The sequence below is a fragment of the Octopus sinensis genome, linkage group LG2, assembly GCF_006345805.1.
Source record: "Octopus sinensis linkage group LG2, ASM634580v1, whole genome shotgun sequence".
NCBI lineage: Eukaryota > Metazoa > Mollusca > Cephalopoda > Octopoda > Octopodidae > Octopus > Octopus sinensis.
Genome location: NC_042998.1, coordinates 146,478,362 through 146,546,015, shown reverse-complemented (window position 1 = coordinate 146,546,015; position 67,654 = coordinate 146,478,362). Strand labels below are relative to the sequence as shown.

At 36.7% G+C, this 67,654-nt stretch overlaps 2 protein-coding genes across 5 annotated transcripts; both read right to left on the bottom strand.

Moving 5' to 3' along the window:
* Positions 1–12,225: 12,225 nt before the first annotated feature.
* LOC115231632 (EKC/KEOPS complex subunit Tp53rk) lies at positions 12,226–16,358 on the bottom strand. The gene is made up of 2 exons (XM_029801612.2): positions 16,106–16,358; positions 12,226–12,753 (listed from the first exon to the last, which is right to left on the bottom strand). The coding sequence occupies exons 1-2, from the start codon at positions 16,302–16,304 to the stop codon at positions 12,263–12,265; spliced, it is 690 nt and encodes a 229-aa protein (XP_029657472.1). The 5' UTR covers positions 16,305–16,358; the 3' UTR covers positions 12,226–12,262.
* A 2,546-nt stretch (positions 16,359–18,904) lies between these two features.
* Positions 18,905–48,063, bottom strand: LOC115225800 (zinc finger protein 808-like). Of its 4 annotated transcripts, none has more exons than XR_004997742.1 (2): positions 47,856–48,063; positions 18,905–19,992 (listed from the first exon to the last, which is right to left on the bottom strand). XR_004997742.1 is itself a non-coding variant. In XM_029796771.2 (2 exons), the coding sequence occupies exon 2, from the start codon at positions 38,090–38,092 to the stop codon at positions 35,981–35,983; it is 2,112 nt and encodes a 703-aa protein (XP_029652631.1). In that variant the 5' UTR covers positions 38,093–38,226; positions 47,856–48,052; the 3' UTR covers positions 35,857–35,980. The 4 variants fall into 4 exon arrangements, 2 of the variants coding, with proteins under 2 accessions (XP_029652631.1, XP_029652621.1); XR_004997743.1 differs by lacking the exon at positions 47,856–48,063 and adding an exon at positions 46,974–47,279; XM_029796771.2 differs by lacking the exon at positions 18,905–19,992 and adding an exon at positions 35,857–38,226 and having other exon boundaries at positions 47,856–48,052.
* Between the last annotated feature and the right edge of the window lie 19,591 nt (positions 48,064–67,654).

Genomic DNA, 67,654 nt, shown 5'->3' with positions numbered 1-67,654 from the left:
ATATTTAAACAAATTTTTATTTGATGTACCTGCTGAATTCAGATTACAGCAAAGATATGTAAATGGAGGTGCCATTGTTCAACTGCCTCATTCATCAAAACTAAACACAGAGAGAAGGCAGTGGAAATGAAATGAAATAAACAGTGTCCCAGCATGGGTACAACCTCTGGCTGAAACAGGTTGAGACTGGAAACAGCTTGCTTGTGCAGTTAGTTGAATACTCTGCATATCCATAAATGGCATCCATACCAGTAGATTTCAGGGATTATCAGCAGATGTTGGGCACTTTCCTCTTGCTTTCACAGCACACTAGCTACCTCTCACTGATGTAAGGCCCCCACCTACTGAATCAACTGACTACTATTCAATCTCAAGTCCATTTTTGAGATCTTCACCACCATTCAAATTGTGGAATCATGTGGGTCTAACTTGTCATATAGATAAACAGGTACTTGCCTTACACCCACACATCACCTCCAACCAGGTTTTATCATACATTTTCAGTTGTATCCAATCACCAGCTCTCTCATATATTGGCTGGATTTCTTTCAAAAAGGTTTTTTTTTAAACAATATTTGATGTTAACTGATAGCAGTCACCATCTTAGTCTGATTCCAATAAAACCCCTACATCCAGCTTCTACCGGAAAGTGTACTGCACAGCAACCAGCATCTTCACAGTCTTCTAGTATCATCACATAACACTTGTCTTTTTTATCCTGAGTTGCATCTATATTGTCTTTATGTAGAACAGTTAATTCAACAAGGTGTACTATTTTATGTTTCTCACACCAGATTGCCATATCTGGCTTCTTCCTTCTTGGTGTTAAAAAGAGGCATTCACACCCTAAACGATCAGCTACCACCTCCCAAATTCTGTCCCAGTTCTTGCCTTTCACAGCTTTCCCCTGTTTTGGGTAATCATCTTGAACCTGATAAACAAATGTGATAAACTATTCACTGCCATTCTTTGGTGGTTTCTTGTTGCCATTGATCATTTCTATTGTTTTCTTGGCAGTGCTATAGTAGATTTTGAGAACTTTATGATGTCTCCATGTACACTTTTCCAGTGCCACTGAGCTGTTAGATAGACTATACTTTAGTATGCTGACTTTTCCACATCTACATTTGTTATCATTTGCTATTTTCCAGGTAAAAGATTATTAATGATCAATACCTCTGAGAAGAGGTCAGTCAGTTCAGATTTGCTGAAGTTAATTATTGACTGGTTTATTGATGAAGGATGGGAAAATGATAACATAACAAAGAAAAATTATTTCAATAAATAATGTTTTATATCTATTGGTTTGAAATGTAACATGTATATATTTAGTAGGTAGCTATGACATATCTTGGCTAGATATGCAAGAGTAGGGTAAAATATGAACATGTGAAATACTTAAATGAAAGTATGCCTTGCCTTGTCTATTCTCACCTTCGTTGCTTGAGGATCAGTGACTGTAGATGCATGCACCATCTCTCTTTCCATTAATTCCTGCTTCTGGCCATGGTTGTGCATTCAGCTAGAGGTCTTCCAGACCATTCTTTGATGTGGTCTGGCCAGCATCTTCTCAGTTTCTTCTTCCTTTTCCATTGGCTCTTACCTCTAGAATATATGTGCTGAGGTTCTGAGCCCCAAAGTACTGCAGCTTTCTCTTCCTGATCCTATTTCTCAAGTACAGACTCATTCAATGGTCAGCGCAGCTGATCCTCAGTATTCTTCAGTAACATGTTGTTTCAAATGCTTTGAGCTTGGTTGGGTCATTTGCTCTTAGGCTCAAGCTTTCACATCCACTACAACAGATCAAACTAGTATCTTCAGGATTTTTAATTTGATGTTCATGTTAAAAGTTGTCTTTCCAGATTGTAATAAGTGATTTTTAAGGCTGATCTTGCTGCCCCAAGCCATGCTCTTATCTTTTGGCCTCTGTCTCCTGACTGATCTATAATAACACCCGGTTATTTGAACTTGGTGACTAGTTCAAAGGTAACTCCTTGGCATTGGATGATGAGTTGTTCTGGTGTTTTTGTCACTGCCATGACTTATCTTTTATGGTCTCGTTAAACAAATCAGAAAGTGTGATAGAGAGATCAATAACAGATAATTTAACATACTATCAATAATTTTAATATATTAAAGCTACTTAAGTGGATTCATTAGGGTATTGTTTAATAAACTACATATTAGAGAAAAAAGATAAACATTATGAAGTTAAAAGAGGATGTATTTTAAAATTCCAATGTGCATGCTTTTGTAATGCACAAAGAAATGTATTGTATTTTTCCAAATGGGAGTTCCTATCTTAGATATTGGTAAGTTTATAATTGAGAAATATTTGTATAAGCATAAAATGGATGATTACCCTGTCTGATGCACAGTAACATAGTCTAAATAAATTACTCTTGAGAGTTAACTTCAAACATTGATACAAGTAAAGTTATGTGGTACAACAACAGTGACCATACGATAACAGCCATATTATATTCTACTCTATCATGTATCAAGCTCCCTTTTAATCCTTTAGCATTCAGATTATTCTGTCACATATAATGCTGAGTCTTCTCTGCAATTAATCTTGAAATTCTAACTGAGGCTTCCGCGCTTCTGGACTGGCGATCCCTGATGACGTTGTCCTCTGTTGATGAACTATGGTCATCCCTCAAAGCATATGTAATCTGTTTGACTGACCAGGCAGTTCCCGTTGGGCTTTCCAAGAAGAAGAAACACAAGCCCTGGGTGACGAAGAAGGTTAAACGAGAACGTCGACTCAGAGATATTGCTTGGGCTGAATTCAAAAATCTGGATTCGACTGCAGCTTTTGAGGTGTACAAAACTCAACGAGACCGAGCCGTGAAAATTGAAAAGAAAGAACGCTTCAGTTATGAATACAAAATCGCGGCAAATGCCAGTAGCAATCCAAAAACCTTCTTTGCCCATGTCCAGCGGAATTCCCGCTTGAACAACCAGATTGCAACGTTGGTAGACTTAACAGGCGTATCGATTGAGGACCCTTATCAACAGAGTCAATTATTTGCCGAGGCTTTTTCAACTATTTTCAAACAAGATGATGGTCGTGAACCCCCTCTATTTGATAGATCGGTACCTCCAATGCTTCGATTGGTCATCACGCGGGACGAAGTCAAACATGTTTTTCAAGGCCTCGATGTCAACAAGGGTCACGGCCCTGACGGCATACACCCACGGGTTATCAAAGCGTTGGCTCCGGTCATCTGCAAGCCCTTAACACGACTATTCAATATGTCATTGGCGACGGGTGTTATACCTGCAGACTGGAGAACAGCGATAATCTGCCCAATTTTCAAGAAAGGGAGCCGCGAAGACCCGCTTAACTACCGACCGGTTTCCCTTACATCAATAATCAGCAAGATGTTCGAAACCATCCTTAAGAAAGGTATGATGCTCCACCTCCTAAACACAGCCTCTATCTCTGATTCCCAACACAGCTTCGTGCCGAAGAGATCATGCTTGACCAACTTACTAGTAATGGAAGAATTGGTGACGCGCATCCTCGATGATAGTGATGCTGTTGACATCGTTTTATTGGACTTTGCCAAAGCTTTTGACTCGGTAAACCACCGCCTATTACTTGTCAAGCTTCAAGCATATAGTTTCCATCCGGATATTATACGATGGGTTGGTACCTTCCTCTCAGATCGCTCCTTCCAAGTCCAAGTTTGCGGTCCGACGTTTCCAGTGCGAGCAGTGGCGTGCCTCAAGGTTCAGTGCTTGGGCCCTTGTTGTTCTTAGTCTTCATAAATGACTTGCCCGACGACCTCACGCAACACATCCTTCTATTTGCCGACGATATCAAACTGGTCGCTCCTCGCGGTAATATAGAGGATCTTCGTCGATGCCTCCACCAAATTTGGAAGTGGTCTAACGATTGGGACCTGTGTCTGAACGTGTCAAAGTGCTGTCATCTGCCTGTCGGCTCTACTCCTGCAACTCAACTTGATTTCGAGCCGGGTCGTCTGCTGCTGGAGAGGACCGATCAGGTAAAGGACCTGGGTATCTTGGTGGATTCCTCCTTTTCGCCTTCGGCCCAGTGCGTCCATGCTGCCAACAAAGCACGCGGAATTCTGTTCTTGATTCGACAGTTATTCGGAATGCTCACAGCAGCCATATTCCTACCACTCTTTGTCACGCTGGTGAGACCCATATTGGAGTATGGGATTCAAGCCTCTTCTCCTTATCTCCTCAAAGACATACAGCATCTCAAAAGAGTCCAGAAGCTGGCTACCCACATGGTTCATGGTCTCAAAAATTTGTCCTACGAAGAAAGGCTGAGGACGCTCGACCTTTATTCTCTTGAAAAACGCCGCCGCCGTGGTGATCTCATTCTTGCCCACAACATCATAAGCGGAAAGTGTAACCTCTCGAAAGAGCTGTTCTTCACTCCTGCTCCAGAGCGTCGGCTGCGGGGTCATTCCGAAAAGCTCTACCTGCGACGATTTCATCTCAATCGAAGGAGAGGAGCTTTCTCCATCCGGGTTGCGGATCCGTGGAACAAGCTGCCAGACAAGATGGTGAAGATGCCGACGATCGCTTTGTTCAAAGCCTCCCTGGACCTCAAGTGGCCTGAACTCTTTACATGAACACCACCCTGTACTTAACTCCATGTCCCCCTACATGGCCTTGCTATTTGCTTTTGAGCCAAATTAACTAACTAACTAACTAACATTATTTTGAATTAATCTCATAGCTTTGAGATTTCAATATGATTGTTTATTTTTAGAATGACAGTGTAGGGTAGGTGTGAGAAGCTGGATATGACTAGTTTGAATAAAAAAAAAATAGACAGAATATTTCGGCCAGATATGGCTGGTTTGAATACTCAAGGATTAAATCTTTCCTTTTTTCCCAATGACCAGAGTCAAAAACAACTCAAAAGGCAAACTACCCATCTTCCATCTACAAAGGTGAGCCAAAAATTTCATAGGCGCGCTATGAAGGAGTGATGCTAGAGCTGTGAAATCTTGCATATATTAATTTCAACCTTTCTTATTAAAAACTGCATTGTTTCTTTCCAAGTAAATTGACATCTGACTGTTCAAAAACTTCAAATGTAGCTAGGAGCAACTTCTCTTGAAAAATTAAACAAAATTTGGCATCATAGTGTTATCAAGTACCTACAAACAAACATGTTTAACCTCCAAGGACATTCATGCTCACATGGTTCTTACATTAGAGGATGACACTACAGCTTTATTAACAATGTAAAAGTGGACAGCTGAATTTAGGAGGGAAAAAGAGAGTATTGAAGATGACTCAAGGTCACCACCTAGGAAAACATTTGTGTTCACCACATGGTGATAGATGACAGGCAATTGACTATAAATCAAATAGCCTATGCTATTAGCATATCCCATTAGAGAATTGAGAATATTTTGTACAATGAACTTGGTATGACAAAGGTTTCTGTTCAGTGGGTTCCACGTCTTCTGACACCTGATCAAAAGCAAACCAGCCTGATCACATCACAGGAAAATTTGATAGTGTTTCAGGCAGATTCAGCTGGTTTCCTAACCCAAAAGAGAAAGAGACAATCCATGCAGTGAGAACACCCCTCCTGACTTGCTCCAAAGAAAACCAAGGTCGTTTCATCTACAGTTTTTTGGAATGCAGAAGGCATTGCTTATAGACTATCTTCAAAAGGGTCACACTATCAGTGAAGATTACCATGCCAACTTGCTGAATCACTTACAAAAGGCTATCAAGGCCACTCCCTGCTTGACTGACGCTTTATTCCACCCATAGATCCAGTCTATGGCTTACAACTGTTAGTTATGTAAAAATACCCAGTAGACAATTATAATATCATAAAACCATGTATTTACCTCTTCAGCAATGCATCTGCTCTTGTCTCTCTATCACACTTTCACCTCCCTCAGTATTATACTCCCACTCAATCAAGAGTAGAGCTCAATGCAGCCCTCTGGCTTGTGAATTCATGCCAAACTGTCCAACCCATACCAACATAAGAAAAAGGGTGTTAATGATGATGATTCTCTATTTCTTCCCTCTCTCATCAAATACATTGTTTGAACATTGCTTTTAGGTAGACAGATATTTCAGTTTAGAAACCTTCCTATCCCAGTTTATCTTCTTTATCCAAGTTCACCAAGCTCATATCCTACAGTCAATAACTATCATTTGATGGTGACTGAACATTCTTTACTGGGGAAGGAGTATTCACAACCTCTGGTTGATTGTCACATTTCTTGTGAATACAACACCTTCCTGGCTCACATGTTTATTTTGGTGAAAGACAATTGGCTTCCTGAAATTTGTATTACAAATGGTTAAGTCAAGTGTGTCATGAGAATTCTAAGAACATGAATCCATCTCCATTCTTTGTACCATGATCCTACTTTCCATCATCATCAAAATTACCATATTTATGTTGTCCATTAGAGTCACCAGTTGTAATAACAGGGTTGATATTATCTTCAAGTGGACCTTACAGAAATTGTGTTCTGCTCATCTGCCACTCATCACTACTATATAAAGACAGAACAGTTATCATGACACAACTGAGTTGAATTATTCTGTCAGCACACTAACCTAAATCCTACAACTGAAAAGAAGAGATTTTTCACTGATGTCAGTATAGTACTGCTGAATGTCTATCTGTTCCTAAAAAAAAAAACAGTTCATCTTATCACATCAGTATTGTCAGTGAGGAGGGGTGGTCATACTTGGCTGCCCCACTGCTGTGTATAGTTCTAACAGTGTTAATCCTGCTGACATAAGTGGATGGGTTTTACAGCTTGATGCTCTTCCAACTGTTTCTACTTTATAACATATATAGGTTGATCCAAGAGAGGCTGTTTGCTATGGCTAAAGTCTGGACTCAAGTCTTCCCACTATTCCGTACTGGTGTTTTTTCAGTTTGTGCACAGACACAGGTATCACTGTGTGGTTAAGAAGATCACTTTACAACCACATAGTTTAGAGTTCAGTCCCATTGAGTGACACCAAGCAACTGTCTTCTACTATAACCCCAAACCAACCAATGCCCTGTAAGTGAATTTCGTAAGCTATAGGAAGCCCATCAAATATGTATATATTTGTGTGTGTGTGTGCTTGCATGAATGTTCATGAAAGCTGACATTCAACAGTTTTGATTGTCACTGCCCAAGTGAAACAATAATGTGATGTTTACAGTCCTTGTTGACATTGTGATTGATCATTGTATGTCTTCAAAGACTTGTAGAAAAAAAATAAAGTCCTTTATATGAAAATCAGTTACTGCTTGTGACAGTAAAAACCATCTTGCTGTAAATCTGGGAAAAAACACCAATACAGAGTAGAGGAGAGACTTGAGTCCAGGAAAACAGCCACTCCTGTACCAGTGGTAGGATAAAGTACATCATGTGCATGTTGTAATGTGCTTGCCAGTAGGAAGGCCTTCCAACAATAAATTCTGCCATTCTGCCTCAAATAAATCTCACCTAACCCATACTAGCCTGTAAAAACAGACATTAAGTAAACAAACTATACATATATATTATTCTTTTACTCGCTTCAGTCATTTGACTATGGCCATGCTGGAGTACCACTTTGAAGGATTTTAGTCAAACAAATTGACCCCAGGACATTTTTTAAAGTCTATTGGTCTCTTTTGCCAAACTGCTAAGTTACGGGAATGTAAACACACCAACACTTGTTGTCAAGCAGTGATGCGGGGGACAAAAACAGGCACAAAGACACATATACGATGGGCTTCTTTCAGTTTCCATCAACCAAATCTACTCACAATGTATTTGTATATACACACACACACACACATATATATATATACATACATCAAGTTAAAAAATGTCTTGTAGACTTCCTGTTGGCATGCCTCTTCATTTATATCTTTTTCAGCAGTATGTGTGTAATTGCTGTCACATTTACTGACTGTTTTTAAATTTTTCACAAGACTGTCTCAGCCTTACTTTTGACAGACTACATTATCAGTAGCATCAAGAGTTGATGTAATATTCAAAAACAACAGTTATCCTAAAATTATTCATAAACATATCTTGTCTTAGGTCCTGAACTATCAATGTAGTTGTAAGGGTGTCATGACACACTGTACACTGGTTTTCTTCATGTCAAGACAATGTGCCACATACAATTTGCCTGTCTATTCTTTGATGTTGTCCGTCCATCATTTCCTCTGTCCACCTCTATTTCTTTTTCCTTTAACAGTTCCTTGAAAAACGGGCTTTTGCAAGGTCATGAGATCTTATATAACCATACAATCTTGTCATCTCTGCTTCCTTTTTCTTCTTTGATGTGAGATCTTCAAGGGAGCCAATATGATGCAGAGTGGTTTTGCAAAGCTGCTTATACATGATGTTGCTTAAGTGGGAAATGATTTTAATGTTGAAGTAGCATCTCATTTCCAATGCCTTGTGAGAGAATTTGGTAGATGGAAACTCTGTGTGTGTGTGTATAGATTATCATTTTACATCCATGGTCCATGTGGGCATAGGTTGGACAGTTTAACAGGATCAGGTTCAAGGATTGCATCATGCTCCAATGTTCATTTCAGTGTGGTCTCTACAGCCGGCCACTTTACAAGGTATTCTGGGTGCTTTTTTTTATAGCACCAGCAAGCCTGCAAGACTAAGCTGCATGGTGAATGGAGTTACAATAGAGAGGGAGGCACTGTACCAAGATGTCTCACAGTGAGATTGAACCTAAAAGCACATGTTTGCAATGCAAAATGTTTAGCCACAACAGGCACAGGTATGGCTGTGTGATTAAGCTGCTTGCGTCCCAACCATATGGACATGGGTTCAGTCATGTTATGTGGCACTTTTAGGTAAGTGTTTTCTTCTTGAGTGGATTTGGTAGATGAAAACTAAAATAAGCCCATCGTATATAAGGGGGCACTCAAAACAAAAACAGAAATTTACAATATTATTGTATTCACAGTTTTACATGTTTACACTTTTATCACTTTCAAAATATTCTCTCTTTGAAACAACTTTTCAGTCCAGACATGTTTTCCACTGTTGGAAGCAGAGCTGATACTCTTGTAAAGCGATGCTTTTTAACGCTTCTGTTGTTTTTTACTTCACCTCTTCCAAATTCGCAAATTCCATAGCACCAGTGAAGACCTTAAAAATTCCATAGCACCAGTGAAGACCTTAAAAAAAAAAAAAGGTCCAGATCAACCTCCAACTGTTCTTTCAGTTCACAACATGCATTCAGTCATGACTACTTTTGATCTTCCGTGAGCAAGCGAGGCACAAATTTTGCAGCAACTCTTTTCATTTGCAAATCCTCACTCTAAATTCGTTGACAGGAGCTCCAGGACACACCAGTCATATCAACAAGTTCGTCAATTGTTTAGTGATGGTCCTCTAAGATGAATTTTCATGATATTTTCATTCATTCAGGAGTTCAACAGTCGCCCTGAACAAGGTTGGTACCTAAAGCATGAAATCCTTAAAAACTTGTGTTTTGCTCATGGCAGTATCCTTGTAAGCTGTTAGAAGCGTGACAACTGTTTCGGCTGCCATTTTCCCCAGCAGAAAACAAAATTTCATGGAAGCCATTTCAGCCATCACAAAAATTGACAGACAGGGAAGAAGCACTGCAAAACAAAAATGCACCATGTGGCAGTATGACCTCACCAAACAACACCAGTTGGCAGACTGATGCCTGTGGGTCACATCAAGTGGTTTCTAACAGCAGAAGCCTGAACTACAGCAGGCTTGTCCCACAAAGAACGCTTCCAGTTACTATTGGGTACAGCCTATGTGTGTGTGTATACCCTTGTTTAGGCATCGCATTGTTGTAAATGAGCATCATGACACTAGCAAGGATGTTTATTTCCCTGTTTTCCATTGAAAACATGTCAAACTATGGGGAAATATTACTTTGCTTGAAAACAGGTGAGGGTTGGTGACATGAAAAGCATCTGACAGTAGAAAAATGCTTCAACAAATTCCATCTGACCCATGCAAGTATGGAAAAGTTGATGCAAAACAATGAGGATGTTGATAGAGATGCTATTGGTAATGAGGAGGTGGTGGTAGTGATGATAATGGTGGTGGTTGTAATGATGGTGATGAGGTCCACCACCAAGATAAAAAAAAAATTTATGCAAATTCTATTTTGTATCTCTTTAAAGAGCAAAAAGAGACCCTTATAACTTTACAAATATTTTGGGGGAAGAGTGAAGTAGGGGCTGATACTTGCCAGTTTAGGAGCTGCTGTTCAACAAAGTTCAAGGCCTAAAAGTCAACTTGGTAAAAAACAAACTATAATGCAAACTTATAGGAGAACAACTATGAAGAGAGCATGCTCAATTGTAGAAAGGTTGTTGGAAAGAACTCAATGAGTGCAAACAAGACAGTAGGATTTCAGGCAGGCTGAAGAAGAAACATATCTTAAAATGTGATAGAGTATTTAACAGGAGGACCTCCAGAAAATGAAATCCCTGAACTCACTGACTGTTTCTGAAACCCAGATACTTGAGGCAGATGTAGCGAAAGTAGAGAGAATAAAGGAAAGGATAGAATAAGTTTGACCTTTTTGATACCAACCCACCTGGGATGACTATTTCCTAGTTTAAAATGATTTAAATTAATACTTGCCATCAAATCTTCATGTTAATTTATGCTCTAAATATCAACTTAACCCTTTAGCACTCACATTACTCTGTCAAACATAATGTTTATTCATTCACATTTAATTGAAACAAAAGTAGTTTCCACAGAAAAATATGGTAACAAAACAGTTAATAATAAAAATATGATCTAAGAAAGCCAACAGCATAGAAAAAGATTAAAGAAAAGTGGATGATGACATAGACATTATAAATGTTTATGTCATCGTCATGGCAACTACTGCAGTATAGTTTGTTCTGACATAATATCCACAATTAAGTGAAGATAAATATTATCTCTTGGTGTTAATACTGCCTCTGCTGCTAATAAATATTTTTTAACAAGTCTATTGGCTAATTGCGACACCAGCACCTGTTCTGGCACTGTTATTCTTTATATTGCTGGTGGAGACAAAATGCTGCTACCTGTAGTGGTCACACGTCCATCACTGACAAGATCAAGGAAGCTGGAAATCATGTGATCTGGTGGGAATTTATTTCCCTGCTAGTGACATAAACAAGAGTGTATCAAAAGCCTATATGAGAGTTTCTTTTATGGTATCTACCATGGTATAATTTGTTCTAACAGACCATCCACATTTAAGTGGGGATAAATATTATTTCTCAGTAATAATACTGTTTGTAAAATTAACTGTAAAAAAAACAAAAAACATACAAATGAACACAGGTATGGGCATGTGACCATACCTGTTCATTTCTCGACCACATAGTTTCAGATTCAGTCCCCAATGTGTGACACTCTGGGCAAGTGTCTCCTATTATAGCTTTAGATCAACTAAGCGGGGTGGTTGGTTATTTGTGTCTCCTTGTCTTGACATTGTGATAATCATAAATGAGCATCACTATCATACAAGTCGTATCCTTCATTTTTGATGTACCCTGAAATCACAACAATCCATAGGAAAAATATGTTGCTTGGAAACAGGAGAAGGTAAGCAATAGAAAAGGCATCTGGCTTGAGGAAATCTGTCTTCACTAATTCCATCTACTTCATGCAAGCTTGAAAAAATCTAAGTTAAAACAATGATGATGATGGGATCACATGGTACTGTAGATATAACAATTCAACTGTTAATTAAATGGAAGAAAAAAAAAATTAAGCAGAATTCTCATTCTTCTCTATTAACTTAGACATACACAATAAAGAGAACCCAAAGAAATTTTTCTCCCTTTCAAGTAACAAATAACCAAAAATAGCATTAACTCTATGGATATAATCTGAGACCACCTCTGGGTCCCATGACACAGACTTGCTGTTAAAACCTTCCATCAAAATTTCATGTTAATTTAAGTTCCAAACATTATCTTAATAATAAATTATTTTATTAAATTTTTCATTATTTTCAAAAATAATTTTTAAAAAGTCAGTGTATTTCATCAGAAATAATGGTAACAAAAGAGTTAAAGTGACCTAAATTAAAAACCTATCAAAAGTTCATGTTAATTAAGTTCCATACATCAACTTAATGTTATTTTAATTCTTAATTATTAAAAAAAATTAATTGAAATAAAAGTGGTGTATTTCATCAGAAATATGGTAAGAGGGTTACAAGAAGAAAGGAAAAATAATGCAATTTTGAGAAAAGTAGGTTTTTATTCATTTTCTATTCATCCCACCATGGTTCGCTTTCTTCCTCTTAATCGCACTTCTTCCAGTTTTTGTAATACATCTGCATAACCAGCCTCATTACCTTTTTTATAACCATTAAGTATATCAGTAAACACCTGTTCAGTGTTAGGGTGGGTACTTAACAATGCTCGTTCAAGAACATATAAATCCACTCCTTTGTCTTCAGCATTATTCTCAAAATGGCTCAAGCCAAAATCAATGAATACAAGATCCAAATTGGATGGATCTCCTCGTACCAATATATTAGATGTGGTTAAGTCCCCATGAATGAGGTTATTCTGGTGCATCTTACCAATCATTTCACCCATCTTCAGTACCAGTGGACTGAACTGACTTGCACACTGCATCCCACCATTCTGTTGTTGACAGTTTCTTATGTAGTCTTTCATTGTCAAAGAATTGAGGATTTTCTCCATATAAATACAGCCATTCTCTAAGTTAGTGAAGAACACAACTGGAGCAGGAATTCCTGAAAATAATAACAAGTACTGATAATAGAGGTTGTGATTGCAGTAGTAGAAGTAATGGTGGTAGAATTAGTGATGCAAGTATTGGTGGTGGTAAAACAAAAGTGTTGCCATTAGCATAGAATCTCATCCCCACAAACACACCATATCCACTGGTTTTAACTTCAAGTGAACCCCCTAACCAAAAGTCCACAGAATACATAGATTAGCAGTGGGCCTGTACCCTAGGGTGGCACTCCAGCTACACTTGCAGGTTAACATTACACACCCATTCTATAGGGCTACTACTACTTCTATCAATGTATCACCCATGCAAACATGTATTCTAGCCAATATATATATATAATACAATGGTGTCGGATCTTTTCAGTTTGAACGGCAGTTTTTAACATAATTTCTAGGTAACTAAAAAATTTTAAACTTCGTATACTGGTAGAATGTGTTTATAAAACATCATTTTCTCTTGGCTTTCTTCAGAAAATTCTGTAGTTTGTAACATATTTCGTCTTTAATTTCTTGCATTTCAACCAATCAATGACCGTCTGTTGAGGTGAAAGCATTCTGTGCCGTATGAATATGTCCCTCGTTTAAGAAACACATTGGGTTTATTTACATTTGTGAAGAAAAAAAGATACCCTTCCCCCACCCCTAACCCTAAATCTAAAATAGATTGAAATGTAATAGATCGATACTAGGGTCATAATTATGGGTGTCATATGAAATTGTCACCCATAATTATGACCCTAGAATCGATCTATTGCATTTCAATCTATTTTAGATTTAGGGCTAGTTAGGGTTAGGGGTGGGGGAAGGGTATATTTTTTTCTTCACAAATGTAAATAAACCTAATGTGTTTCTTAACGGCACAGAATGCTTTTTAACTCAATAGACGCCAGTGATTGGTTAAAATTGCCGAAATGCAAGAAATTAAAGACAAAATATGTTACAAACTACAGAATTTTCTCAAGAAAGCCAAGAGAAAATGATGTTTTATAAACACATTCTACCAGTATACGAAGTTTAAAATTTTTTAGTTACCTAGAAATTGTTAAAAACTGCCGTTCAAACTGAAAAGATCCATGGTGTCTACTAAAGAGGTAAGCTTTTACTCATCTAAATTCTACAATCACAAGTCCACTCTCAAACAGAATACTCAGTTATTTTTTCTATCCAAACTACTAATTTTCTGACAATCTAAATTCTAAACCCTACTCCCATACTCACTGTCATTACCCTTTAATGCCCACTTTTCCATGGTTGCATGGCTCTACAGGTTTATTGAGGCAGATTTTCTATGGCTGAATGTCCTTCTGGTTGTCAGTCCTTACCTGTTTCCAAACAAGATTATTTTTGCCATGGTATGTATTTTTACAGTAAATTGGAAATGAATGACACTGTTTTTATGACAGTCTCAAACTCATTTACAACTATGACATGATGTCAAAACAAAAAGACATGAACATACATATATACATACACACACACATATATGTATATATACATACAGGGTGCAATGAATATATTGTCGTCTAAATTACGCAAAAATGAAAATAACACTGACATTTCATTTTAATAGATATATTTACCAAAATTACATAAAAATACCACAAAATACTAAAGAGTAAATTTATTCAATAAAATCGCCATTGGCGTCAACCATGGCCTCCAGATGACTTCAGAATCTCCTGCAACTCTTCTGACAGTCTCCTTTTTTTTAAGTTGGTGAATGCTGCCATAATCATTGCCTTCAATTTATCTTTGGTGTTTTGTTGGTCTTTTGCTCAACTGAGTCTCACACATAATAATCAAAGGAGTTGCAGTCTGGAGAGTTAGATGGCCAGGTGTTAGGGGCAGTGTGGTTGCAGAAATTGTCTGACAGCCATAACTGGGTTCTCTGGCTTGGTGCAAAGTCCTGGTGCTAGACATAAGGTCTTCCAGCAGCCATCCTCTTGACTCAGGGCAGCACTACCTCTCCAGGCACTTGAGATGAATGGGAAGACGAATGCAGGCATAATGTTGCCATCACTAGTGATCACTCCAAACACCATGATGTTGACTGGATGTTTGATCTTCATCACTCTCGGTACATGTTTTAGGGACACAGTAAGCCAATGGTTGTTCTGTGTGTTTATCATTTGTTCATATTGGAGCTTCTGGCCTGAATGCCAAGAAGTACAACATGTCGTTTTCAAATTTCTGGCAGAGTGAATTGTATCATGGTGCTGTTTTTCTCACAGTGCCCAACTATACTATGTAGACGACAAAATCAGTGAAAAGGTAACTCAATAGTCTTGAGTTCAAATGCTCTGTAGCTGTTTTGTTGTCTGCTTAGACCAGTGTACTGCAGAACTCTGGCGATATCTAGTACTGTGGAGTTTTAAATTTTAAGGTTTTACAAAATTCATACTAAAAGTTGGAGCTTCTTGAAAAACGTCTTATTCATAATTTGATTATTCACAAATATAATTAATAAAAGAAGGTAAACAATTTTTGTTTGATGTCCAGTGTTACACAAAGTGAGAAAAACGTCTGTTTAAACATACGTTTGGTGCTCTTACAGATTGTTGCAATACGCGAGGTAACTCAGCACAAATTATTCATCCACAAGGGAGATCAACCGAACAGAATTCATATATTATTAGGCTTAGCGATATTAATAACCTGATTTTAGAACCCGATATATATATACGGTAATCCTTTAGTATGGGATAATTTTAAAAAGTAAGTAAAAATTGAAGGAGAGATAAATAAGTCACCTTACTGTTAACGTAGACACAGGATATAGCAACCAAAAAGTGAACAAATGTTTACCTGTTTCGCTTTATGATAAAGTGTTGGGGATAGAGAAAGTAGATGCGTGTTAGTAGAAAATTACGACGTCTATTTGGAACGTCAGATAATTTGTTTGTGTTATATTTATACGAATTTATATGGAGATATTCTGTACCGAAGAGCAAGACATTTGTTCACTTTTTGGTTGCTATATCCAGCGTCTACGTTGTTTAACAATAAGTTGATTTATCTCCCCTTGTTATTTCCCCTTTAATTTTTATTTACTTTTTAAATATATATATATATATATATATATATATATATAAATACAAAAATGGGACAAGAACGCAAAACATCCGGACAACTAGGTGATACAAAAAGGGACAACAAAACATCCAGATAGACGATACAAAGAAACAAGAACGAGTCATTCGAAGCTTTCTATCCTCAGTCAAGAACCGGATCATCCATATATATACATATATATAACCTATATAAGAGTGCATAATTCCAGTACTTTACCTGCAGTTATAATATATCGGCCTAGTTTAATTTACGAATCAAAATTAAAATGAAACCTACCATTCATGCGACATCGAAGCATAGCTCGCACTTCCGACTTTAATCGTTGTTGAGTTAAACTTTTATCAAGTGAAGGATGTCTGTAGGATTTCTGGAATCGTTCTTTTATAATACATGGTCGTTCGTAAAATAGAGACTCATACAGTTTAGCTTCGGCACCTTGTTTTACCAAAGTTCCAAGTTCCCCGTTCACTGCCATGCTTCGAACAAATCCAATTAATGGTGACAGGTGAAAATGTGTCCCTTTATTAATTTTATAGTCAACACTAGTTACCTCCCTGGAAAATATTCTTCCTTGCAACCCTAATGGAAGAATCATTTTTTGCTAGACGAGTACGACTATATTATCTAGTGCTGTGGTTTTCATCTGGGGGTCCATATAAGATTGTGAGGTGGGGGCACACAAGCAAAATTGTAAATTCGCGATCAATAGTAGTATATTAAGGGACGATGAAAAATATTTTGATTTAGATGTATTTATTGCAAGAAACAGCGAAATTTCTTTTTATAACTTTTTACATAGTTCAGCCTGCATAAGTTGATGTGTGAATAAAATAATAGGAATTTTGAAAAAAGTTTCTATAAAACTAGTTTTTAAACATCAAATGGCTATGGGGGCCCACTAGAATAAAATAGAAATCAAAATGGTCCGTCATCCTCATTTAACGTCCATTGTCCACTTTGGCATTGGTTGGACGGTTTGATCAAGGCTGGTACGCTGAGGGGCTGCGCCATACTCCAGTCTGATTTGGCAAGGTTTCTACGGCTTCCTAACGCCAACCACTCCAAGAGTGTAATGAGTACTTTAACGTTCCACAGGCCTGAGTGCCAGTTGTGTGACACCAGTATCTGCCACAACTACAATTTCACTTGGCTTGATGGGTCTTCTCAAGCGCAGTATATTGCCAAAGGTCTCGACTATTTGTCATTACCTCCATGAGGCCCAACGCTCAAAAGGTGCTTTTTACATTCCACTGGCACAGGTGCCAGTTGCCTGCATGAAGCCCAATGCTTGAAAGGTGTTTTTTATGTGCCAGTTACATGAGACCAGCATCAGCCACAACTACAATTTCATTTGGCTTGACATAGATAAGAAAATTGTTGAGAACCAAATCTAGTGTCCCTTCCATAAAATGATATAGTATGATTTGGTTTTCTAGCTGTGTTTTTCAGTTGTTGTCTAGCCCCAGGATAGCTTTGATCGTGCAAATCTAGGACTACATTGGTCAATATTATTTTTTAAGATCCTAAGGTGTGAGATGAAGATCATTTGACTGCTATTTCTAATAAATTGACCAACCATATAAAACTCCTTTTTTTTCCTTCTCAATTTTTGTCCAAGGTGTTGATAAAGATTTCTTTTGGCAAACCATAAGATTTAAGCAGACAATAAGAGACCTCATCAATTGAAGATGTTGCTTCAGCTACATTTCTACTGGATTTTACTCATTTGTTATGTCAATTGGATTGCGGCCAGATTTTCAGGGGTTTTTAACCAAGCATATTAACTCCAGTATTTATTTCAGTTTGATATATATTTCATCAATCACTTGGCAAACAACTAAGTTCTTTTTTTTTTTTATATAAAAGGTGAAAAAGAAACTTGATCTACCACTATGCGTACCCACACACGTCTTGTGTGCAGTTTCTGTCAACCAAAAATTCCATACAGAAGACATTGAAAATAATATATCTACCTACTCATCCTTCAACCCTCAGCTAAGTTTTGACAGGTTTTCTTCACCTTCCATGCCTCCACTAAGGCTTCTACTCAAGACAGGCTTTACTTCACACATGACCGAGCGTCTTATGTTGCCCCACAATGATGGCATTATATAGGTAACTCAGACCTTTACATGGCTAATTCATTCAGAAATGACTCTAAAAATGTCGCCAGATGTTTGTACAGAGTCATGAAAGAACTAAAAAGAGCAAGAACTAGTCTATATGAAACAAGATACAAGGTAAGCCATAAACATAACCAAATGTTTAAGACATACTCTTCACATGTGAATTATTCCCATAGCATATCTTGAGAAAGTGTCTCACACAAACTATTTCTTGCTCCTGTCTGCTCTTTCATGATTCTCTACAGATATCTGGTGGAATTTTTTACTGTCACTTCTGCTGAATGAAGAAGTCATACAAAGAGCTGAGTTGAGTAACCTACAAGGACAGAAAGAGTAGCTTGACAGGAAATACATGGTTACACCTTTTGGAAAAAGGAGAGAAGAGATGTCATGGTATATCCCCAGGTTACCCCACCACCATTGTCTCTCTTTTCAAACTGGAGTAACTATGTCTCTCTCCCACAGCAAGACATCTGTTTCTGTCCTACCATACTTTAATTTCTCGTCACCTGCTACAAAGCAACCTCCCTAAATGCTATACTAGTTGAGGAGTCTTGTCTTGCAACTTACTTGGTGACTTCACTAATGTTAGTGTTTTGTAAAAAGCACCCAGTACATTCTGTGAAAGCATTAGGAAAGGCGTCCAATTGTAGAAACCATGCCAAACCAGCCATTGATGCTTGATGCACTCCTCTGGCTTGTCAGCTCCTGATGAACCATCGAACCCATGCCAGCATTAGAAACATTAAATGATGATGATGTAGTTGCCTAACTACTAGTGTTGGTTGTGTCATAGTGGTGCCCTGTATTATTTTTACTGTATTAACTGCAGATTGTGTTTGCGTATTTATTATTAATATGTGAAACAGTGTAACAGTATATTTTGTTTAAACCACCACCCACTGAATACTTTCACTGATTTTACTGGGTTGTCAGACAAATTCATTCGTTTTTTTCCATTTATTTTAACCTTTATTTTCATCAATAATTTTAACAAACCAGTCAATAATATGTTCTCCATTTTCAGGACTTCTTGTCAATGTCTTGACAGTAGAAATCACTGGGTCTTGACTTGAAGGATTCATTGATCCACGTTTTCAGCTCCATGTTGTTGATGAACGAAACATCTGGCAGACTGTTGGAAAACGATGGAAAAGGTAATAATCTGAAGATGTTATATCAGGAGCATGTAGTGGGTGTGGAAGAACTTCCTAACTAAGCTCTTGAATAGCATTTTTGGTCAAATTAGCAATGTAGAAGACGTACATCATGTCACCAGTAGAATCAGTTCAGCTGGATTGCTTTAAAGAGCTGGTACATTTGCTGAACATAAAAGCTCTACAATGACTGCATGGTTGTTTCCAAGCATCTCATGATGGAGTAGCTTTTCCCAAACCCACCAAATGCAGATCATTGTCTTGCATGGATACAGCTCTGGCTTGACTTGAGGTGTTGCTTGCTGGGAATCAGCTATTGCTTACTCTGCTTCATGTTGATGTAAAGACACCATTTTCCATTGCTGGTGATGATGTGGTAAAAGAATCTTTGTATCTGTGTCCATGAGAAGCTTGGTGTTGAGTGAGTAAGCTTGGTGGCAAAAAAAGAAGCACTACAAGCATTATCTCTTTCATTCAGAGAGTTTTTGCACCATGCACTAAGTTTTTGAGCCTTACTCATTGAGTGAAAGTAATGGGCAACGCTATCATGAGAGCATCCCATCTGCTTGGCTAATTTCCTAGTGGACTGGCAGGGATACTTGTGGATGAAATCGTTCAATCAATCCTCATTAAACTGAATGGGTAGGGAAGAACGCAGAGAATATGTGAAGTCAAATTACTCCTCCATGAAGCGTGAAAACCATTTCTGTGCAGTTTTCTCAGAAATAGTAACTGTAATAGTATCTTTTCTGTACAGAAGATAAATTTTTCAAGTGGCTTTGGAAGCTCTGGAATTTTTTTGAAAGCGAAGAGAAGCAGGTGTCCAAAATTTTCCTTGTTTTTCCTTTCTTTTTAGGTTTGGCATTCCATTGTCATATATCTGAAAAAAGGTTAAATTTATTCAAATTTCAAAAGCCATAAGCAAAAGTTGTAGATACAGCTACAAATACAATGATAAAAATGTTTTTCATGTTAATTCAAATGGTTTATTCATAGAAGTTATATTTTCTGGCTTGTCTGGGATTGTTCATTATCATCATCATAATTTAATGTCAGTTTTCCATGGTGGCATGGATTGAATGGTTTTATAAGAGCTGGCAAGCCAGAAGACTGCATCAACCTCTATTGTCTGTTTTGGCATAGTTTCTATAGCTGGATGACCTTCCTAATGCCAACTACTTTATAAAGTGTGCTGGGTGCTTTTTTTGTGGTACCAGCACCAGTAGGATTACTAAGTAGCTTGCAAGACAAGACAGAGTCCCTTCAACTGAGATGGGGGATAGTATTGAGGGAGGTGACATTGTGCCAGTTGAAAAGAGATTAAAAGAATAATAGAAAGATAGAGATCAATATCTTGCTGTAGAAGAGACACAGTTCAATAAGACAAGAGAGAAAGAGAGGTGGTGAGTCTGTGTGTCAGGACATACTCTTAACATACAGAGGGGAATGAATATAGGTGAAGTGATACAGAGGATTGGACTGTGTGAGTGGGCAATGGGGGATAGAAGGGTAGGTTTCATAAGAATGTGAAACTTGCATCTCTGTCCCAACCGTCTCTCCTCATATTGTATTTTGATCTACAGTAAGTTTGCTTGTGGGTATGCTGATTTGGGTTCATATTAATTCTTTGAAGTTCAAAGCAATTTGGGATGGTATTAGATATGATTTTCTGATAAAAATTTTAAAACGTGCATTTGATGTATCAGACTACACCACTGCATGGGAAGTAATTAGTAAATCTTGCCACATTATTTCCCTTAAAACCACATAATTTTTACCCTTATTAGACGAGAATAAAAATTTACAAGTTTTTATATATTATACAGGAAGGCGATATAAGTTAGCTATCTAAGAATACAAAGAATTTAAAACTGAAGTATAGCTGCCATCTCATGTATATATTGGGCATAACACTTAATTTAGCATATATTCTGGGAGATGAGAAACAGTAGAAATGATTTTAAAGGGTTATGGTCAAGGAGCATAACAAAAACAATGGCATCAAACCCAGGAAAAGAAACTCAATATCAAAAGTTGTAGTTCCATCTAAAAATGTGAAAATTTTCATGTCTGATTTCCATGCTAGCATGGGTTGGTTGAATGATTTTATACACACACACATACATATATACGACAGTTCAACCAAATATTTACAAACTCTCTTAATTCAATAAGTCTTGTCACTTTGTTAGCATTCATGTTTAACTCTCTCAAGAAGAGCTTAAAAGAAATATATATATATCAGGACAATTACCCCCTATAGGCCAATTCTCCCTGATGACAACTACACCCTAGGACAATTACCCCCTCTCTAATATATTAAGAAGTTTTAAATCCTCATCTTATGTCCTCAGGGGTAATTGTCCTGGGGGGGGGGGTTATTGTCCATGGTGGGGTAAATGTCCTAGGCTCATATATATATATATGTGTGTATATATATATATATATATATATATATATATATAGTAACAAAACTGATGTGAATAATTAATAACTACTTAACACTATCTAGTGTCTGTTGATGATATAGAAACAAGAAATAAAAACTATACAAACTACAATATATAAATTCATAAAGTGAAGAAGATACAGGCTGTGACAAAAAAAATCTTCAATTATATCAACCCCAGTACTCAACTGGTATTTATTTTATCAACCCTGAAAGGATGAAAGATGTAGTCAAGCTCTGCAGAATTTGAACTCAGAACATAGTGATGGACAAAATGCTGCTAAGCATTTTACCCAGCATGCTAATAATTTTGCCAGCTTGCCATCTTGTTAAGGGTTAGATCAATAAGTAAAGTCAAGCAGTGATGCATCAAATATTCACTTTCACTTAGGGTGGTGCTGTGGTATGTCAGGCTAGCACACTCAGAACTAAATTACTTTGGTCTGATTTTATATGTATTTACATAAATAGTGGTGGGGCACCAAAGAAAGTGTTAGTAAAAGAAAAGGTGGAAATAGTATTAAAAAGTCTGACAACTGTTCTAAAAGATCACAAATTGACAGCTTAGAACAAATTGATGACGATAGCAAAATTAAAAACTGAAGTATATTTGCCAGAATTATCTCCAATGATGTATAACATAATTTACTCTAGTTGTATTCTAAAGCTTTAATTCAACACTTAGCTGGTGTGTGTTACAGCACATACAACAGCTAAGGTAGAGCTCAAATCATTGTCTATAAAAATTTTAACCAATGCTGGTGCCACATAAATGCACCCATGCCGGTAGTATGCAAAAAAAGCACTCAGCACACTCTGTAAAGTGATTGGCATTAGAAAAGGCATCCAGCTGTAGAAACCATGCCAGAACAGAGCCTGGGCAGTCCTCTGGCTGACCAGTTCCTATCAAACCATCCAACTCATGCCTGCATGTAAAACAGATGTTAAACAATGAAAATGATGATGTGTATTCTCAAGAGAATATATACACAAAGAAAATATCAGAATTTTTTTTATATCATGCAAAAAAACCTGAAGCAATGAAAAACTTACAAAACATAATCATTGATCTTCCTGGATACCAATTTTTTAATTTTATTTATAAAATTCATGTTACATAGGATGATGTAATTTGAAGTATTGTTGTCTCTTTGAAAGGAGACAAGCCATAAGATTCCTCAGCAATATTCAGTCTTGGTCAACAGATGAATTAAAAATAAACCAGCATTATGGGATGAGGATTTTATTGGATACAAGAAATCATTAATGTGTCAATAACAATGAGGTAATTCCAGAAAAAAAATTTTAATTACATAAAAAATACCTTTGGTGAAGCTGGTATTTATGATGATGATGATGATGATGATGATGATAATAATGGATGAGATGACATAACACTGGCTTACCAATGGCAGCAGCAAAGGATTTTTTTCCACAGCAGCAAAAAGTCAATAAATGATTACCTGCAAGTATGAGAGTTCTACTGCTAAGAGCAGGCAATGACTTAAGTTTGGATAGTTCTGAAATATAGAATTGTTCGGTAAATCCTAAGTTTCCAAGTGTGTGTGTGTACTATATATAATCAACATTTCATAGAGGGAGAAATATCTCCTTTATTGGTAACAGTGGAAGGACACAGTACTAGCATCAGACTGCAAACAAAACATTTCTTATAACAAATTCAAAGATATAATTTTGTGTGTGTGTGTGTGTGTGTGTGTGAGAGAGAGAGAGAGAGAGAGAGAGGGGGGGAGAAAAATATAAAAATAATTTGTAATAAAATCAGATTTTCATAAAAACCAATATTTTGGAGATGTACATGTCTGGCAAATGATTTAATTTGAGACTGTCTTGAGACTAAAGCAATTAGTGTGGAAGACCCATATTAGACAAAAGCACACAAAAACTGTTAACTTTATTTGGTCATTTATTACTTGGTGTCAAAATTTTTGTTGCCCCAACTGCGACCTAGTCACCAAAAGAGTTTCAGTGTCAAACAAAACTTTTCATACCAAATAATAAACAATTAAACTAAGTTAAGTTCTTGTATGTTTCCGAATAGACAAAATGTCTTCCATACTAAATATTTTAATATTATTTATAGACCTAATCAGCTGTGTTGGAATCTAGAACAATATTAGCTGATATAAAAGACTTTATTTAGTTTACCAATAAAATCTAACTGGATATCACTTCCAAAAACCTGTGAAACAGTATGACTTTTAATTATTTTATAATTAAACATTCAATATCTAATTAGAATCACTGACCTGAAAATTCAAAATTATGGAAGAAAATTTTTTTACTTTGAAATTATTCATTTGAGTGAGGTAGAGAGGGGTCTTCATGATAGCAAAAGAGAAAGGTACTATTTTGGATAGTATTCTTCATTAGAGGAATCAACTTAAACCATTGTTTTAGGGGTGTTTTTCAGTGTTCTAAAGAAATCTGATCCCTATTCAATTGTTGACACATGACTGCCACCATAACAAGTGATGTAGCTAAACCCTGTATAAAACATTCCAAATTATCCCTGGCATATATTTCACCATTCCCTAAATCTGCAGCGACTACAGATGCATCAAAATCATGCCAAATAAAGAAAAAAAGAAATACAATTAAAAGAAACAGAGATAACCTCAACCTAATCTACATTTGTCAATGTTATAATGAGCAAGAATGCTAATTACCCTTAGTTTAGAAATAAAATTTTCTCAGTTCTAATTCCATCGGATACTATGTACACACCCAGGAATATGATGTGTTGGCAATCAGTAGTGATCAAGCTGATTGAAATATGATGTAGAGGTAAATCTTTATCACAAAAGATGAAGTAAATAGTTTGAACAACTGCATTACCATTATTATCAACAACTCCTCTCGTCCTCATCAGTTTCAGTTTTTCAATGTCCACTTTCCCATGTTTACATGGGGCAGAGGGAGTTCATAAGCACAGATTTTCTGTGGCTAGACAGATGTCCTTTCTGTTGTCAACCTTCACCTGTTTCCAAGTAAGATAATATTTCTTCGTGGCCAGACATGTTTTTGTAGAATATTGGAAATGAATGACACTACTTGAATGACAGTGACACTCATTTACAATTATCATGTGATGTCAAGACATGGAGAGACAAACATACACACACACACATATATATACATAATACATAAACACCTTCCTCTATATCATCATTACTTCAACATTTATTCTTCTAAGCTGCCATATTTCCAGTCATTTTTCCCCCCAGTATGTGTGTATATTTTAATATTTCACTTATGCATAGCAATAATAATAAGATTTTGTTAGAACTCAATATACTGATACTAAAGAGAAAACCATCAGGTGTGTACATAGCATATTTAACAAATGACAAAAGAACAGGAGTTATGCAATCACATTCAACTTGGCTCTATGACAGTTTTAACCCACCCAAGGTATTATCAAGTGATTCTCGATATTATCTCATGTAGATTAAAATAACCACATTGATAAGTCTCAGAAGAATATATCAGATTTACTCATGTTATAAGTCATAATCCTAATTTATTGCTAAATCTTAGTACAAACTTTTTCCCTTCATAGTCTTAGTTTTGTTCCGTGTATAAGTTGCACCCCAGTTTTTCAGTTAAAATCAAGTATACAATAGTGCAATTTATACACAAGTAAATAAGGCATATAGGGATAAAACATTTTTGATTGTGAGTAGAATAGTATATTAGTAGTTGTAATAATAAGCTTAGTTAGAAGGAATGAAGAAATTCTTTAGTTTATTTATAAACTGGTACAAAAAGTCTTCAAATTTTATAAGGAAATGAAATTAAGTAAAATATGTCATTATAATTATGAATTTGCCTTGAGGTACAAGCATTTTCAGGTACTAGGCAAATTCTTATATGTAATAGCATAAATATATTTTATTTTATTTCACTTCATTTAATTTCTTATAAAATTTGAAGACTTTCTGCTCTTGCGTATAAAGGTACAATTCCTTCGTTTCTTCTGACTAACCTCATTATTATTACTAAGATATTGGACTATTTACAAACTCATTCCTCTGGTCTCAGTTAATACTCATCATTTCTGATTCAGTGAGATATGGAAGACAATTATTAAAAAAAAAAGCCTACAGACATGTAATGCGCTCAAAGAACTCAGTATTAAATACAGACACTTTTCCAATTTCATTAACAAGTTGGAGAGAGAGTTTCATGTTTTGTGGTTTCCACTTCACAGAAGATCTTTCATGATATAGCAACACCATTTACCTACTGAAGCAGGTGAACAGTATCTGAAAATCTTAAACCTTAGTTGGTCTCTGACCCTTACTACTGCATCAGTAAATGTACTTCAATTAGAGTATTTATGTCTACAATCAGAACTGCTCAAATAAACCAGAAAACTCTTTAATAGACAATAAAAACTACTAAATCATTAAATATGTTAACACTAATCCCATGCAGATGGCATCTAAAAGTAACTTATACTTTGACAATTTCTATTTTGCAACACCAAATGCACAATATTTTACATCTTAGTGATTCTCTCATCACTATTTTAACAACTACAGTGATGTCTATATTTCACTGAGAAACTGCACATTATTTCACATCAACTTAATGATTCTCTCATTGCTACTTCAATAACTAGGTCTAAAAAGACCCAAACATGTCAAGAATTGTTCCCCCAACCTGCCAAAAGAATCAAAGTATTATCAGTTATTGGCCAATACCTATTTGATTTTTTTTTTCCTTAGCAAATTTGTTCTAGTTAGGCTTTGGCACTTGTTGCATTAAATATAACACTAACTTAATAATTAATATTGTTCTATTACAAATGATGGAAAGTGCCTGACATGACTAATGTATAAAAATATATATATATATATATGGTTAGCAAGAAAGTAATTTTGGTTTTTTAGAGTGAAATAAAAGTTGTTTTTTTTTTCATACAAAGAATGAACTTTAATCAATTATATATTTTTCATTTTGTTCAATGACCTGCCATCTGTCTGGCAACTTCATGATTCTGCGCTCATAGAACTTCTGGGCCTTATCAGCCAAAAACTGAAGCAAGTGCGATTTCAGGTCATCATCATTATTGAAAGTTTTATCATTCAAAGAATTTTTGCTAACTTCAAAGTAAATCTGATGGTGCAAGGTCAGGGCTATATGGTGGAGGTGACATCACTTCCCAACTAAGCTCCAATAATTTTTCACGAGTTAGCAAAGACGTGTGTGGTCTAGCATTGTCATGGTGGGACATGATTTCTTTATGATTAGCTAATTCTGGCCATTTTTCTTTGATTGGAACCAGCTCAAAATACACAACACTTTTGTAATCCCACTAAATTGACAGCAGGACCTTTTTTTGAAGGAATTCAGCTTTTGATGTGGTTTGTGCAGGATCACTACCCTTGGACCATGGCCATTTTCAATTGATGTTATTGTAGACAATCAATTTTTCATCACCAATGATGATTTATTTAAAAAAAAAAAAAAAAGGTCCATTTCATTGCATTTGAGATGCATATCACAAATATTGATTGGTTGTGTTAAGTGAATCTCTTTCAATTTAAGTGGAATCCAAATATCAAGCTTCTTAATGAGTCCAAGACACAAGTGATTTTCAGTTGTTGTGTGTGATACATTTAACCTCTCTGCAATCTCTTGCACAGTTGTATGACAAGAAGATTCAATTATAGCTTTGATTCAGTCATCATCAACTTCAGTCGATTGACCATATGTTGGTCATCTTTGAGTGAAAAATCACCAGAACGGAATTTTTAAAACTATTTCTGATATGTACATTCTCTTAAGCAATCAACACTGTAAACTTCACGTTCTTGCCTTTACAGAAATAAAAAAGCAAAATATAGTGAAATGTTCGTTTTTATACACTCCATGTTAAAATTGACACTAAATGAACAGCTGTAAACGAAATTATGTGCAAGTTGCTTTTAAGTAAGCTAATAGTAACAGCTATCAAATGTCATAAGGAAAAAAAATCATAAGTCTGACAAAAGTCAATCAAAAGAATCATAACTATATCTATTTGCGAAAAACGAAATTACTTTCTTGCCAACTCAACACAATATATATATGTATACATATATAAAAAACTCCATTATCCATCAACACATATAAAACCTCCAAGGGTTCCCACACCCACCGAAGATATTATACTCAGGTTACATAAATATGAATTCAATATTTACTTAATATTACTGAGTATTAATTGAAACAGCTAGAAGTGAAGATGATTAATTTGCTGTTAAGAAAAAACAATTATTAACTTCCCAATCTCCATTTTCTTTTATTTCCTCTGAGATATATGCATGTGTATATATATATGTAATGTATGTATATGTGTGTGTATATATGTATACACACACACACATACATACATATATATATATATATATACACACACATACATATATGTGTATGGGTCTAGCATTTGCCATGATAGATTGTTAGCCACTACACATTCTTTATTTTCTCTCCTTGTTTCTTTCTGTGTTCCTTTGTGTGGAAAAGCATAAGCTCGAAATGTTAAAAACATTCTCACTTCCCGAGCATTAAACTAATACATCTGTTTGTTGTCTACACCATCTGTCTTCGTCTTTTGTTTTTTTGCAAGTTCTCCCCTATGTATACATATATATATATATATATATATATATATATATATATATATACACACACACACACACACAAACACATATATATATATACACATGTATATATATATATATATATATATATAGACACATATATATATACACACACATACATACATATATATATACAGACATGTATAAATATATACATATATACACACACACACACATATATATATACATGTATATACACACACATATATATATACATGTATATACACACACATATATATATGCCTGTATATCTATTTATATACATATATATACAAATGTATATATATTTATATACATATAAATACATATGTATATATTTATATACATATATATATACACACATGTAGGTATATATATATATATATATATAATATATATATATATATCTATATATATATATATATATATACATGTATGTATATATATATATGTGTGTGTATATACATATATATATATATATACATGTGTGTGTGTGTGTGTGTGTGTCTAATATATAAAATAGAGATGTATTTGCTTTTCACATGAAAACAGCTTCACCAATTACTTCCACAAGATAAAACTAATGTAACTCCTCCCATAGATTTATTGTTGCCTCTGATGTCCTGAAAGATCTTACCAAGAGCTTCCACTGCACCTCTGTGTGACATGGTGCATTCATCCCAAATGATAAGGTGGCATTGGCACAACACTTCTGCTGAACCTGAATCTTTGCTAATGGTACAAATTGGACTTCCATTTGTGACCAGGTTTAGTGGTAATTTAAAAGCAGAATGAGCTGTTCATCTTCCTGGGAGAATGGTGGCAGCAAAGCCTGACAATGGTACAGCAACTGCAATTCTTTTTGTTACATTACTTTGGAGAGAAGCAATGTTATAAATGTTTTACCTATACCACCAGGAGCATCAGGAAAGAAAATTCCTCTGCTTTTTTCTGGCGATTGTGGAACACCACACACAGACACACATACAGTAAGAAACATCAGATGAAATAGATGTGTGTGTGTGAGAGAGAGAGAGAGAGAGAGAGAGAGAGAGAGTGAGTGGTGGGGTGCATTATCATGTATACGTACATACATAAATAGGCGTACATCTTTCTTTTATGTATGTGTACCTGTGTGTAAGAAGGAGAAAGAGAGCCACTTAAAACATCTCTTTCTCACACACACACACACACACACACAGAAAAAAGATGTATGCATATATATTTATGTATGTATGTATACATGACAACATACCCCTCCCTTCACTCACACACACATACATAAATGTATACAAATGTACATACAAAAACACATGTGTGCATGTGTGACTGACTACAAATAAAGAGCTGAACATGGCATGCAAAAATAAAATTAATAAAAATTTTGTACATGAATTAATGAAATGAACCTGGAGAGAGAGAAAGAGCGAGTATTGCAAACAATGAACAAGATGTCATGGAATGAAAGTAAGTTGTCATTGGGACACCTTCTGGGAAGTGAATCAAATATAAAGCAATATTTATTTATTTTTGATTAAAAAATCGAATGAAGACCCTAAATGTCCGAGGTCGAATTATTCATGCATCACAAATATGGAAATAATTGGTAAGGCTGTTTTCACATGAAAAGCAAATACCCACACATCCCTCTTTTATATATTAGACATGTGTATATATATATATATATATATATATATATAATATATATATATATACATATATATACACACATATATATGGAGATATATACATATATATACATACTTACATATATATATACATACATATATACACATACATACATATACATATATATAGACATATATATATATATATATATACATACATATATGTACGTACATATACATACATATATATATATGCATACATATACATATATACATACATATATGTACGTACATATACATACATATATATATATGCATACATATATATACATACATATATGTACGTACATATACATACATATATATATATGCATACATATATATACATACATATATATATATATACATATGCATACATATATATACATATGCATACATATATATATATACATATGCATACATATATATACATATGCATACATATATATATATATAAAAATACATATTTATATATAAATACATATATATATATATATATATACACACACATATATATAAATACATATATATACACACACATACATATATATACATATATATCTATACACATATATATTTATACACGTACATATATATATATACATATACATCTATACACATATATACAATATATATTTATACATACACATATATATACATATATAGTCCAACCCATGCTAGCATGGAGAACGGACGCTAAATGATGATGATATATATATATATAAATACATATATATTTATACATATACATATATATATATATAAATTAAATTAGAGATAAAACCACGATTAGGCAAATCAAACAGTGAAAAACATAAACCAAAACATAGAAATAAAAATAATTAATATAATATACAAAATATATAAAATACTTTTTATCTTATATTAAACTTTTTAATACTTTTTGATAGTTATATATATTTAATGAAAAAAAAATTTTTTTAAATAAATAATAAAAAATAATAAATATAGATAAAAATAAAAAAAATTTAAATATATATATATATAAATTTATAATTATAAATTAATAATTTCAAATTTTTAACTTTAAATTTAAATTTTGAATTTTATATTTTATATATTTTGTATATTATATTAATTATTTTCATTTCTATGTTTTGGTTTATGTTTTTCACTGTTTGATTTGCCTAATAGTAGCTTTATCTCTAATTTAATTTATATTTATACTGTAAAATTAGATTTAATCCTAAATCTAATTTTTACCTGTAAGTTTGAATTTACTCCCTAATATCATTATTATTATTATATTATTATTATTATTATATATATATATATATATATATAATATATATATATACATATATATCTATACACATATATACATATATTTACACATATATATATTTATACATATATATATTTATACATACATATTTATACATATACATACATATATTTATACATATACATATAAATATATATATAATATGACAACAAAAGAATGAATGAGACCTCAATATTATGTAAAACAGAGGAATTTCTCAATAAATATAATAAGTGACAATTAGTTGATTGTCATAATAAAACTCAGAGTTTGGGATGCCAGAGCTGAAGTCTACTCCAGCACCTCATCAGTTATTAAGATAACCGCTATGAAAAAAAAATAGGCATGGGGAAAGTAATAGTTTGTTCATAGAATCCGCATATACACACATATACACGTATGCACACACTCACACACATGTATATATATATATCTATATACATACTCACACATGCATGTACATATAAATACAAACACACATAAATACATATATGTCTACACATACATGCACATACACACACATATATACCCATGCACGCATCACTACACTCATACAGATCTCTCTACACACACAGACACATACATACACAGATATACAAAACGTAGTTTATACGCACATGCATACATACGCAGAAAGACGTATATACAAATAAAAACACATACGCAAAAACGCATGCATCATTATGTTCATATACACATCTCTATACACACATACACACGTGGATATACAAAACATAGTGTATACGCACATGCACATACAGACTCGCACCTGTAGACGTATATACAAACAAAAACACATACGCAAAAAACATAAAACGTAAAATATTCACATTTCCCGCAAAACTTGAATATACAAATGAGTTATATATGTATATACACAAATACACCCTCCTGTCTCTCAAACACATCTACACCTGTAGATATATAAACGTATATACATACACATATGTATGAAGGAAGGAGACAAGTACAACAGGTAAAGTCTTGCACTCGCATGTATACAGTCATTCGTACATATGTATATATGCATGCACATACACATTAGGTATATACTACACATGTATAAGTTACACAATCATAAAAGGTGAAAAATAATATACAGAAAAAATATATAACATGTTAAGACATATGAAAGGCTTGTACGTGGACATAATATAAAAAGCAGGTTCTGTCTATGATCTTGTTGGGGAGGGGGTCCCAAAATGTAGCAAATATTTTGCCATATGTGAACATGACCCAAAAAGTTCAATTCTTGAATTTAGACATATCACGGGATCTAAAGAACTTTACAAGATGAGCCATCTTTCCATATCGCAAATACCACACTTTCCACTGCCGTTGGTGTAAGGCTTACACTTGGCCAAGACCATCCAGTGAACCTTATAGCTGACACCTTTTTCTTTTAAGGACCATATATAAGTGGATAATTTGGTTGTTTCCCTTTTATCCTAGTGCCTGAAGCTTAAGGTGTGCTTGTTGAACCTGGCTTTAAAATTTTCCTCTGTGAGACCCACATATTTCTTTGACAAAACTATGTCCTTAGTGGTTGTAGAGTCTACAGTGGCTTCATAGATGATGGCCTCAGTCATATAAGCGCCATTTAGCAGGCACAAATTTTTAACTCTGTAGGAACAGTTGGCTTCATTTTGTTGTTTTTGTGTGCAATTATATTTTTAAGGTTAGTAGTAGAACTAAAACTAATTTTTAGGTTGTGCCTATAAAAGAGCTTTCTATAATTATAATTGATTGGAAAATGCCTTATCTATAAGTGATAAGAAATATCTACCTATATTAAAGGTCACTTCAGGGGAGTACGGTGATGTGAACCAGATAATTTTCCTTTTCTTTGTTACTGGACTATTAACAGATGTATAGGTTATTTCCTCACTAAAACCATTGTCTTTTAGCGCTTTATTATATATTGGGACAACACTATTAAAAATGTTTATATCGAAGAAGAGGCTAGAAATTCTCTTGCTAATGTTTTTAACTAAATTTTTAAATACTATGGGCAGGAACCTACATTAATATAGCTAAATCTATCGTTGGGCTTTCTATAGAGTTTGTAAATATTCTTATTTATATCTAAAGATACATCTAGGAAATTGACAATCATCAGGTAGGTATCTTTTGTTATGCTAAGATCGAATGTTTTCATTTGGATAATGTCCTCCCTAAACCAATCTTGCACTGGTCCATTGGTGTTTGTGGTTAAAGCTAGAGCATCATCTTTGTAAATGGCAAAATATATACCAGGAAAAGTTTTACCCAATGCATAGAGTAGGAATAGTTCAATGAGATCGCATATGCCTGCTCCATCATATGATCCCATACTCACATCAAAGATACTCTCTGTATCAGTTGTCTTAACCCACTCTGCGTTCTCACCGAAGAGTAAAGTCTTTCTAGCATGGAAGATTGTCCTTATCTTGTGTATTAATTTCTATAAATTCGCTAGCAAAGGTGGGGGATTTAGCAAGTGGTTCCTTAGAGATAGAAACATAGAAATCTACAATATCAAATTGTGCAAATCTCGCTTTATTTTATTCCTGATGGTTTTAAACTTGTCAACGACTTCTATACAATTAAACCATTGTACTAACCTAGTAGCATTTCTGACTTTAGCATTGATTTTTCCTAAAATTTCTTTACTAATAATACCAACTTCTGATTTTGCAGGGTTAATAAGTCTGCCATTTATGATTAGATAGGGAGCTCTTTGTATGGTCTTTAATGGTTTAAAGGTCTCTTTTTTTAGGGGGACCTCTATCTTTTTTGATCTAATTTAAGCCTAGCAGCGATGTGAATGTTTTATGGTTTACATTTTTTGCATATGTGCTTTTAATTGTAAATACGCTATCTGTGTATGTGTATATATATATATATATATATATATATACGCATGTGCGTATAGACCACGTTTTGTATATCCGCGTATGTGTCTGTGCGTGTAAACGTGTATATGAGCGTACTGATGCATGCATGGGTATATATGCATGTATGCATAGACATATATATGTATTTATGTGTGTTTGTATGTGTACACACGTGTGAGTGTGTGTGTATATATATATATATACACATATGTTGTGTGTGTGTGTGTGGGTGTGTACATGTATGTGTGTGCATATGCCAATTCTATGAACGAAATATTACTTTCCCCAAGCCTATTGGAGTAATTTCCCTTTTTTCAACACGTTTTTTTCATAGCATTTGTCTTAATAACTAATGAGATGCCGAAGCAGACTTCAGCCCCAGCAGCCCAAACTCTGAGTTTTATTATGACAACCAACTAATTGTCACATATAGTGTGTATATATATATATATTACACATATGTGTGTGTGTACACACATATATCTATGTATATACTTATAGCTATATCTATATGTGTATATACATACATTTATATCTATATGTGCATATAAGCACACACACATATATATATACATATATACATAGCTACATATATATACATTTACATACACATGTATACACACACATATATATATATATATTATATATATATATATATACACATATATATACATGTATACATATATACATACATACATATATATTTACACATATTTACATATATATATATATATATATATATATATATATATATATATATATACATACATACATACATGTATACATATATATATATATTACACATATGTGTGTGTGTACACACATATATCTATGTATATACTTATAGCTATATCTATATGTGTATATACATACATTTATATCTATATGTGCATATAAGCACACACACATATATATGGACGGCACTAATGTTCACCAGAAACAGCTACAATCTATTTACCTTTCTACACATGCACTTGAAACTACACTGCCAGACCAAGTATACTCTTACCCCATCTCTGTAATATTGAACTGTTGAACATAGTCCTTTACGATTAAACGTTCTTGTAAAGGTGGGGCCTGGGGGGTGAGGTATTTATTAAAATGTAATGGTATTTGTTAATCGTTCTTCCATATTTTTGGCTGCAATTTATTTCCTTTGTTCTTGTACAGTGATAAATTCAAAATCCATTCAGGTGAGAGAGGTTGATCCAAACAGAAGTCATAAAATATGTCACATATTGTTGTCCGCTATGTAATGTATTATGTAATATGATTGTGGACTAGTCCAAATTAACATGACCTACTACCCCCTCGCCATCCAAATTATAAGACAAAGGGACAGTCTAAAAGGAACAGAACAATGTTTTGTGTTATTTTTTGTTTTTTTGTTTTTTAAATCCTGGCACAAACCAATCTATTTTAAAGCAAGCTGGACTAATTAATCTAATTTAAAGCTATGCAGAATAGAATTAAAAATGAAGATTTCTTTGTAAATAGTTAATTAAAATGTAAAATGTCCAGTGGAGTGAGGCTGTTTATTTTTTTTTAATGGAACTGTACTAAATGGTATGATGGGGCAAGTATAAATCCAGAAGTGATGTGATTGGATAAATGTATGTGTCCAGAAATTATGTATCATTAAAATATTGCTTCCTATGCCATTTAGAAGAAAATGAAATGAGATTGTGTGATGTTCATGCCATTCTCATAGGTTCTTAATGAAACAGCCTTATACAAAGGATGTAAAGAATATCATCAGAAGTGATATTAAATGAAAATATTTCTCCAAAAATGATATCATGGTAAAATGCTTCTTTTTTTTTTAGGAATAACAAATCCTAATTATTTGTTAATATTATCAAATGATAAATATTTCTCATCAATAAAATTTAAAATTTAAAGCTTTTTTTGTCTCTCAAACTTCTTTTCATGATGAGTTCATTCTTCAAGATGTCGTTTTAGGTGATTCATCAAAGTGGAATTCTGAGAGAATTTTTTGCCACAAATCTCACAAGGGAATGGTTTCTCTCCAGTATGAGTTCTAACATGACGCAGCAACGAAGCTTTCTGGGAGAAATCTTTACCACAAATGTCACAACAAAATGGCTTTTCTCCAGTATGAGTCCGCATATGTCTTTCTAAACATTCATTTTGAAAGAAACCTTTACCACAGATTGAACAATTGAATGGTTTTTCACCTGTATGTCTTTTCACATGTCGCACCAATGAGGAATTTTTGGTGAATTCTTTGCCACAAACATCACACGTAAAACATTTATCTTCTTCATGAGATTTTACATGGAGTCGTAAGCTATCATTATTTAAGAATTCTTCTCCACATATTTTACATGGTAAAGGTTTATCACTTAGATGTGTTTTCATGTGACACTGTAGAGTATAATTTTGAGAAAAATCTTTACCACATATTTCACAATGGAAAGGTTTTTCCCCTGTGTGTGTCCGTATGTGACGTTTCAAGTTGAAATTCAAGGAAAATCTTTTCCCACACAACTTACAACAATATGGCTTCTCTCCACTATGTGTTTTGATGTGACGCTTTAAACCCCTGTTCCCAGAAAACCTCTTATCACATATTTCACAAATGTAAGTTTTCTCAATGTTGTGGATTTCCTTATGGTATTTGAGGGTGGAGCTCTGAGAAAATTCCTTTCCGCATATTTCACAAGAGAATGGCTTTTCACCAGTATGGGTTCTCATATGGAGGGTCAAGTTAAAATTAGTCACCAACTCTTTCCCACAGATTTTACAAATATAACACTTCTCTCCAAGATGCATTTTCATGTGAGATTTAAGTGAACTCTGGAGGAATTCTTTGTCACAGATCTCACAAGAAACTGTTTTCTCTTCAATATGGATTTTCAGGTGTCTTTTTAAAGACTTTTTCAAAGTAAAACTTTTGCCACAATAATCACAACAAAATGACTTTTCTTCCGTATGTATTTTCATGTGATGTCTTAAACTTTCATTCAAAGAGAATTCCTTTCCACATATTTCACAAGGATAACAACTTTCTCCACTGTGTATTTGGGTGTGTCTCTCTAAAGAACTGCTTCTGGTAAAATCTTTACCACAGATGTCACAACAGTAAGGTTTCTCTCCAGTATGACTTCTCATATGATCCCTTAGGTTACTATTTCGGGAAAAATCCTTCCCACATATTTCACAAATGAATGGCTTTTCCCCAGTATGTATCCTCATATGTCGTGTTAAATGACAATTTCGAGAAAATGTTTTACCACATAATGAACAAGAGAATGGTTTTTCTCCAGTATGTGTTCGGACATGACGTTCTAAACATTTGTCACCCAAAAATTCTTTATTACATATTTCACATTTAAACGTTTTTTCTCCAAAGTGAATTTTCACATGACGTTTCAAATTACTGTTTTGAGAGAAATCTTTGCCACAAATTTCACAGGTAAAAGGTTTTTCCCCTGTGTGCGTCCTTAAATGACCAATAAGCTGAGAATTATTAAGAAAATCTTTCCCACAAATCTTACAATAGAAAGGGTTCAAATCAGAGTGAGATTTCATATGACTAATCAAGAGAGAACCTTTAGAAAAGTTCTTCCCACACAGTTCACAGCGAAAAGGCTTGTCAACTGTATGTATTTCCATATGTCGGCGCAAGTGACAGTTCTGAGAAAATTCTCGATCGCATATTTCACAGCGAAATGGTTTCTCCCCAGTGTGTGTTCGTAAATGTCTTTTTAAACAACTATTCAAAGAAAATGCTTTGTCACATATTTCACATTGGAATGGTTTCTCCCCAGTATGGGTTCGCATGTGACATTTCAAATAATAGTTCAAAGAAAATTCTTTATCACATATTTCACATTGGAATACTTTCTCTCTTGTATGTGTTTTCATATGACGTCTCAAAGACCGATATAATGAGAAATCTTTATTGCACAGTTCACATTGGTAACGTTTTTGCCAAAGTTTGGAGTCAATTTCATAATCAACTTCCAAATTTTGGAAAGAATCGTCTTCTATAATAGTATATTCAATCTTTGGAGATAAATCCATTTGAAGATAAGAATCTTTCAGAAGTTAAATCTTACTGAAAGACAGTAAAATATCTTTGAGTCCATATTCCATTTTCCTTCTTTTGGTAATCTGACAATCCTAAAGTTTTATGCAAATCATCTTCGAAGGTAAACCTGGAATTTAAAATACATTATCAGACAAAACAAAATTAAAACGTCTGAAGAGTTTTGTACTAAACAAAACTATTCTAGTATCATCAGAGACTAAATGCATTACAAAGATGTCAAATTTAACATGTTTTCACTGTGATCAAATAGGTTAAAACAGTGAAATTAAACAAAATACATTTATAAAATTGTATAACATAAAAATAGAGGCAAACTACAATGACAAACAGAGTAAAATGATAGTTGAATAATCTAAACTCTACACTTAATCAAGACATATTATTCTGCTAAATATATGAAAAAATTCATACTGGAAATAAACATGGCTTGTATGACAGCAATGCTCACTTACAACAATCATGTATTGGTAAGTTAAAAACTAAAATCAAAAGATTACAAATCTGATATGAAATAAAAAAACACTTTGCCTGAATCTGACCAGCAGATACTGTGAATAGAGCAGAATTTCTATTAGAAACCAGAAGACCTGAAATAGTTTGGTGTAGGCATGACTATGTTGTTAAGAATCTGTTTCTTAACCACATCATTTTGGGTTTGGTTCAGTGCATTGCAACTTGGTCAAGTGCTTTCTACTATAGCACGTAGCTGATAAAAGCCATGTGGGTGGATCTGATAGACTGAAACTGAAAGAAGCTCGTTGTGTGCATGCATCTCTTCCTCTCTCTCCTTGTCTCAAAATTGCATAACAGTTGTAAATGAGAGTCACCATCATAAAAGCAGTGTCATTCATTTCCTATATTCTTCGTTAACATGTCTGACCACAGGGAAATATCACCTAGCTTGGAAACAGGTAAGGGTTGGTGATAGACAGAAAGGGCATTTGACCATAAAAAAAAACTGTTCCAATAAACTCTTTCCAACCAACACAAGCATAGAAAAATGGACATTAAAAATGATGATGATCTCCAAAAGAGGCTGAGAACTATCAAATATTAATTAAACAAAATAAAACATGATCTTTATTTGAATGTCACTCAGATTTGTCATTCCATTAAATGTAACTTGATAAACAGAATTGAAGGTGGTTGATTGGCAGAATAAATGGAGCATTAGAAAAAAATGTCTCATATTTCTTCCAGCTCATTACATTCCGAGTTCAAATCACACTGAGATCAACTTTGCCTTTTGTCCCTCCGGAGTCAGTGTAATCAACTAACCCCTCATCTTCACTTAAACATCTAGCTTCCATGCTGACATGGCACTACCAACAGGTCTGAGGACTGTGTTGTGTTGCAGTGTCTGCTTTTGGCATGGTTTATATGGCTAGATGCCCTTTATAATGCAAAACCACTTTACAGCAAGTACTGAGTGCTTTTTATGAGCCACCAGCACTAGTGAAGTTGTCATGTAGCCTACAATACTATGAACCTTGAAAGGAGTGGCTTTATGCTAGATGTGGGGTTAAAGTATGAGAAAAGGAGCCAAAGCAGAACAAATTTCTCGCTGTAAAGGAGTTATTCACATTTTAGAAGAGAGGATAGGGTGATGTGAATGAAGTTGGGAAGAGATGACAATAGTAATGAGTTGTCTGGGTGGATTATCAAGGTACAAGATAAGTAGAAGAGGAATCAAGAGCACGGGTGGATGAAAGTTGTTGGTTTTGCACCAACAACCTTCACTAACCAGCATCTTTACATATACTTTAACTGGGAGTCATTTGTAGACTGAGGTTTTCAAATCTGATCTAACTATTAATTCTTTTAACAGCTTTTGTAATGAGAACTACATCATTAACACTTAAGAAATGTTCAAAGATTTCTGAAGCCTTGTGTGATTATTTCAAAGGACGATAATGAAGGAAAGAGACTAAGAACAGACTCAATAAATACCCTTCTATATGCAAGGCAGAGACATGGCAGTGTGGTTAGGTTTACTTTCCAACCACATGGTTTTGGAGTCAGTCCCACAGCATGGCACTTTGGATAAGTATTTTCTACTACAGCCTCATGCCACCCAAAGCCTTGTGGATGGATTTGATAGATGGAAACTGAAGATGTAAAAGTATCCAGCACACTCTATAAAGTGGTTGGCATTAGGAAGGGCCTTAGAAACAATGCCAAATCAGACTGGAATCTGGTGCAGTTCCCTGCCTCGCTAGCTCTGATCACACTGTCCAACTCATGCCGGCAAAGACAATGGATGTTAAATGATATATGTGTGTGTGTGTGTGATCAGTCAATGTTCCATATTTCCATGCTGGGATAGGTCAGACATTTTGTTGGGGCAGATTATCTACAGCTGGATGCAATTCCTGTCATTAACCCTCACTTGTTTCCAAGTAAGGTAATATTCCCTCATAAGCAAACATGTTTTTCATGGAAGACTAGAAACAAACATTACTTGTATGACAGTGACACTTGTTTACAACGATCACATGATGTCAAGACAAAGATACACACACATATCATATATATATATATATATCTCTATATATATAAAACTGAGAATGTGTGTCTGTCTGTTTGTCTGTGTGTTTCCCTAAACTTGAGAACTACACAACCAATTTCATTCAAATTTTACACATGCCTTACTTAGGGTTCATGTAGTTTCCTGGGCAAAAAAAAAAGTTCAACTTCTTGCCTAGGGTGAGCCCATAGCAATATCATATCTTCTCCACTAATTCAGTATTATGTGTTAAAAGTGAAACAAAAACATTTCTCTATATTATGTCAGATACTTTCATTTTAACAATAAAAATTAGAGATAATAATAATTGAATTATATGCAGTAAGTAATAATTAAAATCAAACTAAAGTATAATATAATAATTAAATCGTAACATAACAATTAAAAGTAAAAATAGCAATTGGTATAAAATTGCATCAATGACTTGAACTTGAATAAGTGCTTTCACATGAATGGGAATAAATTAAAAATAAAATTAATGTGCAGAAATGGAATAGTCCAGATGAAGCTGTGCACATACCCTTTACCACGGCTTTTACATTAGATTATCTGCTAATTAGCTAGCATTAAGTATCTATATGAAGTTTGGCTGTATGTAATGTGTTTTCTCGAACAGCCGCTTCTGAGTACTGCTGTTGGTTTATTTCTTATACATAAAGGACCATAGCTTCAACTGCGTACTGCTTTTTGATTCACCGTAAGGTTTGTTGGTTCCTCGTAAAGGAAACGTTGTTGTGTTGCATTTGTTAAATAATTGCAAACCGTAACCCTCCCCCTTTGGGAGAAGGAGCTTTGGTTATTGTTTAAAAATTGAATTGTGTCCCTGTTTGGGGAAATTGACAATATTTTCACCCTTTATTTGGAAGCAATTTTGTTAAAATGCCTTCGATAAAAGAAAGTCCAAAAATGAATTTTGCTGCAGCCATCGGCAGGCGTGAACTCATTAAAATTAAAATGGAAGAAATACAAACCTATTTCGGATTGATCACCAACAAAGACGGTGAATCTAGGATAACATCACCAAACGAAATAAAAAATTAAATTAAAGAAAACACTACTGTCTATAAAGTATACAATGTAGAGAAAAAAAAAATTTGAACACCTGGAGGAAAGCACCATCGAAAAGTGTCTTGGTGCGACTATGAAAGATATCAAGTATCTAACCAGAGGCGGTAAATTCGCCACAATAGAAGCAAGGTTCGAGTCAACGGAGCATGCAAGGGAGTACTCGATTCGAACCTTGCAAAGTGGAAATATTTTATTTTTACCTTTATATCTGGGACGTAGGACGTCCCGGATAAAAATTTAAAATGTCCCCCCAGAAGTAGAGGTAGGCTGGATTGTAGCCATACTTCTATACAAGAGGGTGGACAAGATACAATTGATCGAAATTGCAAGAGACGAGCCTACAATTCCAGTCTGTTATATATTTTTGAGTATTGTTATCACTAGCGATATCAAGATATAACTTTGTATATATATAGATGTAGATGTAATATGTACACATATATATACACATATATACATGCACTAGCACTATGACCCAGCAACGCCGGGTCATAATGCTAGCATATATATATATATAGGTGCAGGTGTGGCAGTGTGGTAAGAAGCTTACTGGTATAGCGTTTTTGTTTAGTTCAACTGCTACCTTTGTGAATAACACATGTTTTTTGGTTGTCTTGGCAATGCGATATTTTCCTTCTTGTTTAATGGAGGAGCATTGTGTGATGAGTTGTGAGGATTTGAATTATTCTTCTTCAGACTTTGTCTCATCTCAAGGAAGAAATAGTGAAATGTTTGAAGAAGATTGATGCAGTAATGAAAACAAGGAATTATGCTGTAGTGGCAGAGGGGAAAATTGAAGACATAAGTCTGGAAGAGTTGAGCAAGTTCAAGGAAATACTTAAAAGGGAGGGGAACGATGTGAAGGTGTTCCCCACCAAAGAAATGTTAAAGAATAAGGAAGAGAGGACAATTGTTTACAGGACATACACAGTGGCAACAAGAAAAATAGAAATGGTGTTGGAAGCACAAGTTGAAAAAGCGTTGAGGCCAGTCTGGCAAGAGATATCCTACCTTGCCAAGGGAAGAAAGTACGGAATGGTAGAAGTGCAGTTTTGGGAGATAGCTACTGCCAGACTGCACTCAGCCACACCATTAAAAACTGAAGAAGTAGTGCTTCTGCCCATATACCCGGGGAGGCGTGCTTCCATGGTTAGAGTAGAAGACATACCCCATAGAAGTGAATGTAGCCTGGCTGGTAGCTGCCATACTGCTAGGCATGGAAGAAAAGGTGGTGGTCCTGCAGGCCACCAGAACACTACAGAAACTGGCAAGGGCAGAGCCTGAACATGGTGGTACAGGTTAACCTAGAAGATATTGAAAGTATGGTGGAGACAATTATGGTTGCAGATGTGATGCTGAAAGTCAGAGTGGAAAAGAAGATTCTGCACTGCTATAAATGTGGCCTGAAAGGCCACATTAGAGCGGATTGTCCTGCACCACCTGTGAAGGATAAGGAAAGGCAAGAGAGTGAGAAAGTCGTTGGTGCTCCACTGCCCGTAGAGTCTGAAGAAAAGCATGAGAAGGAGAGTGAAGAGGCATCACAGACAAAGACCAGTACCAGCATCGAGGAAGAGGAGGTAAACACCAGCTGGGAGACAGCGGGAAAAAAGAGAAGGAATACAGACACCAACCCTCCTCATACCCCGCCTGACATAAACACAAGCACAAACACACAGGGGCCCCAAATTTCCCCACCCCAGCCCATGGATAAATTTGTTATATTGTATAACAGGAATAAAGAATAAAATTGCAATGAGATAAAGACATGGGACAAAGCAATAAAAGTGGACATAACAAGGGTAGGAAGGTGGCCCAAGGATGTTTGCTGTGCAGTGGCAGATCCAGAGTACTTCTCAAGATTGATAAATTATGAAAAAGAAACTGATTTCGATTGGTGGGTTACAAAAATGGACACCAGCAAAATACCTAAAAGGGTAAGTTATGCTTACATTTTAAAGGAACTTGACTTAGACATTTTCCAAAAAAGTGAAAGCTAGCTGTCACAACAGCATTATCAATGGTAGTTTAAATTAATCATCATCATCATCATTGTTTAACATCCGTTTTCTATGCTAGCATGGGTTGGACGGTTCGACCGGGGTCTGGGAAGCCAGGCGGCCGCACCAGGCTTCAGTCCAATCTGGCAGTGTTTCTACAGGTGGATGCCCTTCCCAACGCCAGCCACTCCATGAGTGTAGTGAGTGCTTTTTACATGCCATTGGCACTGGTATCACAACTACAATTTCCATTGATCTTTTTTATCAATTTCAATTTCACTTGCCTCAGCAGGTCTTCACAAGCAGTTTTATGTCCAAAGAAGGAAAGGTATGCATAAGTGGACTGGCTACATCTCAGGTAAAGGCCATGGGTCTCACTTGTCCTGCCGGGTCTTCTCACGCACAGCATATTTCCAAAGGTCTCAGTCACTAGTCATTGCCTCAATGAGACCTAATGTTCGAAGGTCATGCTTCACCACCTCGTCCCAAGTTTTCCTGGGTCTACCTCTTACACAGGTTCCCCGCAACAGCTAGGGTGTGGCACTTTTTCACAACCTATCTTCATCCATTCTCGCCACATGACCATACCAGCGCAATCATCTCTCTTGCACACCACAACTGATGCTTCTTAGGTCCAACTTTTCTCTCAAGGTACTTACACTCTGTATTAAAAAAATGGGTTGTATTAACAGGTTCAATGAAGTTGCTCAGAGGTGGGGGCCGATCAGCTTCATTCCATTTATTCATCATCATCATCCTCATCATTTAACATCCGCTTTCCATGCTAGCAGGGGTTGGACGATTTGACTGAGGACTGGTGAACAAGATGGCTGCACCAGTCTCCAATCTTGATCTGGCAGAGTTTCTACAGCTGGATGCCCTTCCTAACGCCAACCACTCTGAGAGTGTAGTGAGTACTTTTACGTGCCACCGGCACGAGGGCCAGTCAGGTGGTACTGGCAATTATATTCATCTTTTCTATTAGTTTTGTTTTTTTGTCCCCACCTTGTGTTGTCCTCTCTAAGCACAGCCTTCATGGCCAATTTCATGAAATAAAGAAGCTTGCTTCCCAACCACATGGTTCTAGGTTCAGTCCTATTGTGTGGAACCTTGGGCAAGTGTCTTCTACTATAGCCTCAGGCCTTGTGAGTGGATTTGGTAGACGGAAACTGAAAGAAGCCTGTCGTATATATTATATATATGTGCGTGTGTGTGTTGTCCCCCACCATGACTTGACAACTGATGTTGGTATGTTTACATCCCCATAACTTGGCGGTTCGACAAAAGAGACCAATATAATACTAAGCTTGCAAAGAATAAATCCTGGGATTGATTTGTTCAACTAAAGGCAGAGCTCCGGCATGGTCGCAGTCAAATGACTGAAACGAATAAAAGAATATACACACACACACACACGTGTGCAACAGGCTTCTTTCAGTATCCACTTACAAGTCTTTGGTCAGGCAGAGGCTGTAGCAGACAACACTTCCACAAAGTGCAGCATGAACCCAGGGCCGTATGGTTGGGGAGCAAGTTTCTTACCCACAAAGCTACTCCTATGCTTATACCACAATCACAAATACCAACAATGAACAGGTTTACAATATTCCTCTTGTCTACTGCATTTCCTATTTCTGATGATGCCACTGCTGTCCTTGGCACTGGGAATTACTCCTTAAAATATAACCTGATGTTCTAAACCAATAACAATATAGTTCCAACCATTTTTTACTGTAAAGACATATGGTCTAGTGGTTAGAGTGTTGCCCTCACAATCACAAGATTGTAGTTTTGATTCCTGGACCAAACAGTGTGTTGTGTTCATGAGCAAACACACTTCATTTTCACATTGCTCAAGTTCACTTTGTAAATGAGTAACTCTGCAATGAACTAACATTCTGTTCAGGAGGAAAGTTGTGATCTCAGCCAATTATGTGCTATGGAAACCAGGTGTCTGACTTGGTGAGTTCTAAAAATCAAGACAGTAATGTCCAGGTGATGATTAAGATTTATCTGTTCCTTTTATTGAATCACAACTAAATACTTTGGTAACAACTTTCATTTTACTGAAGAAGCACACAAATGATTAAAGAAACAAAAACTGAAGAAAAACAACTTTATTATCAGATTTATCTTTCCCAAAAACTTTTGTGCAAGAATATTGAAATGGATAATAAAAAAAAACAATTTTGGTAAATAAACAAGAAAAAGAATAAAGAGTAGGGGTAATCTCCGGTAAATATTCAAACAATATGAAAAGAAACTTTTGCAACAAACGAACTGAAAACATTACAAATATGGAAGGGCAAGAGCCTGCACTCTACTAGCTACTTGACGCTTGTATCAAGTGGAATGTTTCACACTGTAGAAGTAACATATTTTGTATCAGCTCCTATTATCACAGTGTACGACTATCATTGCTCTCAAAAACTTTGCCCACACAAAATATTTTTATTGCTAGCTTCATTTTATTTCTGGGTCGCAACCCTTACTATTATATTCATTTATTTATAGAGTAGAGGTGCTAGGCTGTCCCGACGTACAAAATCTGCAAACCGGTTTCGAATACTGATTGGAACCTTTCCTCGTCACGTATACCATTGTGCTCTTAGGAAATGCATGAACATCAAAACTTCTTATTTATCTATCGATCACAAAAATACAAGCTTCATGCTTATACAATAAATAATTTAATATTTTAAAATCGTAAAAAATGTTTTTGCTGTTGTTGTTGTTACTGTTGCTTCTGCGGCTGTGGTGTTGCTAATATTACTTTTACAATATCCACATCTGTTACTTTGGGTTGTTTTTTAGGGAAGGTCATCCTGACATATCGAAGAAATTATTTATAAGATCTCAGTAGAAGATAGAGGGGACGACCCCCAAAATAACAACATACTAATTAAACTGAATATATAGTATACATAGATATATAGTATATATACACATACACACATACATACACACCTACAGTTACACAGTGTTAGGTGTAATAAAGATATTACCGTAAAAGACTTATAAAATATGGTTGACCAGAATAATCCCACAGCCAAAGTGAATTGGTCAGATTCGAGAGAGAAAAAGGAAAGAGTTTGTTTAAAAGTCCCATCATATTAAAACTACACACCAAATAAGTATGGAATACTATAGTCATTATATATTTAATCGGAATATGCAATAGATAAAACAAAAACTAGAGATTTTTCGACAACTTTGCTGGTTTAGTGGACGAAAACAACAATAAAAAGAACCATACATTACCAGTGTAAAAGTAGCGTTGGGTGAGTCCCTGGTCTATCCACCGCAAACTAATTTATTGAGAAGGCTAATTGTCATGTTGATTAATAACATAAAACACACATTGATAGGAGGAATACTACTAATAATAATTTGATCGTGTTAAATATTTGATGAAAGAAAGAGGAGAGTTACGAAGTTGAGAGAGACAAAAGTTTTCCAAATATATCTTGGAGCTGCAGCATCAGCATGATCATAAGCAGCAGCAGGGTAAAACCTGTGCAAGAATTAATACACTGTATGCTTGCGAGCGTGTGTGTGTATAAATATATTTATATTTATATATACATATAGACACGCTATCGCAAACTACTTGAGAATGCCTAACACGGGAGCAGTCCTTAACGTGGCCATGTTGATCATTACATTTCCCATCAACAAATGCAAGAACACAGTCAACAAATTCTAAAATGTTGCATCGCCGTTAAAAAGAAATCGAATTACTTCAACAAATGTCAGGACAGGGTAAATAAAAGGAAACATTAACATATTTATTCGATATGGGCGTAGATATATTAAAGTGGGTGGTGTAGGATAGTTGGAGCGCTCCCTAAGTAACTGGTCAGATTCGGACATGTTTTGCCAATTAACACCAAGCAGAGCTGTTGCTGTTTATTGTGTGTGTATTCGTATATTTAGACAAGTTATTTAAGAGATGACAGATCGATAAAACATCTGCTATAAATGCTTTAAATATTCTACTGCTAGTAATTAAATATAATAAAATCTTACGCATGTAAAGTTTTTTTTTTAATTCAGATGTTGAACAATGTTAGAAATTTGACGTACAGAATTAAAATAAAAAGAAGATAAAGTAATTTAACTAAAAATACACGATCGTCTTACCTCAAATGAGGGTGATTTCTTCTTGCCACCAGCCTAGTTGAGGACTGTATACACTAACATTGCTTGCTGTTAGTCTTGTAAATGTAATTAAATGTTAATTAAACTCTCAAAGTGCAAAGGGACATAAACTCGCCAACATCTTTGGGACGGGCACCTGCTTCTTGACATTTGTTTCATCTATTTTATTGCCGTTTCAGATAAATATTGATTTATTGATCAAAACGCTCGGTGAAATATTTTGTTTCTTTTTCAGAATTTTGTTTGTTTTTATTATGTTTTCATTTTGAAATAAAATCATTGTGCACGGTTATACCACAATATGGAGTTATTTTCTTACTAAGTCAAATACTGAATATATATATATATATATATATTATATATATATATATATATATATATATATATACACGTATGCATGTGTGTGTGTGTATCTTTTACTTCTTTCAGTCATTAGACTGTGGCCATGCTGGGGCACTGCTTGGAAGAATTTTAGTGAAGCGAATCGATCTCAGAACTGACACATAAACGTGTGTGTGTGTTAGTTTCCGCCTCCCAAATTCACTCATAAGGCACGAAGTTATAGAAGCAGAAGACATTTATTCAAGGTACCACACAGTTGGATTGAACTAGGAATTGGGAAGCAAACTCCTTACCACGCGGCCACGACTGCGCCTTAGATCTATATATGTGTATAATACGCACACACACACGCATATATATATATATATTATATATATATATATATATATATATATATATATATATATATACACACACACACACACACACACACACACACACACACACAGGGTGTTCAGACTAAATCTGATGGTATTTTTATGTCTCCTTCATGGGAACAGCTAGATGTATTGGTGAACAGTCAACAGCATTGGAGAGTATAAACATTAAAGTTATATACAAATATGCTGATAATTTATTTTCAAACACACAGACGCCATAAACATTTGGTAAATTACCCTTACAAAGCAGAAAAAACTTGGGCTGTTTGCTGACAAATGTTTCCGCTTTGTAAGGGTAATTTACCCAATGTTTCTGCTGTTCTAACAGTGTCTCTGCATTCGAAAATAAATTATCATCTCATTTGTATGTTAATATACACATTTCGGCGCTTATACAAAAAACGAATGTTAGTTTGTTTATATTTATATACACATGATTAAAGTTACAGTTGAGAAAAAGTTAACAGACATGGAGAAATGGAAGACATCTAAGTATTGGAAAAGAGTTGTTTGTATCATGATAATTCGTGCTAGGTATCAAAATGCCAACATCAATGTTGCTCAATGCTGTGTGAGCACTGTAAACAGTTGTAAGACATGATATGGATAGTTGCAACGGAAACCCAACAGGTGTTTTAATTGCATCTGCATGCCTGGATTCATCCCCACATATCTGAATGTGGCCTTAGGCTCAATTATGTGAAACTGCTGAGAAATGTGGTCAATCCTTGGCTGGGAGGGTTGCTGTTGGAAGGCCATATGTATGACAGCAGGATTGGGGTCCTTGCCATACCTCAGGAAAGAGTCAGAAGTGGTTGTCAGAGGATTTTTATAACAACACCAGTTCTAATTTCTGGCCTCCTAATATCTGCAATTGTAATCTCATGAGTTGCTATGAGTGGGGTGCAGTTGAGAGGGATACCAACCACTCTGCCAGCAATACCAAGGCTGAGCTGGTGGCCAAAATCAAGGAGGTGTTCAAAGATCTTCTCAAGGACACAGTGAGGAATTCATGCACCAAGTTCCAAAATCTATCTTGAGGCCACGGTAGAACCTGAGGGTGGCTATACTGAATAAACTGTTAACTCCCAGCCTTAATCTAGTTGAAATTTTTGTGTTTTTAAAATACTTTTATGCAAACTGTCAAATTTAGCCCAAACACCCAGTATATATATATATATATATATATAAATATATATATATATAATACACACACATAGTGCGTATGTGTATATATGTATGTATATATATATATACTACATATATATAAGCACACACATGCATACACGTGCATGTGTGTGTGTGTATGTATATAGATATATATATATATATATATATATATATATATATATACATGCATATATACACGCATATATATACATGTGTATGTAGTGTGTGTACATACAAGTATATGTGCATGAGTACATGTGTATGTGTGTGTTTGTGTATGTGTTGACAAATTCTAAAATATCAGTTTGAGAACCACGTGAGAAATTCACACCTAATAATTTATAAACATTTAAAAATTAAGGTGGTAAAATTATCAGAAAAGCCATTTCTATTCATTTTGTCAAATATGTATGTGTGTGTGTGTGTGTATATATATACACGGACTATTTACTACATGTTCACACAGACTGTCCATATCCTTCCAACTGATTTGGAGTACTTAATTCATGGATTTCTTGCTCTACCCCTGGATTACATTATCTTTAAATTTCTTCAGAGTACATCATTTCTGCACCTTTGATTGTAATGTATATATATACACATGCTGAAATATATATACACATACATACATTAAATATATATATATATACATGCACACACAAATACACATATGTGCAAGAATGTGTATGTAAGAATGTATGTACATGTCTGTATACATGTTTATGTTTGTGTGTGCGTGTGAGAGAGAGAGTGTGTGTGTGTTCGTATGTGTAGGTGGGTGTGTGTGTGTATGTTTGTGTATATGAATGGATATGTGAGTGTTAGGGATTTAGGTAGGGGCTTACTAAAAGAGAAATAAATAGTGGAATGACCACTCCCAAATGAAACCCAAGAAATAGAACAAAACAAACTGATAGAAAAAATTTATAAACAAAAAAGAATTATCAAATTACACACACACACACACATATATATATACTACATATATATATACATACACACATATATACTACATATATATATATATATATATATATATATACACATACATACATGCATATATAAATGATTACTTCATCTTGTCAGATGATAAGCCGTGTAACATTCAGCCAAGAAATAAAATGAGCGAGACATCTATATATATCATTGGTTTTAAGTGACAAAAGCTTTGCCAGTCTCTCAGTTGTCGTAGTAGATTCCAGTGACAAAAATTGCAAGATGACTAGTGCCATTTTGACTGTAAATTTTATGTCAGATATCTTTCTCCTGGGAGAGCTGCCTTCCCTGTGGCTTAGTCAGAAATAATGGAAGCCTCCTCTACCCCAGAGAAATCTATTTAACCCATAAAACGGACTCTGACAGCTACTACCATTCTGGGATGGAACAGACTGGGGGGTAAGAGCTGACTCCACGTTCTCTGCAACTCCAGAACTATCAAACTGGAGTTACACCACTGGATGTAGTTTAATATTTTATGCAAGACATACATATACAAGGGGTGCTGAAAAGTTCCTGGCTTCAAGGGTGTTGTGAAAGGCCTGGTTGGAGACCTAACCTTCTGAGTTCTTTTACAGGGCTTAAAAATCTGAAGGACTGCTGCAATAAGTGTGTAAATCTGAGAAGGGAATATGTTGAATAAAATCATAATTAATTGATCCTCCTTTATTTTCTTTTATCTAAAGCCAAGAACTTTTCAGCCACCCACCCTGTATGTATCTATGTATATATATGTATATATAGATATATACATGTATAGATATATATGTGCATGCATATATACATACACATACACATATATATATATATGTGTATGTATATATGCATGCATATATATATATATATCCATAAATACAAACATGCATACATACATACATACATACATACATACATACATACATACATACATACATACGTACATACATACACACACAGGAAGTCAGTCGGCTCAGTTGCTAGAGAAGTAGGCAAAATGTTGTATGGTATATTCCAACTCACTGAGTCCACAGTTCAAATCCCATCAATGTCAACTCTGCTTTTCATTTTGAAGTCAAGAAAGGTTAAACCTAGAGTTTTTATCCTTCCTTTTCTAGGGACATTTCAGGATAGGGTATGCATCATAATCCCTAAACAGCATTGCTTAGTCATGTGAGTCACTCTTCAGTGTATTCATGACCACCACACACAAATCATCAACAGACAGATTTCTCAGCAACACCTACCAATTTCTCCTTCTTGCCACCTTCACAATTTATCTCTCACCACTAAGCTTTTCCCCACCCTGAACATTAGTATCACTACAGGGTAAGATGCCTCATGTACTCAAGAGCAGACATATACATCATCTCAGTCCTCAAACCCATAACCCAACAGAACATCAAATACAATGGTAGACTGAAAAGTTCATAGGCTAACCAAGATACTATCATGGAACATGACCAAATGAGGTTTATTCTTTGATATAGACCCCTTGTAGTTCCCACACTTCTTCCATTGGTGTTGTGGTGCTTGGATTTCTTTGGTGAAGAAGTTTTCTTCTTGTTGATCAAAAAAGTCATCTATAGCAGATATCGTCATTGTGATACTGGTTGATTCCTAACCAAGAGGTTTTTCACATTGGGGAACAGACGACAGTCAGATGGGGCCAAATCAGGAGAATAATTGAGGGTGGGGTGATCAACCAGTTTTCTGCAGGTACTTGATAACATCACAATGCCAAATTTTTTCCCTTTTTAAGAGCATCTGCTACTAGACAGATTTAATGCATGCAAGATTTCACAGCTCAAACATCACTCCTTTATAGTCAGCTTATGAACACTTCAGTCTGCCAGTGTGCATGACAGCAGGAGGAAGAGAAACCTGCTTCTATTTAACATGTATTTGAAAGCAAGGGTTACTTGAAGGTGACCTTATCAGCCTTGACATAACACATTATTGGACATGCAAAACCTCTTTTATTGTTATGGAACAAGCAGCACTAGCCATACTGCTGCTCTTGTCCACAACTGCTAATTATCCATAAAACTGGTTTATTCGTGGCTGACCTTTATATCTAGAGAAGTTCCACCATGCTTGACTTGTGACCCCCCCCCCCTTACACACACAGTACACTGCTACAAGATAGATAGACAGATAGCTAGCTAGCTATCTAGACAGACAGACAGACAGACAGACAAACAGACAGACAGACAGACAGATAGATAGATAGATAGATAGATAGATAGATAGATAGATAGATAGATAGATAGATAGATAGATAGATAGATAGATAGATAGATAGATAGATAGATACAGGGTGCGCAAGTTACTTGAGGACAAATTCTTTTTTTTTTTTTTAGAATATATGATAACAGAAAATAACTTTATTAATGAAAACGTTTGTACATATAAACTAGATTGTCTTCTTTATGATCTTATTCAATGTAGCCACCTTCAGCATCAATAACTGCTTTTATGCAAGATCTGATTCATCTACATGCCTGAATCAAATGGTTCCAGTTCATATCAGACATTACTTTCACTTTGGTGGCTTTCAAAGAATCCTTAATATTATGGGAATGTTGATTGACCTCTCTTTCAATGACACTTCACACATAGTAGTCCAATGGATTGAAATCTGATGAGTTTGGAGGCCAAATGTTTGGGGTTATGTGGTCCTGGTCAAAGCTTTCTCATCTGAGAAAAATCAAATTTAGTCATGTTCTTCTGCATTTTTAACTTTGTTTAATAACCTTTCAGACCTGAGCAAAACAATTTTCCCTTTTTTTTTTTTTTTTTAATACATGTATTGACCTCTCCTCATCATGTTAGACTTGTGCTGGATGTTTTTGTGGACAACATTTCAGATTGTCCTTCCTGACTCATGGAGATCTTTTGCAATTGACCTCACAGATTTTTGGGGATTTCCGTCAGTGATCTGTTAAACTTGTCAAATAAATTTGGGTGTTCTGAGGGTATTGGGGCATAGGGAATGTGTTTTGCATTTCAATACTGGTGATACCTTTCAAATTGAGGCTTCTAACTTCTTGCAAACTTTGTAGACAAAAGATCAGGTGACTTTAAAAAACTGACCTGTCTCTAAATCACTCTGTTCAGTCTTTAAGGTCTCAGTTACAACAGGCCTTCTCATCTCTTGACTAAGCTGAGTGTCTGCCATTATTATCTTCTGAAACGTAAATGACAGAGTTATAACTAAAAAATGTCATGTTCTCAAATACCCTACGCACCATGTATGTGTGTGTGTGTGTATGTGTGTGTGTGTGTGTGTGTGTGTGTGTGTGAAATATAACATTTTTGAATAGCACAACAATGCAAATTGGACTATAATAACTGTTATAATTAAATTATTCATAGTCTGATATGACATAATATTTCAGAATATAAAAATTCCTTCTTCAGATATCACTAAGAATTAATCAAGTCACCACTATAATCAGTTTTCCAATGGCTTTTCTGAAAAAAAAAATTTCAGTAACCATTAAAAAACTGATTATAGCAGGGACTTGACCAATTCCTAGCAATATCTGAAGAAGGAATTTCTATATTCTGAAATATTACATCATATCAGTTTATGAATACTTAAATTATAACAATTATTATAGTCCACTCTGCATTGTTGCGCCATTCAAGACACATTACATTTCACAAACAATGCACAAAGCTTCAAGTGAACTACATATACATATATATATATATATATATATATATATCAATATCATCATCATCGTTTAACGTCCACTTTCCATGCTAGCATGAGTTGGACGATTTTGACTGAGGGCTGGTGAACCAGATGGTTGTACCAGTCTCCAATCTTGATTTGGCAGAGTTTCTACAGCAGGATGCCCTTCCTAACGCTAACCACTCTGAGAGTGTAGTGGGTGCTTTTTACATGCGACCGGCACAGGGGCCAGCCAGGCGGTACTAGCAATTACCTCGCTCGAATCCTTTTACACATGCCACCAACTCAGGTGCCAGTAAGACGACTTTGGTAATGATCACGCTCGAATGGTGCCCTTTTACGTGCCACTGGCATGGAAGCCAGTTGGCTGCTCTGGCAATGATCACACTCAGATGGTGCTCTTGGCACCCTACTAGCACGAGCACAAGTGCCAGTAAGGCGACACTAGTAACGATCACACTCGAATGGTGCCCTTTAAATGCCACTGGCACAGAAGCCGGTTAGCCGCTCTGTCAATAATCATGCTCGTATGGTGCTCTTTGCACCCTGCCAGCATGGACGCAAGTCATCGAATTTGATTTTGATTTTGCTTTTGATTGATTTGATTTGATTTCACTTGCCTCAGCAGGTCTTCGCAAGCAGAGCTTTAGTGACCAAAGAAGGAAAAGGTTACGTACAAGTGGGCTGGTTACGCCCCTGGCATAGGCCATGAGATTATGCTTTCACTTGGCTTGCCGAGTCTTCTCATGCATGGCATATTTCCAAAGGTCTTGGTCACTAGTCATTTCCTTGGTGAGGCCTAATGTTCGAAGGTCGTGCTTCACCACTTCATCCCAGGTCTTCCTGGGTCTACCTCTTCCACAGGTTCCCTCAACCGCTAGGGTGTGGCACTTTTTCACACAGCTGTCCTCATCCCTTCTCGCCACATGACCATACCAGCGCAGTTGTCTCTCTTGCGCACCACATCTGATGCTTCTTAGGTCCAACTTTTCTCTCAAGGTACTTACACTCTGTCGAGTATGAACACTAACATTACACATCCATCGGAGCATACTGGTTTCATTCCTTGCGAGCTTACGCATGTCCTCAGCAGTCACAGCCCATGTTTCACTGCCGTGTAGCATGGTTGTTCGTACACAAGCGTCATACAGTCTACCTTTTACTCTGAGCAAGAGGCCCTCTGTCACCAGCAGAGGTAAGAGCTCTCTGAACTTTGCCCAAGCTATTCTTATTCTAGCAGCTACACTTTCAGCGCACCCTCCTCCGTTACTGACTTGGTCCCCTAGGTAACTGAAGCTATCTACTACTTCTAGTTTTTCTCCCTGGAATGAGGCGGAAGCTGGTCTCTGTGCATTTTCAGCGTTTATTGCTCCTGAGCATCTGCCACATACAAAAACTATCTTCCCAGTTAGCCTTCCTTTGATATTACTGCACCTCTTATGTGTCCATAGCTTACACTGGGTACATCTTATAGAGTTTCTACCTACACCTCTACTACAGATTGAGCAGGGCCATCTATCTGAAGGGATTTGTGGTTTGCCTGCCTTCCTACATATTAGGACTTTGGTTTTAGCTAGGTTGACTCTAAGGCCCTTCGATTCTAATCCTTGTCTCCACACTTGAAACTTTGCCTCTAGTTCTGATAGTGCCTCAGCAATTAGAGCGAGGTCATCAGCATATAGGAGCTCCCAGGGGCTTCCTGTCTTGAATTCCTCTAGAGGACTATGATAAATAGGAGGAGGCTGAGGACTGAACCTTGGTGGACTCCTACATCTACCCTGAATTCTTCAGTGTACTTGTTGCCAACCCTCACCTTACTTACAGCATCTTATATATATATAAGCTCTTATATATATATATACTGCACTTGGTGAGTGTCTGCCATTATCATCATTACAATTTTAGCATCTACTTTTCTATGACTGGATGTCCTATCCATTACCAACATTCACCTGTTCCCAAGCAAGGTAATATTTCCCTTTGGCTAGACATGCTTTTGCACAATACAAGAGATGAATAAAAGCCATTTACGACTATCACAAGATGTCAAGATGTCAAGAGGAGACACAAACATGCACACACACACACACACACACACACACACACACACACACACACACACACACACACACACACACACACACACATACACACACACACAAAGCAAAGGAAAACAGGAGTGAGTCAAGAAGGAGGTGGTAAGTGGAAGTACATAAAAGGAGAGGGATGGAGAATAACAGTTTAATAAAACTGTAGATAGAGAAGAAATAGGAAGATGTGGTAAAGTGTTTGGAGTGGGAGAGAGAGAGGGAGGATACAAAATGAGAGAGATGGAGGTCAGGGGTAAGTAGGAGGTATAGTGAGTGACAAAGGTGAGCAGGGTGACAATGGCAGATATAAGAGGGTGTTCAGGGCAAAAAAGGTGGTCAGTGGAAAACAAGTGATAAGAGTTATTGTTGAAGACATGGAATGGGTGACAAAGAAAGTTGTTCCAAAGAGAAAAATAACTTGTAGCACAGAAGGAGTATGAAACTTGTGCAGTTCTACTCTTATTACAGCAGCTGAGGAAATAATGTCATAGTTAGAGGTGTGATGGAGGGATGAGTGTTAGAAAGATGAATTGTTGGGAAAGCTTTGCAGGAACAGAATGGGTACAGAACCATAGACAAAAAAGAAATGCTTTTAGGACCTCATTTTTGCTGAGATGAACATAATAAATCACCTATCACTGTGGTTTCTTTTTGTTACCTCCTTAGTCTTAGGCCAAGTGCAAGATGACCAGTGTTTGTGCCATAGTAAAATGCATCCAGTACACTCTGTAAAGTAGCTGGTGTTAGGAAATACATCCAGCTTTAGAAACCATGTCAAAGCTGAGATTATAGTCAGATGTGGTCCTTTTGACATACTGGATCTTTGTTAAACCATCTAACCCATTCCAGCATGGAAAATGGATGCTAAATGATGATGATGATGATGATGATGGTGATGATGATATACTTTTATTTTTTTGTGTGTCTGGAGGAAGGGACAGTGCTCATTACCTTCACAGATTCTCCAAGACCAGTAAGACTTAATGTCATTAATCTTCTTGAACCTGTAGCATGTCAGGAAAGCCATCTTAGTTGTTGTGTCATAGAACAGTTGTGCTATGGCATTCTCCATCCAATCAGGGCTAGGCGTGTATGAATACTAGAGGTAGTTCCCTGCCCATGAAGTGAAGCATGCATTTCAATTAGTTAGCGGATAGACTGCAGACCACCAACATTGCTTCTTCATCATGGAACAGCCTCTTTGTTTTCCACATCAACTTTGCATGGCTAACTCTGAATTATATCAGCTCTCAACTTGTCCCATCATGAACAGCCTATTTCATTTATGCTAACATCACTCTGAAAAATTCTGGATGACATCAGCCACAACTCTGCCTCATAATGGACAGTATATTTTTGTTTAAGCTAGCTCTGTTTCCTGTTAGCTCATAGTGACTTCCAACTGAATCTATTTTTCAAACGTAATTTATAATGCTTTCCCTGACTCATGCATACACACAAGCAATGCTCTTTTTACTTGTTAGCTCTTGTGATAATTTAATAAATTAAATTGTTTAAAACTACCTTCTAATATTCCATCACACATGCTTCTCAAAAGCTCATTTACTGGACTTTTCCACAAACACTTTTATACAATAAATTAGTGAACATGCTCACTAAGGGAATTCCAGAGGAATTATATTCTGGGAGAGAAGGAATTGGAATAATGATTGGAGTGGGGCCTTGAGTATGGTCTGGGGTGATGAGAGATGTAGAGATGAGTTGGGAATGTTTTAACATCAGTGACACTATCATTGATAGCTTCAAACAATAGAAGTCAGCATAGTAGCCATAGATAAAACAAAAAGAGGACACAACATGCCTGTGAGCTCAAGGATGGAATGTTTTTGTGAGTGGATTTATGCCAATTTGTCAGGTGGTTTTTTTCTGGATGTGATCTAGGACATCTGTAACAGCAGCACTGCCACACGAGAGAGAAATACTTCATTGTGAGTCTCATCTGAGTTTTGTAGGGTATCAGTAATTATTTCGGTTCTGAAGAGAAGGACCAGTCATTGGAAAGTGGTCCTAGCTAAGATAAGGATGTACTTTCACCAGAAGTACTAAAGATACAGCACTTGGAGTGAATCTGAGGACTCTAATTGAGTGCTGTTATATGATTAAGGTGGTTGTGGTGCAATGATGTTTTGATATGAGGAGTTGGGGGTAGTTGTTGATGTTGAAAGAGATGAGATTGATATATTGCTATTATAGGATGTTTCAAAGCCTCTCTTTATGGAGTTTATGTGTAGGGTCTTGGTTGTGAGTGAATGATGCATAGTTAGAGAATAAAGAGTAGTGTCATCACATCTGTGTAAGAGTGAATGTTGTTAGACATGGTGGCAAGTAAAACATTGTCATGTAGAGAGAAGAAAGAGAGTGGAAAGAGACAAAATCGAATCTTGGGACATGCTGAAGTTGACAGCAAGAGGAATACAAATATTTATGAGTACATACATCCACACAACCTGGCAAGCTGACAAAAACTTTAGCATGATAAACAAAATGCTTGGTGGCATATCTTCTGGCTCTTTATGTTCTGAGCTCAAATCCCACTGAGATCAACTTTCATTCCTTTGACAGTGATAAAATAAAGTACTAAGTCAAGTATTAGAGTCAATGTAATTGACTCTCCGCTAAAATTGTTGGCTTTGAAGCCTGCAATGGACTGGCATCTAATTCAAGGGGATGTTATGATCTTTGTCACTTATATGCCATGCAAACTGATAAACCTGTTTTATAAGTCTTATGGCTCACGAAAAATGATTTTAAAAAATACATGCACACATACAACACCCACATAAACACACACACACACACACACACACACACACACACACACAACACTAAATAGACAACTTTCTATGACCAAGTGACAATAAAGTATAAAGTTTTAGCAAAAGGAAACAAGAAAATTGACTTTGCCTTTCACCCTTCATGGTCAACAAAATAGAATATCAGTCAAATACTGGTGTCAGAATCATTGCTGCATCAGGCTAAATGCTCAGTGACATTTTGTCCTTCTTTACATCCTGAGTCGACTTTGCCTTTCATCCTTTCAAAATCAATAAAACAAGTACCATTTGAGCACTGGGGTGGATGTAATCAACTTACTCCTCCCCAAAAATTGCTGGCCTTCTGTCAAAATTTGAAACCAATATAATCAACAACCCTGCCTCCCACAAGCCTTATACTTAAATTAAAAGTTATTATATACTGTATTTGTTCATGTATAAGCCACACTCTTAATTGAACATTAAGTCTTGGTATAAAACCATTTCCCTTCATAGTTTTAGCTTTTTTGCATGTATAAGTGGCACTCCAGTATTTTCAGTTAAAATCAAGTATAAAATAGCGTGACATATACATGAGTAAATAAGGTAATTAATAACCTTTCTTTGTGGCTTTCTGCCTGTATTAGAAACCATTGAGGGACAATGAATGGACAGACAGATCAATGGATGGATATGTCTGAATGAATGAGTAGAAATATTATGTGTGAATGGATACAACTGCGGGTGCCAGCTATCTAACTTGCTAAAGACAAATATTACTTCATTAAAACAAAAGTTAGCAATATTTAGTTAAATCAGCAATTAGACTGTGTAACATGGTTTTTGTCCTTGGGTAGCAACTGTTATTTCCTATTTGCTTACCCCTTGAGAGTATGAAAAATAGCTAATATTTCCTTCAAACTTTGCTTTTGTTATATTTATTCAAACCCCAAAGAATCCCTCTCAACACATGACTATGATACTCTCCCACTACTCCTGCTCATGATCAGAGATGCACATATTGTCAGTCACTAAGAAACATTCTCAAGTGATTAAGGTCAAGCAACTGACAAGCAAATCTGTGGTATTGAGCAGAATATTTTCTATAATGATATTTCTGCTTCAGCAAATCCATGCTGAATCAGTCTGAAATATGGAAAATAGGTAAGTTTCAAAACATTGATGTCCAGGTCACAAAAGCAAGGTTTGAAGGGAATAGTACTTATTTCTTTTGATTTCTAGATAGGAACAAATAGGAAAGAACATGTAGTGATGCTACTGTGTAGGGTTCAGCACGCATGCGCAGAATGGGACTACTTCCGGGTGGCCACCGGAAGTCTTCCCCATGCGCATGTGCGGGAAAACGTTCCTTTACCCGCCAAACTCAAATCTACCTCTCCGGCTCCACAGCTCATCGCGATCGGACGTACATTCAACGGGCTCTGACAACCTCACGACTTAGCCGCCAACGACCATCAACAAACTTCAACAAACTAACAAGAAGCTGCACATCAGGGGTTGTCCTTCTCCCATCAGACACACGTACGACATCGCAATAAATAAACGAACACACACACATTCATTTTTTTTTCCTTTTCTGTATTTTGTTTTCCTTTGTACACACACACTTATTTTTGCTACCTACGAGGTGCACACACAAACACTACAGTACACAAAACACAATTTTGATTTGCTTTGTCGGTTCCACGTGTTCTCTCTCCATTCCTTGATCATACCTTCTGCCCCTTTCTCACAGATTCCTTCCGACAAAGGCATGGCTTCAGGTTTGCCTTCATTCACGGGGGACATGGGTCTGTGGTTTGCCCAGGTGGAGTGGTATTTTGATGCACATGCCATTTCTCCACAGCAGCAGTTGCACCTGCTATATTCCGGCTTACATCCCCGACTCGCCGCATCGATCAGGGATCTAATAATAAGTCCCCACCCAGACGCCACATACGCGTCCGTGAAAGCAGAAATCCTCCGCCGCAACACACGGTCGGGGGAGAGCAATATTCAGGAGCTGATGGCCGACGAGCAGTTGCGGGACAGAACTCCATCCCAGTTCCTGCACCATCTAAGGGAGCTTAGCGGCAACGCAGCGGACGCGCTGCTCTTACGGAGGATATTTTTCTCCAGGTTGCCTGCCCATGTGCAGACAATGCTGGCCACGGTACTGGAGTCTGTGTCAGTTGATCAGATTGCCACGATGGCCGATAGAATACTGGAATTTCCGAATCTATCTCCATCGCGAGGCCTGTATGCATGAATAGGGCCCCCTCCAACAGTTTCCCCTGTGCAAATTTCACTAACCGAGCAGATCGATGCGCTCACGCGGCGAATCGATGATCTGTCCCGTGCGATCGAGCGCCGACAACGCAGTCGTAGTTGCTCTGCCGAAAGGGCAGATCGGTGTACCCAGCCGTGCACTTTCAAGCCCTCGGAAAACTAAATCCGGAGGAGGTGAGCACGTCACCTTCTTCCATCTCGTTTCCCAAACATCGTGCATTCTTTGTAAAAGATCTGGTGTCGAAGAAATTCTTCATGGTGGACACCGGCTCCTGTTGCAGCATCTGGCCCCTTCGTCTGGCTGCAGACAAGCCCAAGCGCTCTTCGATTGTCTTGCATGCTATTGACTCGTCTCCCATAACCACTTACGGTCAGATTTTGCTGCGCCTCGACCTCAACCTTCGTCGAGACTTTCAATGGGTTTTCGTCATCGCTGACATCCCGCATCCTATTCTCGGCGCTGATTTCCTGGATAGGTTTAATCTGTTGGTGGATGTCAGGCGTCGGAGGCTTCTTGATAGCATGACGTCGCTCTCTACACCGACTGGGAGTTCCACCACTGCGGTCCTTAGCCCGACATTCTTTGTTGCCACCTCAGAGACCCTTTTCACTCTCTTTTGGTTTCATTTCCGGAGCTAGTGGACATTGCCTTTAAACTGGAAAAGCCTACCCACTCGACCCTCCATTTCATCACCACCAATGAGCCGCCTGTATTCTCACGCCCCCGGCGCCTTGCGCCAGACCAACTAAAAACGGCCAGGGCCGAGTTTGAGCACATGCTTCAACTTGGCCTTATACGCCCCTCCACCAGCCCATGGGCATCTCCACTTCATTTGGCGCGAAAGGGCGAGTCTGATTTTCGCCCGGTTGGAGACTATCGACGCCTCAATGCCGTAACTATAGCCGACAGATACCCGATTAGAAATCTCTGGGACTTTACGGCAAATCTCCATGGTTGTACCATTTTTTCGAAGGTCGACCTTATACGCGCGTACCATCAAATACCGGTCAACCCAGCCGACGTTCCGAAAACTGCGATCACTACCCCCTTTGGGTGTTTTGAGTTTTTATATGTGAGTTTCGGTTTACGGAATGCTACTAGCACCTTCCAGCGTTTCATTGATGAGGTTGTCCGCGGTCTTGATTTTGTGTTTGCCTATGTCGATGATATACTCATTGCGAGCGACACACGTGAAAATCATCTCCAGCACCTCTCTCAGCTTTTTCAGCGTCTTCGCGCTTATAGCATACGTGTAAATCCCGACAAGTGTATTTTCGGACGCTCTTCCCTAGATTTTCTAGGCCATCATATTGATTCGACTGGAATCAGCCCCCTCTCGTCAAAAGTCGATGCCATTCAACGCATCGCACCCCCCACTTCCTTGCGCCAGCTCAGGCATTATCTAGGGATGATCAATTTCTACAGACGTTTCATTCCCGGTTGTGCAGATAAGCTGCTACCTCTCACCAGGCTATTAAAGGACTCTCCTAGAAAGGACAGTCAAGTCACCCTCTCTGTTGAGGCAGTGACAGCCTTTGAGTCCATTAAGAAGGAGCTGGCTTCTGTTTCTTTGCTTGCACATCCAGTTCCTGGTGCTTCTCTCTCTTTGACTGTGGACGCATCGGACACTGCGATTGGCGCTGTGTTACAACACACAGTGGATGATCATATTCGACCTCTAGCTTTCTTTTCCCGTCAACTGCAACCAGCTGAACGACGATACAGCACCTTTGATCGTGAGCTCCTAGCGATCTATCTATCTATCGGTTCGTCATTTCCAGCATCAACTTGAAGGGCGAGATTTTGTGATCTATACGGATCACAAGCCCCTTACGTTTGCCCTGTGTTCAAAAACGGACAAACTCTCACCCCGTGCTTTTCGGCACCTGGATTTTATCTCTCAATTCACTAGCAACATTCGACACATACCTGGAAAAGAGAACGTTCCTGCTGACGCTCTCTCTCGCCTTCCAGTTTGCGCCCTTTCGTCTCTTGCTGCTATCGACTTAGCTGCCATCTCGCAGGAGCAGCCACCTTTGGCATCGTTAGACTTAACTTTTTCCAAGTTCTCCTGTTGCCAGTTTTCCTACCTTCCGCTTCCGTCAGCCGAAGGCACCATTCTTTGTGATACTTCCACTGGTTCTCCCAGGCCACTGGTGCCTGAGAACCATCAACGCTCAGTGTTTGAAGCACTGCACTCCTTATCACATCCTGGTATCGCTGCCACCCTTAAACTAATCACTGCTCGGTTTTTCTGGCCGAATATGCGTCGCACTATTACTTCTTGGACACGCACCTGCTCCAAGTGTCAACGGTCCAAGATTCAACGGCACGTTCGTGCCCCGCTTGGACAATTTCCCCCCACGGAGGCCCGTTTTCGCCATGTCCACATCGATCTGGTTGGACCATGGCCTGTGAGTCGCGGGTTCTCTTATCTGTTAACTTGTGTCGATCACTTCTCCCGCTGGCCAGAAGCCATTCCAATAGCAGACATTTCTGCTGAGACTGTTGCGCGAGCTTTCGTTTCAAACTGGATTTCTCGCTTCGGAGTCCCGTCCCGATTGACAACTGATCATGGACGTCAGTTTGAGGCCTCGCTATTTCGCGAATTGTCGCGAATTTTGGGTATGCACCATATCCACACTACAAGCTACCATCCAGCGTCTAATGGACTGGTTGAGCGGTTCCATAGACAGCTCAAGGCCGCTCTTCGTGCCTCTTCAGACCCACAGTCCTGGATTGAATTTCTGCCCATTGTGCTTCTCGGCTGTCGGACTGCTGTCAAGGCAGACCTGGGGTTTTCTGCTGCAGAGCTGCTGTATGGTACCACACTGGCATTGCCTGGTACGATGTTGGTGCCAGACACTTCCCAGCCCCATGATCCGGCGACCTATGTCACCAGACTGCGTGCATACTTTTCGAACCTTCCACCCATGGTTCCCAGAAAGCAATCTCCACCGTCCCATCTTCCACCGGATATGAACACCTGGTCGCATGTTTTTTTTCGGGACGACTCTGTGAAGGGCCCACTTGTTTCTCCCTATAAAGGACCTTTCCGTGTGCTTTCTCGCACACCAAAGGTTTTCACGATTGAGATAAATGGTCGTTCGGAGACCGTTTCCGTGGACCGTTTAAAAAAGGCACATTTTGAGACGTCTTCATCTTTTGATGACAACCTTGACACACCCACCTATGCACCTTTAACAACGCCTTCACCTGCACTAACACCTTCACCTGCACAAACGCCTTCACCTGCACAAACACCTTCACCTGCACAGACGCCTTTGCCCTCTCCGGCTCCACGGCTCATCGCAATCGGACGTACATTCAACGGGCTCTGACAACCTCACGACATAGCCACCAACAAACTTCAACAAACTAACACGAAGCTGTATATCAGAGGCTGTCTTTCTCCCATCAGATACACGTACGACATCGCAATAAATAAACGAACTGCTGTCTTTTTACCTACAACCTGACTTGGTCTGTATTGTCTTATAAAATTGTATGTGACTAGATCGGATATCGACACCCTTTCAGTGAATCGATAACAGATCCTTCATTACAAACACTTAGTGACCAAAGAAAAAAAAAATTAAAATTTTCTTACACATTGTTATCATAATCTAACTCTAGTTTTACAGCAACTGATTATTGTTAGTAGCTGTAAAACTGGGATTAACCCAGACAGCTTTGATTGTACAAATCTATGAACAAAGGCATTCCAGCTACAACCATTCTGACTTTTTCTTGTACAGAAGACTCAGAAACACATTATTCGTGCCAGTGGGATGCAATTTCAGGGAGATTTGGCTGCTATTTCTAGTAGGCCCATGTACAGTCTCCACCGTGGCTTATATTATTGTTGTTGTTATTGTTTAGCTCTGGTCAGTTACATTTCTTCCCCAACTTAGAAATCAACGACTCTGTGTGTGTGTGTGTGTGTGTGTGTGTGTGTGTGTGTGTGTGTGTGTGTGTGTGTGTGTGTGCGTGCGTGTGCGCGCGCGCGTGTGCGCGCGCGCGTGTACATGAGTACTAGTGTGTGTAACAGAGGATCAGGGTAGAGAATGATGTGAAGTACTTTAATTAAAATTATATAACTTATAATTAATGACACAATGAAGTCTCCACTAAAACATAAACTACACAATCAAATTAATCGAGTGATTTTTCTGAATGTTTTAGGGTTATAAGCATAAAGTTTTTTTCTCAACAATTAGCATATTTAATTTTATATACATACATACATATATGCGTGTTTGCACACGTAGATACATACAGATATACAGACATTCATACATATATGCATACACACATATACATACACAGACACACACACATACATGCATACATACATATATACAAACATACATATATACATTCAAACATAGATACATATAAATCGATCAGCTAACATACACATTACACGTACAATCTGTAAGCATAACAGTAAAGGCATGAATGACTTTTCTCAAGTCCAAAATGTGACATTCGTTTTTGCTATTTATATTCCAACAATGGAATTTTGTATCTTTGTTAGAAACTAGCATCTTCCTTACAGGAAGACACCACCCAAGATGTCATGTTGGAGGATCGAATCTGGGATCCGGTGGTTACAAAGCAAACTTAACTATTTGGCCATGTAATGAGATAAAAGTAAAGAAAAATGTAACAAGAAGTCAGTAAGTAAATAAAGTAAAGCATGCACATTTCCCCAACAGAAATTTTTGAGATGTCCCATTAATTATAAACTACCGGGGCCCAGCTGTGTGATTCCTGAAGCGATTCAGTCATCTCAAAACCCTACAGATTCCTGCCAGTCGATGTGGAATACAAAACTTCAAAATAATAAACCCATTCTCCGTTCTTTTACAGTTTAAATATTTCTTAAACATACCTTATTAACTCGTGCATAAGCCGTACTCGTGAATAAGCTCCACCCCTAATTTAGGATTAATTTTTTTCCTTTGTTGAACCTACGTTTTCTCAGTTAAAATCAAGTATACTAAAATGCGACTTATACACGGGTAAATATGGTATAAATAAATATATTTTAGATTTAATAGACCTAATTTAACATCCAGATGATTTATAGCAATAAGCTGGTTACTTTATCTTCACTTACTACGCTAAGGTCTTTAAGAAAGGAACGAACATCGCCACAGTATGATTCCTTAGCTTAAGATTTATAGCTTTAAAAGTCCCTGAGTCCTCTCCCTTGTAATATGTATGAATTACTTCCCTTGGGTTCGATAACTGAGATGGGGAAGCTTGGTTTAAACAAATTCACACAAAGACCCTAATGCCGAAGAGGCTAGTTTACCCACCTGTGTGTAGTTCGGCTCTGTTATGTTAATGCGAAACGTGAATGCTTTACAGAAATCAGAAAACTGAAAGCCCTCCATATTCGTTTGCCGCAACATATTTTTGTGTTATGAAGAGAATAAGGTACTAGAAACTATGGCAGTAAGCTGCACGATATATATATATATATATATACACACACACACACGCAGTAGCTTCAAAACCGCCCTCTCTCTCTCTCTCACTCTCTCTCCAGATCATGATATCTGGAACAATAAAAATCTGCAAGACTTTCTTAAGATTTAAAGGATGAAGAACAAAATAAGATGTCTTTCTTTACAATCTTGCTACCAAGCAGGTGGCCAGGCAAAATTAACTCTAGATTAAAAAGAGGAAAAGAATATATGATGATGGCCATCCACTCATAACCGAGGAAGACCATTGCTAACCTTCAGGGACATTGTGCACTCTAGGACTAACTTAAATTTTGCATTTGTGGCTCCATTGGTGGCTAATGAGCCCTGCTCTTGAAAAGCATACATCACTGCAAACATTGCAGACCAAGCTTTCTCCATTCACTACACCAGCAGTGTGTTTTCGAGCAGCACGCTTATATTCTTCATGCAGAATACGTGCTCTCTCAAAGGTGTCGACCCCCTCCTTAACCTGCTTCCTCCATCTGTGGCGATGACAGGCATTGTTCTCCTAGTCAGTCTCCTGCATATCACAGGTCTTTAATGGAGGATTTGACACAGT

Bases quoted from the DNA above. Each gene is read 5' to 3' on its own strand.
- LOC115225800 (XM_029796771.2), bottom strand. From the start codon at position 38,092: ATGGATTTATCTCCAAAGATTGAATATACTATTATAGAAGACGATTCT.
- LOC115231632 (XM_029801612.2), bottom strand. From the start codon at position 16,304: ATGGCAGTGAACGGGGAACTTGGAACTTTGGTAAAACAAGGTGCCGAA. The intron at 12,754-16,105 runs GTAGGTTTCATT...TATTATTTTCAG, and splicing joins GCTTCGATGTCGCATGAATG to GAATTCCTGCTCCAGTTGTG.